General features: G+C 28.5%; 10 protein-coding genes and 1 non-coding gene across 13 annotated transcripts; 5 read left to right on the top strand and 6 right to left on the bottom strand.

Moving 5' to 3' along the window:
• Positions 1 to 1,768: 1,768 nt before the first annotated feature.
• Positions 1,769 to 3,116, bottom strand: LOC108556129 (putative peptidyl-prolyl cis-trans isomerase dodo). The gene is made up of 3 exons (XM_017912093.1): positions 2,882 to 3,116; positions 2,123 to 2,335; positions 1,769 to 2,027 (listed from the first exon to the last, which is right to left on the bottom strand). The coding sequence occupies exons 1-3, from the start codon at positions 2,934 to 2,936 to the stop codon at positions 1,807 to 1,809; spliced, it is 489 nt and encodes a 162-aa protein (XP_017767582.1). The 5' UTR covers positions 2,937 to 3,116; the 3' UTR covers positions 1,769 to 1,806.
• A 302-nt stretch (positions 3,117 to 3,418) lies between these two features.
• On the top strand, positions 3,419 to 10,140 carry LOC108556128 (S-formylglutathione hydrolase). 2 transcript variants are annotated; one of them, XM_017912091.1, is made up of 14 exons: positions 3,419 to 3,517; positions 3,809 to 4,234; positions 4,328 to 4,549; positions 5,461 to 5,652; positions 5,742 to 5,957; positions 6,016 to 6,399; positions 6,466 to 6,720; positions 6,817 to 7,299; positions 7,378 to 7,590; positions 7,672 to 7,900; positions 8,864 to 8,927; positions 8,993 to 9,370; positions 9,672 to 9,897; positions 9,958 to 10,140. In XM_017912091.1, exons 1-14 carry the CDS (start codon positions 3,419 to 3,421, stop codon positions 10,138 to 10,140), a joined length of 3,570 nt encoding a protein of 1,189 aa, XP_017767580.1. The 2 variants fall into 2 exon arrangements, with proteins under 2 accessions (XP_017767580.1, XP_017767581.1); XM_017912092.1 differs by lacking the exons at positions 3,419 to 3,517; positions 3,809 to 4,234; positions 4,328 to 4,549; ... (5 more) ...; positions 7,378 to 7,590; positions 7,672 to 7,900 and adding an exon at positions 8,512 to 8,593 and having other exon boundaries at positions 8,857 to 8,927.
• Positions 10,141 to 10,505: 365 nt separating this feature from the next.
• rho-7 (rhomboid family intramembrane serine protease rho-7) lies at positions 10,506 to 12,135 on the bottom strand. The gene is made up of 8 exons (XM_017912075.1): positions 12,089 to 12,135; positions 11,820 to 12,003; positions 11,588 to 11,689; positions 11,351 to 11,516; positions 11,050 to 11,267; positions 10,853 to 10,954; positions 10,667 to 10,764; positions 10,506 to 10,601 (listed from the first exon to the last, which is right to left on the bottom strand). Exons 1-8 carry the CDS (start codon positions 12,133 to 12,135, stop codon positions 10,508 to 10,510), a joined length of 1,011 nt encoding a protein of 336 aa, XP_017767564.1. The 3' UTR covers positions 10,506 to 10,507.
• A 3,031-nt stretch (positions 12,136 to 15,166) lies between these two features.
• Klp3A (kinesin-like protein 3A) lies at positions 15,167 to 20,828 on the top strand. The gene is made up of 14 exons (XM_017912113.1): positions 15,167 to 15,236; positions 15,482 to 15,707; positions 15,806 to 16,241; positions 16,337 to 16,602; positions 16,685 to 17,125; positions 17,905 to 18,298; positions 18,426 to 18,792; positions 18,867 to 19,161; positions 19,283 to 19,419; positions 19,788 to 19,970; positions 20,063 to 20,227; positions 20,349 to 20,531; positions 20,620 to 20,699; positions 20,776 to 20,828. The coding sequence occupies exons 1-14, from the start codon at positions 15,225 to 15,227 to the stop codon at positions 20,792 to 20,794; spliced, it is 3,204 nt and encodes a 1,067-aa protein (XP_017767602.1). The 5' UTR covers positions 15,167 to 15,224; the 3' UTR covers positions 20,795 to 20,828.
• Positions 20,829 to 21,693: 865 nt separating this feature from the next.
• On the top strand, positions 21,694 to 22,638 carry RpS23 (ribosomal protein S23). Its single transcript, XM_017912099.1, has 3 exons — positions 21,694 to 21,721; positions 22,086 to 22,245; positions 22,322 to 22,638. Exons 1-3 carry the CDS (start codon positions 21,718 to 21,720, stop codon positions 22,587 to 22,589), a joined length of 432 nt encoding a protein of 143 aa, XP_017767588.1. The 5' UTR covers positions 21,694 to 21,717; the 3' UTR covers positions 22,590 to 22,638.
• A 108-nt stretch (positions 22,639 to 22,746) lies between these two features.
• LOC108556119 (uncharacterized) lies at positions 22,747 to 24,858 on the bottom strand. Its single transcript, XM_017912076.1, has 6 exons — positions 24,613 to 24,858; positions 24,455 to 24,513; positions 24,264 to 24,389; positions 24,022 to 24,195; positions 23,416 to 23,604; positions 22,747 to 22,887 (listed from the first exon to the last, which is right to left on the bottom strand). Exons 1-6 carry the CDS (start codon positions 24,818 to 24,820, stop codon positions 22,747 to 22,749), a joined length of 897 nt encoding a protein of 298 aa, XP_017767565.1. The 5' UTR covers positions 24,821 to 24,858.
• Positions 24,859 to 27,259: 2,401 nt separating this feature from the next.
• kto (mediator complex subunit kohtalo) lies at positions 27,260 to 39,684 on the bottom strand. The gene is made up of 12 exons (XM_017912145.1): positions 38,983 to 39,684; positions 37,658 to 38,370; positions 36,559 to 37,339; positions 34,977 to 35,302; positions 34,241 to 34,772; positions 33,558 to 34,151; positions 31,535 to 33,249; positions 31,022 to 31,447; positions 30,477 to 30,948; positions 30,125 to 30,390; positions 29,870 to 30,031; positions 27,260 to 27,478 (listed from the first exon to the last, which is right to left on the bottom strand). Exons 1-12 carry the CDS (start codon positions 39,524 to 39,526, stop codon positions 27,260 to 27,262), a joined length of 6,750 nt encoding a protein of 2,249 aa, XP_017767634.1. The 5' UTR covers positions 39,527 to 39,684.
• A 1,615-nt stretch (positions 39,685 to 41,299) lies between these two features.
• Positions 41,300 to 44,348, top strand: Daxx (Daxx-like protein). The gene is made up of 4 exons (XM_017912115.1): positions 41,300 to 41,363; positions 41,516 to 42,704; positions 42,773 to 43,501; positions 43,593 to 44,348. The coding sequence occupies exons 1-4, from the start codon at positions 41,301 to 41,303 to the stop codon at positions 44,246 to 44,248; spliced, it is 2,637 nt and encodes an 878-aa protein (XP_017767604.1). The 5' UTR covers position 41,300; the 3' UTR covers positions 44,249 to 44,348.
• Positions 44,349 to 44,592: 244 nt separating this feature from the next.
• On the bottom strand, positions 44,593 to 49,304 carry KFase (kynurenine formamidase). Of its 2 annotated transcripts, none has more exons than XM_017912102.1 (9): positions 48,898 to 49,304; positions 46,730 to 46,942; positions 46,565 to 46,655; positions 46,367 to 46,468; positions 46,027 to 46,161; positions 45,851 to 45,929; positions 45,579 to 45,770; positions 44,985 to 45,120; positions 44,593 to 44,877 (listed from the first exon to the last, which is right to left on the bottom strand). In XM_017912102.1, exons 2-9 carry the CDS (start codon positions 46,739 to 46,741, stop codon positions 44,740 to 44,742), a joined length of 885 nt encoding a protein of 294 aa, XP_017767591.1. In that variant the 5' UTR covers positions 46,742 to 46,942; positions 48,898 to 49,304; the 3' UTR covers positions 44,593 to 44,739. The 2 variants fall into 2 exon arrangements, with proteins under 2 accessions (XP_017767591.1, XP_017767590.1); XM_017912101.1 differs by lacking the exon at positions 48,898 to 49,304 and adding an exon at positions 47,037 to 47,106.
• Positions 49,305 to 50,325: 1,021 nt separating this feature from the next.
• Positions 50,326 to 50,398, bottom strand: TRNAR-ACG (transfer RNA arginine (anticodon ACG)). Its single transcript has one exon. It is a non-coding gene; the product is annotated as a tRNA-Arg (tRNA).
• Positions 50,399 to 52,090: 1,692 nt separating this feature from the next.
• On the top strand, positions 52,091 to 54,011 carry Inx2 (innexin 2). Its single transcript, XM_017912154.1, has one exon. The coding sequence runs from the start codon at positions 52,614 to 52,616 to the stop codon at positions 53,688 to 53,690; it is 1,077 nt and encodes a 358-aa protein (XP_017767643.1). The 5' UTR covers positions 52,091 to 52,613; the 3' UTR covers positions 53,691 to 54,011.
• Positions 54,012 to 70,488: the final 16,477 nt, after the last annotated feature.

The following is a 70,488-nucleotide window of genomic DNA, read 5'->3' on the forward strand; positions in this document are numbered from 1 at the left end:
CTTTCTCTTGCTGTTAGGAAAAAAAAATATAACTTCGATTACGCGATTACTTTAGGATACAAATGAATCAACTGCGCTATAATATTTCTTACGTGTATTTCATTGATTCTCGCAGTTTTTTGAATACATTTTTTAATGGAATAATGCATTTATCATGACTACTGTTATCAAGAAAATAGCAGTTTATTCAAAAATAATGGTTCTAATAAATATATAGAACATAAAGTTTCTGTAATAAGTGTATATAAAAATGTAAGATTCATTTGTTAATTAATATCATTTAAATGTGTCGTTTCGTTAATTTAGATAAATGCATTGTATTATGTATTGGCATTATACTTAGTTTGTAATACATCTTCTATGAGGAACAAAGTATTTCACACATACATATTGTACATACATATAGATTAAATTAAATGCATTGAAAGCTAAACAATAAAAAATAATGATTACAATTATAACACATACACCTTAGCATAATAAGTAGAATGTATTCCACAAATATTCACAGTCTTCAGAAACATAGTAAATTCTCAGCATGGATAGTAGACTAGAAAATTTGAGAATGTTGCAAACAGTAATAATTTCTGAACAAATTATTTTTGTGTCATCTTTGATTTAAAAACTTTTTCATAAAAATATTAAAATAAACAAAAAATTATATGTTACGCATATTTATCAAAATTTACTAGTAATTAATTTTAAATGATCCTATTTTTTTATATATATATATATATATATATATATATATATATAATGACATATTTGTAACATCTAATAAAATTTGGAAATGTACATAATTCCATATTGTTTGGTGTTTATAGAAAATGGATTATAATAAGAAGAGAAGTGAACGTAAATAAAAATTAAATTATTATATTCGATGATTACGTTTTTTTACAAGAAAAGAAATAAAAGTATCTGAATTAAATTGTATATAAATGTCTTCTGAGTCATAAAAAGTAGTATAATCATTCATAAAATAAATTGGAGTGGTGCTAAAATTTATAACATAAATATTCATCTCTGCTTGAGCAAAAATTTCATAATTATACATATTTGCATTTTACTTCATTAATGTTAAATCTACCATAATTGGACAAAACGTTTAATTTTAAATTTATTCAACAATTTAATTTAAAATGAATAACACAATTTTCTACAAGAAATTATAACAAAATTCATTTTCCTTCTTTTTGATGTTATTTCTAACTATTTAAATGGACTTATTACAATTCATGTATTAAATTAATACAAGAAACAAATGTTTCCTAGATTAAAGCAAACTAAAAAAGGAAAAGATTGGAAATTTAAATATATATATATATATTTTTTTTATAAAATACTTTATATTTTACATAAAATAAAGACCAATAAAACAACTGTTAATCTAATGCAATGTTTATCTAATATTTAAGGAATGTAAGGTTAGCAAATTACATTACAGAGTATTGTTAAAGGTGAATATGGAATTTTACTATTTTATCTTGTGTCATTATTAAAAAGTTTTGTTACTTTTACTGTATGAAAATGCACATGGTAAACTATTAAATAAAAATTTTACAGTATACCACTTCGACTTAGATTGCTGGAAGACATAAATATATAACTGGACATCGAAGTATAAGAAAAAAATATAATTTACATCTTATTCTTACACAAAGAATTATTTATCATAAAAATAAACATGTATGATTTTGAATACAATTATGAAAATCTCCTACCTTTGTGATAACATATTTTACCAGCAAAACTGAGGGAAGATTTTTTTAAAGAATTTAATACTTTATTTGTGATTAGTGTATTTTATGCTGTTCGCTGGATGATATGAATACCACTATCCGTATGAACCGGTGAAGACAATTCACCAACTTTAAGGGCAAATGCTGCTTCTTCGAAAGGTTTTTGCATTGCACCTCGACTAAATGGTCCCAAGTCTCCACCTCGCTTAGCTGAACTACAATCACTATATTTTGAAGCAAGTTCAGCAAATGTTGCTTTTCCCAACACAATTTGTTCTCTGTAAGCTAGGTATGTAAACAAGATTATAAAACTATATAATCACTATGCATACTATTATATGTTGCAATAACAGGATCAAAAAAAGTAAAACTAATCTTACATTTGATAAGTTCAAGAGCTTCTTCTTTTGATCTTGTAATATTCTCTTCTCGCCAAGAAGATGGTCGTCTAGAACCTGAATGTTTTACTAATAAATGGGAACATTGAACCTCCTCTGGTCCATCTCCTTTATTATTTCCAGATGGATCAGCTGGTTTATCTGGTCTATCCCATTGACTTTCCTTAGTATAAATGTTTAAATAATAATGTTGTCCTATTAAAAAATATTACTTAATAATACATTACAAGTTTTTTAGGTATATTACAATATAAATTACGTCAAGTTACAGCGTTTTATGATACTACATTTGTAACGAAATATTTTATAACATATTTTTAAATACAATAAACTTTACAGTATAAATTATTACATTTGTTTCATAAAAAATAAAAATTATCAAAACTGCAAATTATTTAAAGTTTCAAAACTGCGAATTTATTTAAAATTTTGACATAATAATATATGTTTTTGATCATGTTTAACGCCATATTAGTTTCGTAAATAATTATAATATTATGAAAATAAAAGAAACGCGTATCCAATGTTAAATTTTCATAATTCCTTAGCAACTGTGCTTGTAATAATAAAATTTTAGCAAGCGTAATGTTAGTACCCGGAAAAATGCCGGCCGTATTCACTATACTAGCACTGATACAACGAAATGTCGAAAATTATACAACAAAATTATAATAAAATAAATAATTAATTATGTGAAAGTATTTTTATATCAATTATTAAGAACTAAATAAATTGACGTACCAGTAGATCTGCTTAAACGTTTTTCCCAGCCCGCTGGTAATTCTTCGTCCGCCATTGTTATCCAATATTTTTCTACTCTTGTCTCACGTCAAACACAGCAAACACGTTTTCACTGCATCTAGTTACATACCAGATTCCGATGCATTCAGTTTCAGTAACTTTATCAATAAAATTACTACATTACTTTCCCTGAAAAACTTGGAAAACATTTACTACATAGTATGGAATATGAACACACCTGATGCGCAAGCGCACGTATATGTGTATATATGTATATATATTTCTTACAAAAAATATATTCATTTATTCAAATAGCTTAAAAACTAACAAATATATTTTCATAGAAAACATAAAATGAAAAGAAGCTTTTGATATAAAATAAATACTAAATTTGCTATAATTTACGCACCGTTCTTATCGACATAACGTTGCCATGACGGCAAATTACAAACTCTTCTGAATATAAAATCTTTGAGATATAAGACAACTTATATTTTAGAGAATTCTTTTAAAAGAGAATTGAAGTTAAATATGGCTATGAATAATAATATCGATACAATTTTAACTGAATTAGGGTGGAATGATGGATTTCGAATACCGGTAGCAAATGAAGAAAACAAACAATTAGAAGAAGAAGTAATGCAATCATTTACGATATACTAATTTCGCTTATTTTGCACATACTTACAAATTCATTTGTTTGTATCTGGTGTACACTTTATTTCTATTTGGTGCACATTTTAGTTTTAAACACAGTAAGCTACTGCACAGTAGCATAGATAATCATATATTTTTGTATGTAAAAATGATGCATGTAGTGATAAATAATAATTACGACATTATTAATAGTTCGCAGTATTATTTCTATTTATTACTTTTATATGTCGTCTTCTTATTTTACTAAAATATGTCATTTTTTCTTAAAAGATTGAAAAAAAAATAAAATTAAAAGAGAATTTAAGTACAAAACTCGAGTCAACAGAAGAACGAATTAAAATGATGAAAAAACATATTAACAATTTAATAACAGAGAAAGATATGAATCAAAAACTTTTAACCGCTCATTCGACACAACTAAAAACTGAAGATCACCATTACCGATTGAGTTGTAACACTGAATCGAGTCTTCGGCAAGAAGCGCGGAATTTTCAAAAAGAATGGAAAGAAGTAAATGAGATGGTATTAAATATTGAAAAGGAATTACAGAAAATGACAAAAAATATAGAAACCACAAAAAAGACACTTAAATATGATGAAAAAGCTTTGCGAGAGTGGGAGGAAATATTGAATGAAAATGAGGATAATAACGAATTAGTGGAACAATATATGAAAGAAGATTTAAAAGAATATAAGGTAAAAGAAAAGTAAATAGAATTAAAAATGAAATATCAATTGTATAATATATTTATAAATTTTCTCTTTCTATTTCATTCTTGTGTAACTTAGGAACTGGAATTAAAACGACAGAAACTTAGTAACGAATTACAAACATATCGGGATACAATTACTAAAGCAACAAATGAAGCACGAGAAATGGAGATTATTTTTAGTCGAATATCCACATTGTATGATCAAGCATTAATAGAATATCGTCAAATATTTAATCAATGGAAAGAAAGTGTAATCATGTTACAGCAAAGAAATGATGATATTAAAAAAGTTATTCAAGTATGATCAAATATTCCATCCTTTTATATTTAACAACGCATTATATAAAATAATATAACAAGTAAATAATGGAAAACAACATCTCTTTAATAAAAATTTTGCTGATCTTGTTCCATTTGTCAGAAGTTGTAAAAAAATATTAAGTTTAAGGTTTCGAAGATTTTAAAAGGCAAATAACGAGTAATTTACCGTATATTACCCGTTTTCATGCAGACGCACTTAATCAAAATTTAAATAATAAATTGTATATTATTTGGTATGGAAAATTATATTAATACATTCATAGTCGCTGACGTAAATTCATGTCATTTGTGATTTTCTTTCTGGTTACTGCTAAGATGAATTTATGTAATTTGTAATTTTGTCAATTTTTGTCAAGCCTGATATTTTAAAACAAATTTTATAATCTTTCTCCCAGTGAAAGAAGTCAACAGCAACCAACTTTCGAATTTTTTTTTATTTTAACCGGTTTTTAACATTAAAAATTTCTAACAAAAAAAAAGGTAAAAAAATTACCGACTATGAATATATTAAATGCAAGCACGGTAGTCTTACCATATTACTAATATAGTAATATAGTTTCTTACGTGAAACGTTATTGTTTCACGTGTGGCGGGTTGTCATTCAATAAGTGTTACTCATTTTCATTTCTAAAGCTTTATTAGTAATTAACAAAATGAGATCGACGATGTATACATATAGACAAAAAATGTTCTTTTCATTAGCTCTCATTATTTAATGCTTGACTAATTCATTATTTTTAAACTTTTTGTAGGAATTCAAAAAGCAAAAGTAACTCATTTTCAAGTTTAATAAAATTTAAATATTTCTAGTTCTTAATATTTGTTAGCTTTTGTTCAAGTTTGATTTTATTAACTAATATTGTAATTGTACTCAATTATTTTGCATAGGAAACTGAAGCACTACACGAAATTTCTAAAGATAAAAAAAAAATATTGCAAGAAACAGAAAAATTTTGGAAGGAACAAATTGAGAATAATAAGCAAGTTCAAGATTCGATTAAAAAATTAGATAAAGAGCTTACTATGATGAAAGAAGAACAGAATAAGATGAAGGAAATGATTAATACATACGAAAATCAAGTAAGCTTACAAATAGAAGAAATATAATTAATAAAAGTACTTTTAAAGTTATTTTTCTTCAGAATCTCTGTTTTTATTAAAAATTTTAGTGCCTGATACAAAAAAATATTATGAAGGAATTAACTCAACATGTACAGCAAGTAAGAGCAGATATAAAACATAAGAAATTACAAATTCAAATTAAAAATACAAAAATAGAAAAAGTAAATAAACAAATAACTGATTTAACTACAAAATTACAAGACATTAATAAGCAAAAAGTAAACATTGAAGGAAAGGCAAAAGAACTGGAGGATATGATTCAGGTATATATACATAAATAATAATTATTAAGTAACGAAAAATAATGTTGAAATAATATAGGAACAGGAGAAAAAAAAATCCAAAATGTCCAAAGAAATGAATCGATTACAAATGGCAAATTTACATATTATAAATCAAATAAAAGACTTAGAAAATGAAAATAAAGTTTTAAAGATGCAATATGAAAAGGAAACTAAAAAATGTGAATATTTAGATAAATTATATATTAAAGAAGAACAAACTTTAGAGAATAAGAAGGAAGTATGGTATCAAGTAGAATTTGAAGTCAGAAAATCTGAGATGAAATTGGACAGATTAAGAGGTCATGAATATAATAAGTCTGTAGCAGAGAAGAAACAACAAAAGATTGAAGAACTTCAAACTACCTTAGATGAGAAATTGAAAGTTTCTAAATTATTACAGAAACAGATAACAACTTTAGAAGTATGTTGTTTTAGAACATTTTATTTATTAAAACATATGAGCTGAATCTATTTTTTAATTCTATAGGATAATATGAGAAAAATATCAAACAGTTTAGCAAGCGACAACAATGAATTAGAGTACTTACGAAATAAAAGGCAAGATCTTGTTCTTCTCATGAATGCGGGAGAAAAACAACTAAAAGCTGCTCAAAATCGATATGAGGAGAAACAAGTAGAAGAAAGCATGTTACGGCTTAAAGTATCCCAAATGGAGAAAATAATATCTAATATAGGGAATAATGTTTATGATTTAGAAAGATATAGACTTGAATTAGAAGCAGTAAGTTTTTCATGAAATAATATTTGTTATAATAATAAAGATATTAAATTGTTTACAGTTTAAAATGTTAAATTAACTGTAAAATTGTTTGTTTAGGCAATGCGGGAACGAAAAGTAGAAATTGCAGTGCAAAAGGAATCTCTAATTATTCAAAAAAGAATTGCTGATGGTGAATGTTCAGAGTTCAGAAATGCTATTGCTGAGAGAAAAATACGAATAAAACAATTACAAGCAAGGTATGACAACTCCACAGCTTTGTTAGGTACTAATCCCGATGGTACTCCAATAAGTACTACACATATCAAAATTCAAAATGCACAAGAAAAATACCTTTTACAAGAACAAGGTGATAAATTAGATGAAACAATCAGAAAAACTGAAGAAGAAATACAAGCTATGGAAAATACATTACGAGTAATAAATGTCTGTAATGACAAATACAAAGTAACTTTAACTATAGATGATCAAAATAAACCAGAAGTGGAAGAACATAAAAAATTAGATGAACAACTACACTATACAGAACACAATTTAAAGGAAAAAAAGCAAGAATTGCAAACTTTAACTGAAAATATGCAGGTATTCTATTACATATTTAATTTAATTACAATTTTAAAGATACAAAGTTTCAATACTAAAATAAAATAATTTCAACAGAAAATACAAACTGACTATGTGCAAATACTTAAAGATATAGAAGAAACTCAAGAATACAAAGAAAATAAAAACCAATATTTAACTGATCTAACACATCAAATTCATGAACAAAAACAAAAAATATCAAGAGCTAATAGAAGTTTACAGATTGCTAAAAAAAGTATTCATCAATTGTTTGAAACTACAGAAGATAAAACTTTGCTCATACAAGAAGTTTGTAAACTACCCAATATATTTTACTACAATTATAAAATATGTTTTATAAACTAATTTTAATTTATTTACATTTAATAGAAAGAAACAGAACTGCGTGAACTTCAAGAACAAAATTCTATTGTTTTGCAAGATATTGCAGATTTTACAGTCCATCATATAGAAGTTGAATCTTATATTAAAAAATTATTGGCAGTCCAGAATATAGTATTACCATCTATAACTTTATTTAATCAATCACCAGAATCAAACAAATCTCGTAGTAATACAAATTTATCAGAATGTTTGTCAAAAAGAACAAATCGTGAAAGTACTTATGGATCATCTAAGGGCAGTATTGGACATATAGTCAATATAGAACCAGAATTTGAAAGTATGTTTAAAGACACATATATACACGCGCGCGCACGCACACATGCACGCACGCACACATATCACACTCACCACCATACACACATTTGAATATATGCATATATAATTTATTAACCTTAAACTATTATATTTTAGTTATCCCCGTGAGAAACATATGATGAAAGAATATAAAGCCCAAACAACTGTACGTGAAAGTTGTTATGCAAAAATAATTAAAGAAGAAACATATTTGATATAATTTTCTAGATATTGTATATTAACTTATTTCTAATTATATATATTTACTACGAATAATGTACAAGATAAGAACCGTAATTGATTTTTAAAAAATAATTAAAATTTTAATAAACTTACTTATTATCAAAATTGAATTTTTAAAAAGAAAACTAAAATAAATCTATTTAATATGTATTAAAATTGGTTAATTATTTTGAGGTTACATTAATTTTTCTTACTTAAATAATCCATAAATCGTTCATAACACAAATTTCACGTATGTGAATCATTCGATAAACTATTATCAATTTATTTCATAACGTATAACTGATATTTTCATTAAACCACGAGCTACATAACTACTCAAAGTCCATAGGAAATCGTACATATTATACGTAATTTTTCACGATACAAGGTATGTTATACAAAATAACATCTATTTTTATATTAAGTATCTCATTAAATTAAAAAATGATTAAAAAATTAGTTAATTTAATGAAATTAATTTTTCTTTTTTATCTTTTATGATATAAAACTTCACATATACCAAATTATAAAAATTTTTTATTAACTGTTTCTAACCCTTTAAGAATATTAAAAATAGTAGTATTCAAACAACATAAGAAATAATCGAAAAATAAATATTTAACTAAATTTAATCATGAAAAATATTTTCAGATGCCAGATATTATCGAAATTTCTAGCAATAAAGTTTTTGGTGGATGGCAAAAAGTCTATTCTCACGAGAGGTATTGTAATTTTATTTATATTATTAAAATGTGCAACAGTATTTCAAAAATTTTGTATTATATAGCTATGAATTGGGATGTAAAATGAATATAGGAATTTTCCTTCCACCACAAATAGAAGAAGGATCTGTACCTGTTATTTATTGGTTATCTGGTTTAACATGTACAGAAGCTAATTTTATACAGAAAGCAGGTGCACAAAAATATGCTTCTGAACAAGGAATAGTCTTAGTTGCACCTGATACAAGTCCTCGTAATCTTAATATACCTGGAGAAGATGATGATTGGGACTTTGGAACTGGTGCTGGTTTTTATGTTGATGCAACAAATGAGCCATGGAAGAAAAATTATAGAATGTATAGTTATGTTACTAAAGAGCTACCAGCTTTGATTAATGAAAAATTTCCTGTTTTACCAGAGAAACAATCCATTATGGGTCATAGGTAAAACAATAGTTAATTATTTAAGTAAAATAAAATTTATTTCACTGACTTTTAATGATGATAATTTTTGCATGTTTTCATTCTAAATTCTGTACTAATCAAATTTATTCAAAAAAGGTAATGTAATTTTTAAGTAAACTACATATTTAAAATTAGTAAAAATTATTTATTATAATTTATTCATTTATTTTAAATAACTTCAATTAAATTAAATTTGTATTACTTGAGCATTATGAAGCCCAATTATTTAATAATTAATTATTTGAGATACTTTAGTTCATGCAAACATTTTTATTGTTAGCATGGGTGGACATGGAGCCTTAATATGTGCTTTAAAAAATCCTGGTTTATATAAAACAGTATCTGCTTTTGCACCTATAAGTAATCCAATTTCATGTCCATGGGGGAAAAAAGCTTTCTCTGGTTATTTAGGTGGAACAGAAACTAATGTTGCATGGAAAGATTGGGATGCGACAGAACTAGCTAAAAAGTACAATGGACCTCCTTTGGATATTTTAGTTGATCAGGTATGACATTATGACAAAAGTTAAAATAAAAACTTATAATAAATGAATGTATAACTTTAGGGAAAAGAAGATAAGTTTTTAAAAGATGATCAGTTGCTGCCAGAAAATTTGCTCTCTGCTGCAAAAGATGCTGGATTATCATTAGTTCTTAGGTTTCAAGAAGGCTATGATCATAGTTATTTTTTTATATCTACATTCATTGAAGATCACATTAAGCATCATGTAAAATATCTTAAATCTTAATACAATATATGTACGTTCTTTATCCTTTTTTAACTTTTTTGGTATCAGAAAATAATGTTCTTTTATGTAATAAAAATATATATTACAATAAAAAAAAATATATATAAAAAGTAACATTTAATATAATTTTTTAACTAGATAACATTTTAATTAAATATGTTAGTTATGAAACACTTATTCTATTCTTGTCACTTCTTAAATTTTTATAACTTTATCACTAATTATAATTAAATATTGATTAAAACATTAATTAAAAATAAATTCAAGTTCTTTTTTATATAATTCCACTTTTTATAATTTGTACACTTTTCCATAAACTTAAAAATGTAGAGTATATTAGTATCAATTTGATAACAAAAGAATATTATTAAGAACTTGGTGGTTCACGGAACTGATGCCAAAATACTAATACCGGTTCACGTTTCTGCCATATATTGGCATTACCCCATGCTTGCCAAAATCTATTATACAAAAAGAAAAAGAAAAAATATAAAAGTCTCTAAAATTTTTTTGTAAACATGCTTACATTCCAAATAACATTCCACCCAAATGTGCTGCATGGTCAAGACGTTGCCAACGCATTAAACATCCTAAGGTATCCAGTCCCATTACAACCTTAATTGCCTAATCATAAGTATTTTTATTAAAGACTATATATACTTTATATATAATTTGAAAAATGTAAATCTTATATAATTAAAATAAAACGTACCGTGCCTGATGTAAATTTCAAAAGAGGAAGAAAAACAATAGAGAGATACAGATTTGGAAACTGACTACACACATATCCAAGGACTCCCATTATTGCTCCAGACTATGTTGTAATTATTAATGTGGATATTATTTCATATCAAATAATACTTATATTGAAACTTTATACACTATATACAAGTTTTAATGCATACTCACAGCTCCTAAAGAAGGATGTTTTACACCAACTATTGCTTTATAGAAATAACTTGTAAAACTAGCCACTACTCCACTAACTAAATAAAGTGCCACAAATTGTTCTCTGCCCAGTTCTCTCACAGCTAGTTTACAAAAATCATATAATACATACATGTTGATGATTAAGTGAAAAAAAGAATAATGAGAAAATGTTGAGAATAGCATTGACCAACATCGACCTATATAAAAAACATAGAATTGAATGCCCTTCATTATAATAGTTTATTATAATAAATATTTTTAAAAATATGAACTTTCTTACTAGATGTAGGATTACTGGAAAAATATTTATACATTATTGGTCGAAATACAGCTATATGCCATGCTGAAAATACTAGTACATTTAAGAAGCATATAGGAATAAATATTTTTTCTCCTTCTGATAAACTTTTCCACCAATTTTCCATTTGATATCTCCATCCTGTTTTCTAAATTAATTTAATATACTAATAAAATTTTAATGAAAATTTTATATATATATGACTTTCAATATACAAACATGTATTCTCCATTGCGTGTAACTTCTGATTATATTATAAGTATTTTCCCTCACATGCTCATATTCCCAAATAATAGCAGCAATAAATGTTGTTGAACTAAACTATATAAATAAAAATAGATCAATTTATGATATTAAAACGATAGATTACACTTAAATTAAAATAATATAAATAAAATCTTAGTGGCTATTATTATATATTTACTAAATTATTATTTTGTTAATCCTTTACCGCAATAGTAAATATAAATGGTTTCCATAAATTGGGAACATTTTGCGATTGCTTTCTAAAAATGGTACTTGATGGAGATTTTTGTGATACCTTTGTTTTGCTTATAAATTTGTGAAAGTTCCTAATTTGTTTATATCCTTTAACTATATGTAATTTAGGTTTTAGCTGTATTGTGGTGAAAACACTAAAAAAGATATTACATGGATATAATTACGTAATTTGAAATTGTGAAAATATGCAAGAACTTGATATACAAAGATTTATCTTACCATTTACAGACATTGTCACCTAAATGTAAGAATGATCTAAAAGCCATATTGTAGGCAATTAAAAAATAACAGAATAGTGTCAATTGATTTTATAAAACACACAAGTCACATAATATTATAATCACAGGATATTCATTGCTATTGTTAATTATTATAAGAATTAACACTTTATTCACTTTTTATAAAATTCATTCATGTCAATTTCATCTATAATCCTGAAAATAAAAAATGAGCAACTTTCTTAATGCAGCTGCTTTCCAATTGTGTAATTAAGATTATATACCTTTATACTATAAAAATGTTATAATAATGATGTATAATTTTGTAATTTTTAATTATACGTTAATTATATACGTATAATTGATATTATTATATAATAATACAAAATTATACTTATAAATATACGATAATTTTAAGCTATAAATCTTAATGTCAGACTCACACATGCATATTGCTTTTTATACCTTTATTAAAAATGTTAATGAAACTATAAAAACATGTGCGATAATTCATAAATTAAGAAAAATAGAAAAAATAGACCACGACTTTTTAAGCAAATAAGTCACTTTTTCTTTTCATTTAAATTTCTTATGCACGTTTTTTTAACTTTTGCTTTATTAATAAAATACTATATATCATTAACTCTAATCAAACTTATAGGAGATTCGTAGCATTATGAATCATATTGACCAATCAGGAGACTTGATAGTTTCACCAGTCGAATATCACACACATATATGTATACTTCATGCGACCATAAATTTGAAATACATCGGTTGTAAATTTGTCTGCCTCTATTCGTTTTTTGTGTTTATTACTACTGTTATTGTATAATAAAGTATAGTCAATACGGATTCTTAGTTGTTTTATAATAAAGAACCTAAAAGTAAGTAAAGACTGATTATTATTTTCTGACACATTTTCGTTTAAAGCTTATGTACAGAATGAATTCGGCAACTGTTGCAAATGAATATTCTACATAAAAAAATATAATACAAAACTAACTTAAAATTTTTATGGTTATAAAAGGTTTGTATACTTAGTATATGAAATATGTTTAATTATGATAAATTTTAGGTTTTCAAAATCATCTTCATTTTTTTAGCAGAATGATACATTTTTGATTTTATAATCATAAAATATACAGAAAAAATATGTTTGTTAGCTTATAAAATTTATTTTATATTAATAAAATTGATTCAATAATAGTAAGTATTACTATTACTATGTATCACGTGTTTAAGAGTATTAAGGTAGTATAACAGGTATTCAAAATTCTTTAAAAATTCCAACCAATTGCAAAGTGTTATTGACATACATTATTATATTGAAATTACTATTTGTAATATAATTTTCATACAAAGTATTATATCTTTATCAAAAATAATTTTTTTATTTCATTAATATATGTAATATAATATTATTATTACTATTAACTTCTAGAAAATTTTGTAGTTTCTATAAAAAATAATGCTGTGAAATTTTAAATATAATAGAAATATTTCAAGTATAACAAAATTAGATGATGTATCTTATGCAGATTTAAGCTTTGACGTAATAATTTATTTAAAAAAGAAAATATAACTATTAAAAGTTAGATATATGGAAGCATAATGTTAATAAAGACGCTATATATAGGTATTTCTGACAACTGGGCACAACTATAACTATAAAATGATAGAGGGTGTGAACTAACATGGTAGTATGGCTAGTCCAAAAGTGGAAACATTTAAAAAATTTCAAGTCACCCCTATTTTTCTAGATAGAACAATACATTTTTTGATATGCCAACAAATACATCTTATTTTCGCTAAAAACATATTAGGATATTCAATATTCATTCACATTCAAAATTAATTTAAAGGATATTTTATCTCTGTTGTTTTAATATTACATCTAGAGTTAGAAAAATATGTTTGAACTTTAAAAATCTCTAACAGGATATAATTGAAAAGGGCCCTTAAATTACTTAAATAATGAGGTATAAATAAATAAATAAAATAAATAAATATTTAAATAAATAGATAGATGCAAATATACAGCAACATAAGTAATATGATCAAGTGTTTATTTTCTAAGTAACTTATAAATTTTCAATCTAAATTAATGAATTTTTAATTTAAGTGCTCCAATATATTTTTGTGAAGAATGAAAACATGCACCTGTACCATGGTATAATATTGCTAGTATAAAAAAAAATGTACAATTTTTTAAAAAAATAAAGGTGATCTTCAAATCTTCTGAATGTCTCTCTGTTTGGAGTAGATACATACAACAAGTATTCATCAAATCATTCAACAAATTTAATTTTGTTTCATAAATTTTTTTCTATCTTTTATTGTTTCAGAGCTATAGCCACACTCAGTTGCATGAAAGACCCAATATATTATATATTATAAATATTTTTTCCTTATTACCATATTGTTAATACAACAGATGATAAGTTGATTTGAAAACCTTATATCATTGTAAAAATATACTTGGTAAAAATGTATTACTATATTATATACACATTACCTGATTGTACTGGTAGTACAATCAGGACAGTTTATTAAAAAAATCGAAGTTCAACATTCATAGGGTACACATTATTTTATTCAAGTTGTAATGCTATGAATTTTACTATTGTTTGTATCTATTCATGTTTATATACATTTCTAGTATTTCTATATCTATATTAAGTAGATCAAATGATAGACTGAATGAATCGTAATAAAAGAATATTACTGTCTTTTAAGACATTCAAAAGGAAAAATAGTTTACACTAAAATTTATAAGATTGAAATTTGACTATATTTATACATACTCCATAAATTTTTAAACTCATTCTTCTTGAAAACAAAGCATTGTAAATTGAAAATTTTGAAAGAAAAACATTTTATTTGTACTTTATGACTTATTTTTAAATATCAAGTCACCTCTTATTTACTTGTATCACCTATTACCAGATATCATGTATATTAAATGTTGTCTTGTCTCGAAAAAGATTTATCTCACACTATAGCCTGTACTTAACTGCTCAAATGTCTCTTAAGAACTCCTCTGATTTTTCATGTGTAAAGACTTCGTCCTTTTGATGCTCTTTACTCTCGATCGTTTATAGAACAATACGTTTGTCAGTGGCCAATGAGAACCGATGACCGCCAAGGTCTGTCAGTTAGGGACCAGCAAGATATGTTCATCGTATATTTTCTTATATAAATAACCTAAAGAATGTGTGTGTTTAATTGTAGTTAATTATGCTACTATATATTATTTATTTTAATATATAAAGCAACTTTTGTATGTTGTAAATGAAATTTCAAAACATCTAACAGTATATTTTGCTGCAGTTTGTATAACCAATTGTATAACCCAATTATATATTTTAAAAAATGGAATTTTTTATTCTAGATGAATGAAGATTCAGTTAAAGTTGCTGTTCGTATTCGTCCATTAGTGAAAACTGAAATTGAACGAGGTTGTCAAACTTGTTTAGATGTTGTTTCTGGTGAACCACAAATAGTTATATGTAATACTGCTAAATCTTTTACATTTAATTATGTATTTCCCCCTGTTGTTACTCAAGAGGAATTTTATAATACTGCTATTAAAGGGATGATAAAAAATATTTTTGAAGGTAAAATCATATTAAATCATGTAATTCTATAAAATATTGTAAGTACATGCTATTTTAGCAAATTATGCAACAAATAATTATATACCTTTATTTTGCAGGCTATAATGTTACTATATTAGCTTATGGACAAACAGGAAGTGGTAAAACTCATTCAATGGGTACAAATTACACTGAAGAAGATGATATGGGTGTTATACCACGAGCAGTGCATGATATATTTGATATAATTTCATCAAAAGAAAATTGGAGTTTTAAAGTAACAGTTTCATTTATGGAACTTTATCAAGAACAATTATATGATTTGCTAACTGATAAACAACGAAATCAGTCTATTGTTGATATCAGAGATGATGGTAAAAACATAAAGATTTCTGGACTCGTTGAAAAAGAAGTTACAAGTGCAAAAGAAGCATTGAACTGTTTAACACAAGGATCTTTAGGGCGTGTAACAGGTGCTACTGCAATGAATGCATACAGTAGTCGAAGTCATGCAATATTCACTGTATGCATATATCAACAAGAAAAAAATGATCTGTAAGCAAAGTGTTTGGAAATTATGAAATAAGATTCAGATTTTTATATTTATAATATATTTTACTGTTTTATTCTTGTTTATTAATATAATTTAGCAATACAGCAACAACGGCGAAATTTCATTTAGTAGATTTAGCTGGATCTGAACGTAGTAAAAAGACACAAGCAACTGGTGAAAGGTTTAAGGAAGGAGTTAATATAAATAAAGGTTTATTAGCATTAGGAAATGTCATATCTCAATTAGGAGAAGGTGGTCCTACAACATATGTTGGTTATAGAGATAGTAAACTCACAAGGTTATTGCAAGATTCTCTTGGCGGTAATTCCATAACGCTAATGATAGCTTGTGTTAGTCCAGCAGGTTATTACACATATAAAATCTATGTTGTTTTACTTTCAATATTAATATTCAAAATAATTTGTTTTATTATATCTATTTTTAGATTATAATTTAGATGAAACTTTAAGTACATTGAGATATGCAGACAGAGCATGTAAAATAAAGAACAAACCTGTGATAAATCAGGATCCAAAAGTTTCTGAAATAAATCGATTAAATAAATTAGTACAAGAATTAAAACTTGCCTTAATAGATAATGAAATTAAAACTTCTTGTCCGCTTGAACATCAAGAACTTGAAGAAAAAAATCAATGTTTGCAAAAAAAGATAAGGGATTTAACAGAAAAATTAAATAGTAATTTAATTGAAGCTGTAGTTATGCATGAGAAGGTGGAATTAGCTGAACAAGCTAGAGAAAATATTCAAACTGATATGACGAAGATATTAAAAGAATGTAAAGAACTTTTAGATGATTTTTATAAAAATCCTGATAAACATAAAGAGCATTGTACAAGATTAGAAGCATTATATTTTAAAATTCTTGGTACGTAAAATAATTTTTTTTTTTTTATATTCTGTGTTAATTATTACATTCATAACAAATATCAAAATATTTAACTAGAAAAGAATAGTATCATTATTAAATTTTTAACAGTTCTATTTTTTCTTACTTTTGCCGTTCTTGAGTAATTTCTCAATGTTTTTGTTCACTTAATTAAAATTTTAATTCGGTTCATTGTTATATTATTTATTTGATATATAATGTAGGATTTTTTGCTAAATTAGTGCTATGTAGACAGAGATCTGCACGTCTAACAAACAACAACTCCTTTTTAATAACAAAACAGGTTTATTTAACTAAAATATTACACTAAGTTTCTCTCAATTCTAACTCTCAAACACACGATTCTCTATTCACTATGTCTCGACTACACACATTTTGATTTCTGCCTTCTGCGCCCTTGCACCCTTATTTAAAGTCTAACACTCTCTCTCTTCATACACAAGCTCTCTTCGTTGATCACTCATTTCCCACGCAATCTCGCCCTTGGTGGGCCAGGTACTTCAGACACTCGGGTGCATTAGACTTTCAGTCATTGCTTACACTTGACCCAGTCATAAATATCTCATCCGTACAATCCTTGCATGCGGCACCCATCCGTACGCACGCACTCCAGACATCGTCCTAAACGCCTAAGTCGAAACTGATGCCGCTGTTTATTATTTCCTTGCTAGAGTCCTTCACTGCTCGCAACCCCACAATAATGTATAGAAAAAATGTTAATATGAAGTATTTAAAATATGTTTATTTATAATAAACAGATATTCAAAACAGTCAGAAGAAAACATCAGAAGCACTTATAAACTGTGCAATATCATCTATTAATGCAAATACATTTACAATCAATCATGAAGAAGACACAGAACATACATCTATAGATGATATATGTTCTCCAAATAGTTTAGATGATTTTGATGAGAAACAAGAAGAACATACATTACTTCAAGCTAAAAGGCACGATGAAGTACAAAATATCAATAAGGAGCTTGCTATTAAGGAGAGTCTTATATGTCAGCTTTTAAAGAACTCATCTCAAATCATTGATTATTCTAAAGAAATACAAGAAATGGAGCAGGAAATAAAGACACTACAAACAGAAAGAGAAGAACTTTTACAAGCGCTACAAAATGCACAAACGAATAATGTTAGCACAAAGTAAGAAGTTTAATTATATAAAAAGAAAATGATAATTTATTCTTGTTCAATTGTGTCAATTATTAGCTTAGTTTTTCTCTCCTTTTTTTCTTTACTTTTTCTTCTTTCTACTTTATGTATTTTGCAGATTGGCAGAAACTAGGCGTAAGAAAGTACAAGAATTAGAGAAAAAAATAGCAGAATTAAGACGAAAAATAACAGATCAAGATAAAATAGTCAAAATGAAAGAGAAACAAGATCAACAAATAAAAAATCTATCAAATGAAATGCAGTTACTAAAACAAACAAGAGTAAAATTAATTAGACAAATGCGCACTGAATCTGATAAATTTACAAAATGGAGAGAATCAAAGGAAAAAGAAGTAAACAGATTAAAAGATCAAAACAGGAAACAAATAAATGAAGTAACACGTTTAAAAATGTGGCATAGTAAACAGGAAACTGTGTTTAAAAGAAAAATGGAAGAAGCTTTTGCTGTTAATAAAAGATTAAAAGTAATGAATTAAGTATACTCTTTGTTGTAATACTTTAATTAATTAATTAATTTTATTTTTTATTTCACATTTAGGAAGCTCTTGATCTGCAAAAAAGAGTAATGATAGCAAAAGGAAAAATGAATACTGATACTGATAAAATTCGAAATTGGCTGAATCAAGAAATAGAAATATTAGTGAGCACTGTTGATGCAGAATATTCTCTTGAAAAATTAATGCAGAATAGAGCATCATTAGCTTCTATGTTAAAGAAATTGCAAAATAGTAATGATGTAAATGAAACAAAAATTACTGAACTTAGTGAATTATTAGATTTACGCAATACACAAATTACTGATCTTCAACAAAAAATAGTTGAATCTGACCAAGGTAAGAATTGCATATTTTATATTTATGATATACATATTAATCTACTAAGCTTATTTTTACAAAGAATAATAAGATAATGGTATAAGTAGATACTTGCATCTATAAATATTTAATTATTTAGAAAATAGAGCAAATACAAGATGGCAAAAAATACATACAATGGAACAAGCAAAAATTGCTTTTAAATTGTTATTTAAATATACTGCAGAGGATAGAAGAAAACAATGTGTAAAGGAATTCGAATACAATAAACTTCTGGTATGTATGTTTAAGCTATATAGTATGTCTAATTTAAAAGATTCAAAGATTCGATTTTTAGATTTTTAAATTTTCTTACAATTTGAAATTATAAAAAATATTAAAAAACTGAAATTCATCAGATTGATAAAATTATAGATGTTCGTAATTTTCATGGCGCCGTTAAAAATAACTATTTCAAATTTTATTTATAACTTGTAAAAATATAATAAACCATACATACAAAAACTGAATTCTTTATCTAATATTTTTCTTGAATATGTCAAAATAAATTAAAAAATGATCATTTAAATTTGAATATTCTTTATAATGATCTTTTAATTAAATTAAAACTTTTATTGTATTTATAATAATAAACATAATTTTAGGAAAAGTTTGAACTTCTGCAAGCACAATTGAAAGAATACCGAGTCAGAGAGAAAGAAAAACGTATGTCACAACAACTTATATTAAATGATACACATAGTATTAAAGAATATGATGAGGATAATAGCAAATTAAATGAAGAATTGCAACTTTATAAACAGAAATGCCAAGTGCTAGAACAAAAAGTTAATATACATTCTTAATTTTGTTATTAATATTTTTAATGTTATAATATTTTCAATTTTAAATATTATGAATTGTTCTATAAATTTTTCAGCTTTCAGGTAAAAATAAAAAAAAGGAAAATGTAAAACCAACAGTAAATGAAGTCGTGAAGGAAGATATTTATTTTGAAGATGATAGTATCATTGAAGAGGATGACATTGAAAAAGATCCAGATTGGACACAAACACCACTTTACAATCGTATACGAAGTCTTTTGGTAATTCATTGTAATTAAGCACAAATGAATGTTGTATTACATATTAATTTTGTTTTATTATTTGTTATATTAATTAATTTTATTAATTCTTGATAACAATATTTAATATTTTCATTTTTAGAATACAACAAAGAATTCATCACGTGAACATATGCCAGTGAAACGAACATCAAATGGAGATATAAAATGTTATTGTAATACGAATTGTGCTACACGTATATGTAAATGTCGTAAAAATAAAATTATATGTAATGATAACTGTAAATGTACTGTAGAACATTGTCAAAATAGGGATACAAAGAATGTAAGTTTGCAATTTATTATAATGATAATCAATCAAAAATATGCTGTGAGTTGTATATGATTATTATACAATTATCTTTTATTTTTAGACGAATCGTACATTATTTGTGGATTATAAAGGAGAAGAAGAAAGTAACGACGAAAATAATAAGTTTGTAAAAAAACCAAGGTACATTTAAATTATATTTTTGTAATTTTATTGTGCAATTTTATGTTATTGAAATTCTATATTTTTGTTCAAACAGATTAATAAAGCAACACTGATATCAACATCAATATTGTTATATCTATATTGTCAGTACCATCAATAGTAACACTTTATGACTATTTCTGTACAAAAGTGCAATTACTACTATTTAAAAGTAATTTGTTTGTATGACGTAGCAAAAATATTTTACAAAAAAGTACAGTATTTTACATTTTGACATTTAAATTTTATAAGTAATACTATTCATAAATAAACTTAACAATATTATTTAATTATGTACTCATTAAGGATCAAAACAATAAAATTTTATACTTTGTAAAAAGAATGCAATTGATTTACTGTTATAATCATTTAATTTTTGCATTGTTTTAAATTTTATTTTCTATATGTATTTAAACTAATAATACATATGAAGTTCTAAAAGTGTAAAAACACTTCTTTTGCAATTAGAAGCTTTTATGGTTTTAATTTTTACATATACATTAATAAATTTTATAAAATTTAAATAAATTATTTATTCGTATTTCTATCATAAAGATATAATACAATAAATTTTTCAGAATCAAATAAAATATATTCTAGTTTGATAATACATAATATTTTTTGCTAAATTTAAGTTCTGTTACCTGTAACCATTACCTGCCACTTAAGATCATTGATAACATTTTTGATGCAGAATATTTTAAACAATAAATACGTGAAATAAAATTTGTATTTATTAATATTTGTATACAATGCATATTTTTTTTCTGCACATTTATTTAAGTATAAAACAGAAAAAACATATTAATAAAATATTATTTATAATTAGAATTCATTAGTAAAATAGAATGATTTAATAAAACAAAATCATTAGACAGAAAAAATATATATTTTATTAATAAATATAAAATATACTTAAATGTAGCGGTAAAATTTAAGTTCATATTTCCGTTAATGAAAGTTAGATCTCTTCCGGTTATATAGTACACCGAGCAAGATGGGTAAGTGTTTGATGTTAAAATTCCATTGTTTTTAAAAGTGTAATATTTAAGTTGTTAAACATATGTCATTTTCATCAATTATTCAATACTCGCGGTTATAATATTTTTAAGTATTTAATAGGAAATTCTTAAATACCTTATCTAAAATTATGATAAAAATAGCGTGGTAGCATATGTATATTGAATGCAAAAATTTGAACTTACAATAGAATTACTACTAATGTCTTATTTCTAACTTTACAATTCATAATTATCATAATTAATAAAATCACAATTGATAGCTAAATACAAGTAACAAATTAAAATCAAATAAAAATGAGATGTTAAATAAGTGCAATACATAACCTAAGTTTCTAATTTGCAGGTAAACCTCGTGGTCTTCGTACTGCACGTAAGCATGTAAACCATAGGCGTGATCAACGCTGGAACGATAAAGACTATAAAAAAGCTCATTTGGGAACAAGGTGGAAGGCCAATCCATTTGGTGGTGCTTCTCATGCTAAGGGTATTGTTTTAGAAAAAGTGTATGTATCATTATATTATTATTTTTGTTTAATTATTTTTAATTGTATTTTTAATCGAATAAATTAATCTTTTTAGTGGTGTAGAAGCTAAACAACCGAATTCTGCTATTCGTAAATGTGTACGAGTACAATTAATTAAAAATGGCAAAAAAATTACAGCTTTTGTACCTAGAGACGGTTGCTTGAACAATATTGAGGAAAACGATGAAGTTTTGGTTGCAGGATTTGGTCGTAAAGGTCATGCAGTAGGTGATATTCCAGGAGTTCGATTTAAAGTAGTAAAAGTTGCTAATGTTTCATTGCTTGCACTGTATAAAGAAAAGAAAGAGCGACCTAGATCATAAAATTATTGTCATGTGTTTCTAATAAATATATAAAAGGTTTTTAAATAAATTACTGTTTGTTAATACCTACAACTGCTTTTATTTTTATGAAAGTACAAAAGATACAAGTTTAAAAATGGATAGTTTAGGAAGTATTTAAAGTAATTAATATTACATATTAATAAATATCCATGTAAAAATTTCTAGTTCCTTCAGTGTGTGTAACACTATTTTCAACAATTTCATTCAATGGTGTATTTAACTTATTTATTTCTTTTGGTATATTGGCATTTGATATTTCTTCCTTTGCTTGTAGAAACTAAAAAATAATTTGTTATAAAAAGTTTAATATATTTATTTTATTAAATATAAAATAGTAGATAGAAAACACATGAATATTCATTAAAATAAATAATTAATGTTTACAGTATCCCAAACTTAATAAACACAGAGATATTTCAAATAATTTCTGAAATTGACAAGACAAAACAAATAATATTTTTATATTATTTATTCATGTTGAAATTATTTTAATTTAAGTGCTGAAGATTTCAATAAAAGTGATATTAAATATGGTTATACTTAAATGCATTTAAATCATACTATAACATAAAGCAAGTGTCAAAGATTTTTTCTTATTTTATTTACATTTAATGTTCCTCACCCTCATATTTAATATACTCAAGAAGCAAACAAATAATTACAATTACCAGGAATTTTTAAAATACGTCCTTCGATAATAATTTCGATGTAATCCCTATGTTAATTAAGCAGGGATTACTGTACATAAATTGATGTTAGTATATTTATTAATTACATTAAGGAAAAAAATATAAAAATACAAAACCTGTGTTAACGAAGAAAAATTTGAATATATATTACTAATATCAGCATCCATGGAATATAAATTATTCTTCATATTTTCTGCATTAAATGTTGACCATGATTCAATTGATGAAAATTCTTCTATAAATTTCTTTTTCTCTTCATTAAATAACAAATCTTGTTCAACTAAATTACTTTGTTTTTGTGTCTCCTATATTTTATTTAAATTTATAATTTCATATATTATTTTGATATAAAAGATATAAAATATACAAAATGTGATACAACTAAGAAGAAGAATAATTCTATATGGAAAAATGAACTGAAAATTGAAAACAAAATTCTCTTATTTCAACAATATGACTCTGTTTTAAAAAAAGTCAAGTTTGAAAACAGTATTTAGTAATTAAAAATACACAGTAAAACAAAATATATATTCGTAAATATAAATTATTAAATTAATTTATAAAATGTACAAGTGAGTAATATACTATAATATTAGATAAGTACAGTTATGTCTAATCTATAAATAAAATGATATTATACATTTTTGATTAATTTTTTCATATAGAATCACAGTTGTATCACTGTTACATGTCAGCTTAAATATATAATTTAATAATATTACTTCTGAAATATATTCCGTTAAGTATTCTTCTCCTTCAGACTTACAAGTAGATGATAATTCTTCATATTCATTTAGATACTTTTGTAAATTATCAAAATATTGAATAGATTCAGAATAATTTAATTTTGGTTCAATAGTACATGCAAATGTATTTGGATCTTCATTAATATAGACCTAATATAAAATATATTTATAAGTATACAAATTATATATAAACACTCTTTGAATGTTTGTTTACATACATTTAATATGTTATCAATGGATTCTTTTTCATTATAATCGGTATCAAAAGACTCAATGAATACACATTTAATAAAATCCAATAATAATCTTAAAGTTGAAAGTTGTTCCTCCAATGGACAATCTCCCTGAAGACAACAATTAAAATTTCTTCTATGCAAATAACGTAAAAGAAATTAAATAAGATACAAACCAATAATAACTTCTTATCACTGCAAATCCCAATTTCAGAATAAGATTTTAATAACTCTACTGTAAAAGAAAGTGATAATATCTTAATCTTCCAAGTAATGTTCGTATAATATATTAAGTATTATGTAGTTATTATTAATATTATATAGCAAGTAAAACCTTCTAAAGCAGTGCCTTTTAACTTTTTTAACTTTGTAGCTAGTGAGGGAGACTGTTCAGCCAAAAGCCAAGATAATAATGAAAGTCGATTTTCTCCATTGAGAATTGTTAATTCTACATCTTTTGCTACAGCTGTTGTAATTTTTGGGTATCTTATTTGTACTAAAGTGTTATAAATATCTGTCATAAAGTCTTCTATGTTACTCATTGCTTTTAAACGATACACTAACCTTATTATATTTTTATATTTTATTTCTTTTATTTTTTAAATCTTTAATATAATTTATATTTCTTAACTAATTATTGAATAAATAGAAAATTATAATTAAAATGATACCAAAACACTTGTTGCAAATAATAATACTATCTAAGTAATTTCAGAGGTAACATATAACATACGAATAAAACTAAATATAGTTCAGTATGTATTTGTAATTTTCAAATGCATACAACGTACACTGAAACTCGTGTTAGAAAATGAAGAAACAAATTTATTCTATTATAAATAATAATATTAACATATAATGATTAATCAAATAAAATGGAGTTTAATATTCATCAATTATATATATATAAAATATATATACATTATATATGTACATTACATCATTTAATGCACACATATATTACATTATTATATGTATGGGGTTACATCATTTAATTATAAATAATAATAATAATATATATATATAACACTAATTTTAACTTTTAATTAATACTTCTGTGGAATACATTAAACAATTTGGTTACAGCGACACTAAAGATAGTAATTATAGTACATCTATGTTACCATATGCATGGATTTTGGAGGCAAATTTTAAATCCGATAATTTTACTAAATTTACATTAAAAACAGGTCAAGGCTTGGTAATATAACTTGCTAACTTTAGCGTTAGTCAATCCTTAATATACTTTTCTTGCCAATGTATTAACATAACTTGATAATCAGATTATCCGTCAAATTTGGTAATATTGTAGTAACTAAATTGTACCAAGATTTCGAATTTTTATATTTAAAAATTATATTTTACATCATGAGAGAATTCAGTTACTGTACTTTAAACCATTTTAATATGTACTTTTTTCTAATTTTTTATTTAAAAGTAATAATAAAAAAATGAGTTTTTTTCAAAAACGCATGATTTTCGTCTAAAGTGATAGATTATATAAAACCCAAAAATGTTTGGAGGTTCATTCTTATGGTAAAAGTTAGCCAGAGTTTCTCGAGTTCTTCAATATTCATAATTATAATTATTCATGCTTTTGAATAATTGTAATTAGTGACGAGTACGTATGATTGCGTCTTTGCCCAATCTAACAAGTGAGTAATGCCTACGTGACGACAAAACACAGCTTACGCGTTGCAAATGTATATTTTATCGTCCTGTCAACATTGAAGATGATTCCATTTTATCTGGATGATTTCTTCTTCAAAAAAGTCTACAGGATACGTTACCTTATAGCAAATTCGTGCTGAATGAAAAACTTTTTGTAAAAATGTAAGAATAATACGTAAGAAGTACGCTCGGTGGCTTACTTTTAAACTTTGATGACCAATTGCAGTTATTCAAAAGTATAAATAAATATAATTATGTATATCGATAAACTCGGGAAACTCTCATCTAATTTTTAACATAAGAATGAACTTCCAAATTTCTTTAGTTTTTGTGTAATGCTTCATTTTAACCAAAAATCGTATGTTTTTAAAAAAAATTCATATTTTTTTTAAACTAAAGGTGATAGAACAATTTCGTTTGCTCTACCAGAAAGGTAAATTCTACAATAGTTACGCAATGAATATTGTAAATTAAAATTCATATTGAACAGTGTAATTGAATTATGAAATAATTGAATCATGAACTAGCAACATTAACAGTAATTAGAATACTATTATTTCTTGAAAAATTACTTGTGTTTACTATTACTATGGTATACATAAAAAAACAGGGAAACCAAGTTCCACCATTGAAATAATACAAGATGGAGTCATGTTTTAACTAAAATAATGTTATTGTATGATAGATAACAATATGCAAACGAACAATACAAGTCAAGTATGAAAAGTCTTACATTGTAAATAACAGGTGCATTTTTAAAACAAGCAAACCATTTTGGATGCACCACAAATTCTTTTTGAGCTATTATTCATATTACACAGTTCAGTTCTTATATTATTCAACAAGATTATTTTGATTTGTCTCTAGTATTTATATTTATTCTTGAAGATAAAGAGAGGTAAATTGGGCATAATAATTTAACAAATATTTTAAATGTCTTTTTTAAACATTTTAAATACCTAAATTTACTATTAATTTCAATAAATTCATTTCTAATTTATTATTAATCTTACAAAAGAAGAATTTATATCTTAATTTATTTGATTTGAGAATACAGGAATTACAAAACATTTCTAAAAAATTACCGTAGATTACTTTGTATAGTATACACAATATTAATGTTAAAAACAGTAGAAACAAAAGAAATAGCTTTTAATGCTTTTCTGAAATTCCTTTCACTTTATTGCCTCTGCCATGGCACACTTTACACATTCATACTGTAAATTAAGTTACGTAACTCTTGTGATTCAGATTTACACACTTTATGTAAATTATACAACATACTAATTAATTATATACATATTAAATTACTAATAAGGCGGTGGTTGATGCTGATAATGTTGTGGTGGTTGACTCAAATGTCGTTGTAAATGTGTTACCAATTGTGGAGTTGGTTGTTGTCCACCTGCATTACCTTGCTGTTGTTGCTGTTGCTGCTGTTGTGCTTGTTGTTGCTGCTGTGCTTGTTGTTGTTGTTGTTGCATTGCAAGCATTTGTTGTCTTATACGTTGCTGATTTATTGCCTGTTGCTAATAATTCAAATAATTACAATTATTTACATAAAATGAACCTAACACTTATAAATATCATTTTTATACTAATAAAATTATAGCAGATGAACAGATTTTATTATATTAAGATTTTTTTTAGTGTTTCAACAGTATATTTTAATGGATAACAAAATTTTTCTTTGCTTAATATTGCAGTAAATATACACAAATACTCCAGACGCAATTTCATTATTCTGGATATCATAAAAGTTAATAGTAATCAACAAATACATATCCATTTGATCACTTGTCTTTTTCCATATAAATCATTGCATTAAGCATGACAAAAATTGCTTATGTGCACTAAAGTTCATATTAAAAGACACAGATGATCAATAAGGTTGCAATAGCACTTCACAAGTTAAATAAAAATAAAATTAACTATAAAATTAACTAAAATTAACACAAACATTTCACTATTAACTTTCTTACAGTTACAGTATGTCATACAGTCAAAATAAATCGGACTTTGCAAAATAAAACAATTTTTATCGTAAGTAAAAATTTATTTTAGTAATTGTGCTCTAAATTTATTCTTTTCAGTTTTTTCAAAAGAGGCTGCATTTTAATATTATAAGAAAAAAGGATATTCTTTTGAATGAGCTGATTGACAGCCGACCGACATGTAATTTGGAGAAAAGAGGAGGGGGGTAATTGATGTTAAATATAAAATTTTAACTTTGGGAATTTCATAATTTCCAAGATATTAATAAAGAAATGTTGGAAATTATATAACCATCACCTAATATAATATCTTTGGTGTATAATAACTCTCGCGTCGTCGTCGAACATTTCTGCTAAGGTAGAATATTTCAGTTGCGATACATCTTTGAGTCTACCAATACAAAAATCTATAAGGGATTCCATAGGAAATGAGCTTACTCTTTCTGTATAAAATTTTTAATTTGTTAGCCGGTTAATGTTAGTTTGCAATATCTTATTATAATCCAATCTAAATATGTATAGTGTCGCACTTGCATCTAACTGCAAGCGACGAAATAAGAGATAGCCAAATTTAATATCTTAGAAGCTATTAAATTTCTAAAGTCAAAATTTTATATTTGATACCTATTCTGTCTCTCCTCTAATCCCTCCAAATCTCATATCGATCCACGGCGGATCCTATTTGGAAGAATAACTGAAAAGAATATAGATCGGAGAAATATGAAAAAATAAGGTGCTTTTGTTAGTGTTTGACGAAAAACAAAATTTGTAAAAATTGCACAATATATAAACTAAGTCCGATAATTTTGAAATATGTTATAGAGGTTAAGATGGTGAACAACTTTTATCTGATCAATAATTGTCACTTAGTTTTAATTTTTGAGATATTTATAAAAACTGTTGGTACAACTATGTTGAACTCTGCCTGTACATGTCATAGACGTGTTCAGGGAATCGCTTGTTACTATATATAATACATAAAAAAATTAAATTTACTCAATTTTAATGATTCAGTTGATTGACTGTCAATTTACATGGCAAGCTACTTGACGGCACAACAGCTGAAATAGTAATCCAAACTAACCTAACCTAAATTAATATCATCTAATTAGGTATAAGGCGTGTGACCACATAAGCATGTACACTAATTTTTTTTTTAACCACCCGCTGTATACACTCGTTTGTTAGTTACTACGGTATGTTTATAGAAACACTAGATGACATAATCTATTGCCGACGTAATGCATCCAAGTAGAGTTTAATGTACTATAATTCGCTCAACGAGACGAGTCAGAAATTAAGATCAGAACTGCACTTGATCGACGTATGAGCAAGAAAGAATCAATACATAATTGTATATACTCCCAAAGACTAGAAAACTGAGAGCTACTTCTTTGTAAGAATCCTTAATACAGAACGATTATAAATTCGTTCTTCCATTCGTCCAGCGGCTACTTAATTATAGTTTCAGCATCGATGACTTGAACATTTTATTTATTTCTTCTACTTTACTTACTTCTTACCTCTACTTTACTTAGTTCGTTGGATGGACCAACAATTTTGTTCATCTCGAAAACTAAGGCCGAACGACAATTATTGTACAGATAAAAGATGTTCATAACCTCGTCTTTTATGACACCATATTTCAAAACCACTGGCAACAGTCCACACATTCTGCAGTTTAAAAATATTTTGTTTTTGTCAAAAACTAACAAAAGTGCATTATTTTTTCAAGTTCCTCCAATTTATATTTGTTTTTAATGTTAAGATACAGCCTCTATTGAAATAACCAGAAAAAAATAAGTCGATTTTAGAACAAAGTGACTAAAGTACATTTCTATTCTATTTTATATTAAAATATATTACTTGAAATATTTATTAATAATAGTGACAAACATAATGTACGAAATAGTTCAATAAACTTACTTGTTGGAACTGTTGATTTTGCTGTAAACCAACATTAGTAGTACCTACACCTGTCACTCCAACTGTACCAGGTTTTCCACTAGTTTGTCGATATGGTGGTGCTGGTTGATTTTGAACTCCACCTCCCATTGGACCCATTGTATTCATTGTAACATTTGGAGCCTGAAAATTATAAATAATAATTTTTCAATTCTTCATAATAAAAACCTTTTTGCTAGAATCATTTTATTTATTTTTCTTTTTCTTAAACGACACCTGAAGATATGGCGGTCTCGCAGCTCCAGGTTGCATACGTTGTTGTGGTATATACTCTTGTCCCCTTTGAGGTCCCATTATCTGTTGTTGATTAGAAAACATCATATTCTGTTGCTGATTCATTAAACCTTGTTGCTGTTGCTGTTGCTGTAATAATTGTTGTTGTTGTTGTGCTTGTTGAGGCGCTTGTTGCTGTTGCTGTTGCTGCTGTTGTTGCTGTGGTATCATTTGTTGACCTCCATATCCCGCATAGTTTTGATTCATTCCTACCAAAAAATATTATTCATAATAGTTTTATGTATTATACTCTCCAAGGTAATTATTACAGTAACAAATAACAATTTATATATACCCTGTTGCATCCCAGTATAAATTCCTTGTTGTTGTGGCTGTTGTTGTTGTTGTTGTGAAGCAAACATTCCTTGTTGTGGATTTATATTTGGACCCCCATGTTGGGCTCTTAACTGTTGTCTAATGAATTGTTGTCTCTGCATTCCTTGGAATGCTCCAGGTCCACCAACAGGTGCAGCATTTGGTTGCTGCTGGGAGCTTATTAACTGATTGGACGGTAATCGTAAACGTAGCATGTGAGAAAGTGCTTGTTTTGATTGATTGTTCATGCCTGGTCTATCATATCTAGGACCAACTGGAGTTGGTGGTAACTGTTGTCCATATGCATATTGTTGAGCTGGTGTATGGGTTTGTTGATTGGTATACCAAGGTTGTTGATGTTGTGGTGGTTGACTAGTAAACATTCCAGGTTGTTGATTAACAGGTACTTGTTGATTTCCAAATGCCATTTGCTGCAATTGATTTGGTGGTTGCTATAAAACATATAAAAGGTATCAAGACAAAAAACAAAAAATAATTTATAAAATAAAGTAGAATGAAAGAAACCTGAATTTGCTGTGAAACAGGTGTAGTAGGTGTAGCAGCTCCTTTATTCCTTCTATGTCTTCGAGTTTTCATAGCTTTTCCTTTGCCATTAGTAATAGTACTACCAATTCCACTGCTACCAACACTACCTGTTACTCTTCCAGGAGAATCAATACTCATTGGTGTATCAGCTTTGCCTGGTTCTGATTCTTTCTTATCTGGTTCTAAATCTTCTGGTGGTAATGGTGGTGGATCCAAATAGTGACTAGGTGGCCTAATTTGACTATGTGTATGAAATCGTAAAAGCTTATGGGCATTTTGATATGTAAGAGGTTTACGTTCTAATCTAACTGCTCTGAACCAAGCCCAAGAAATCGGAGCAGGATTTTTGTGGCCCTCTAATACTTCCCATGCAGATACTCTTTGAGAATCACATACTTGTAAACCCTAATTTAATATATATTTTTATATCATTTATTTTTCTTTATATGCTATACTTTCTTATTAAATTGTAATATTATACCAAGTATTTACCTGTTTCTTATCAATACTATCAAATCCAGCTATTTTATTGCCTTTGGTATCTGTTAAACATCCAACTGGCTCACACGTTATAACTTCCATTGTCAATTTTGGCAGTGGTAATAATTGTCTAACATATCGAATACTGGAAGAATTTCTATCACCAAGTTCCTTCTTCAATTTTTTCATCAAATTTTGATAATGCTTCTTATTTTCATCTTTTTCAGATTGTGAATCGGAAACTAGAGTAGAATGTATTAGGGTTGCTAACATATCTATGACAGTGGTAAACAATTCGGAATTATTATTTAAATCTATAACACCGTAGCTAACCAGCTGAACCAATAAGATAGCCCAGTCTGTGGTAGCAGTCGTATTTCTTTGTATAGTATCGAAAACTCCACCGACGAGACTAAATCTCAATTGCAATGCGTCTTGTAATACCTCTCTCGTCTTAGGATCTTCGGTAGCGAAATTTTTCTCTTCTTTACTGATGTTCAAGAACTGCGATAACTGCGAATGTAGAGACATCAGAAGACCTTCTCTTTGGTCGTCCTGACCTTTGAGGCAAGTGAGTACTAACGAGAGGAATGGTTGATGATTAAATAGAGATGGTGATTTCGATCTACTTCTTTCTCGACCTGTAGCTGTTTTTGACCAATTACCGGATTCTAATACTTGACCCGCCACTTTTAAAACTCGACCTTGCACTGCACTTGGTAATTTTGAAACAAGAGGTGCGACTAACCATATCGAACCAGATCGTTTATCTGGTTTACTAGATATAGTATTCAATTGAAACACATCGATTGCAGCTTTAGCAACAGTATCTAACCACTGTGAAAGATCATTTGATCCTGGAGGAAATTGTTTGTACATAAGTTGCAAATCAAGCCATGACATTCTTAAACTCCATTGCTCCAGATTCTCCAAAATGTTTGTTATATGAGTTTTTTGGTCAATAAATGCATCGGTAGAAGTTTCAGGATAACATATCATATGAAGTAACCGTTGAGCTTGACGAGGTGTCAGCATATTATCGAGTAACATGTCGGGATGACAAAGTTCCTCTGGATTTTGTAAACATCTTTCTAATACCCACTCTTGACTGCAGATTTGTCTGAGAACATGTTGTGCGAAGTCTGACAATCCTTTTACATTTTCTGTAGTCATTCCAGCACTGCTACTAGATGAAGATATTGGTAAATCTAGTCCCAGGTCATCACCACCTCCCAGAATATCACTGGTACCTAAAATATGACTGATAGACAATTCACTTGGTCCACCTGTAGTCACACCAACACCAACACCAACACTAGCTGGTCCTCCTGCTTTATTTGAATGATTCATTGGCACATCTGGTTTCTTTGGTGGCTGTTTACCAGCAGTTGCATCAGCAACAACTAGAATAGCTTTAAGTACAGCCAAAACTGGACCGACTCTGATGTTATTGTGAGCAGCTGCTAGCAAGTGTCTATCACAACTTAATTTTATACTGTAACCCCTAGAATTTCCATTTGGAAGGGGATGAGGGCTTGTGCTCACAGAATACAGAGCTGGTTGAGGACATTCGACGGTTTTGAAAAGTCGTAAAAGCAAATGACAGGTTAAACGAGCTCCTGCTTCAGCCTCCATATCTGCATCTCCGCGACCCTCATTACAAGCTTTTACTAAGGATGGCAGTGCTATATGCACGACAAAATCTTCCAAGGAGAAGCAATGTCTTGCTACAAATGAAAAGTAATATTTTGATATTTAATTGATCAAAAGTCTTTTGATAGACTTTTTCAAACAATAATTTATATTAATTTATTATCATTTACTCATAAAATAGTAAATAATATCTAAAATTTTGTTTTATACATATATATTATTTATTAATTAAATAATGTATTTATAAAAATAAATTATAAGTATAAAAATTTTAAATGTACTAAAAGATTCTAAGATCTTAAGATCAAATGTATTGTTAATAATGATTATAAAGCAATTGTTAATATAAAATTATCAAATATAGATTGAACATAAAATTTACCAATTAAAATTGACGTAAATACAGCCAGAGAATTATGTATACTTAAGTCTTGTACATCAACTTGATTTAATACATCAATGTAAAAGGCAGAGCTATTTGAAGAACAACAAAGTGCCATAAGGACTCCAAGCCATTCGGCGTTAAGTGCATTACAACAAGCTGTTAATTCTGCACACGTTATCGCGATGTCATTTAATTTGTCATTATCTGTTTCACTGCAAACTGCAACTATTGCGTTACAAACAAAACTGTAACGATTAGCTGGTGTCTCGTTCAATTGTCTAGCCCATTGCGGCTCAATTTTTCCTCCACGCCTTGGACTAGTAAACACGTCTACCATAAATTGCGAATTGTACACATGGCTTGACGTTGTTGGCTGTAATGTGCTGTAAAGAGCAGTTCGGATTTTAGGGTAAGCATTACTAAATGCTTCTACTCCATGTGGTTTTGTTTTTAACAAAGAACAAGACGAATATAGATCATATAGGTGCGCTAATACACATCGTTCAGCAGAACTACAATCACTAGGATTGGATACGTGTTTTACAACTTTACAAAGTAAATCAAATACAGCAGTAGTTTGTTCTGGAGACACTGAAATAACCAAGTTAATTATCATTATAATTCATATTAACTAAGGATTTCATCAAATAATGAATTTTGTTTGGAATCATAATACTTACACAACAAACAACAATGGTATCTTCTTAATACTCCTACAACATATAGACTTAAACTTGTAGTATAACTTCTAACGAGTTGACTATTTCTAACTCCCAATTGTGTTTCAACTTCTGGTAGTTCCTTCAATATTTGAATGCAAACGTCTATCAAACCGTATATATTTAACGCTAATTCCATTAAATCAAATAAAAAAGCTACATGTTCTTGAACCGGCAAATAAGATGAACCAGCTAGCGCAAATGTATTTAACATTTCTATAACTTGTGTTGCACATTGCCATGTTACTACATGTTGATCAAAATAACTGAGATTTTGAAATTTTAGTGTAATTGCCTCGAAGTTAAATTCACTCCGAGAATGTTTCTTCACTTTTCCACCTTCTGCAACATCAATACTAAACTTCTTTCCAAATAATTTACATACTTCCTTTGTCATTTTTTTAACAATATGTCTAGCTTCGTCTCTAACACGGCCTACCCCATATAGTAGCACGTGTCGTTGATTACAGTCATGTTGACTACATGTTTCGTCCTAAAAATAAAATATTTTTTATGTTAGTGTCATGTTATGCCAATGTTGTATTACTGTATTATTAACACGTTTATTGATAGCGAAAAATCGACATTGACACAGGAGATACGTCATTTTATGTTGATTAACATAACAGTGACTTTAACAGTGACAATAAACGTATTAAATTTCATATAAAATTGTTTATTGAATATTAATGTTTACTTGTGGTAATGGAAAATGCGTTGTATACAACAGATGTCTACTATGACTTGATGGTATTTTTGAATCTAATCCTTCTTGGGTACCATGCCCAGCTAGTGCATCTTCTTTGGGACTATCAGGAGCATCCATACTATTCTGTTGATCCTCTTTAATATGCTGTAATAATTTATCTAAATCATCATCAATTTTACTGTCATCATAATCCATTGTTCGTCCATGATCTGGTACTTCTAATTTTGTTGGTTTTAAATCTATTCCAGGAAACAGGCTATCTTCATCAATTGGTTCCCGATTACTTGGAGTTCCAGGTTTACTAGCCACAGGACCTAAACAAAATAGTGAAATTTATATTTTCAATATAATACAATAAATTATGGCAAAGATCAAAGAAAGTTCAAAATGAGAAACATATTGTCGAAATCTGAACAAATATTTGAATATTACAATATGAGCAATATTTAAATATTTAAGAATTAGATTTTAATATAAATTATGTTTAAATATTTGGAAACTGAATAATCTAAGAAATTATAAAATTATATCTTAAAGATATTGTATTGAACGGCTCACAGATATTAGATCATTATAAAATCTAGTTTTTTTTTTTTTATGTAATAAATCCTTAAACTAATTAAAAAAACTTCATCCTTGATTGAAGATACTTTAGTGTATCTGAGAGATTGAAGATGCTTAAATTTATTATATACTTAATAATGATAAAATTGCATATTACCTGAAGCAAAAAAAATTTATATGATATAATAAACAGTATTAAATTTAATATAAAAGAGTTTAATTTTATTTGAATATTCTTACTTAAGTGGAAAATATTGATGGAGTAAATCAGAGAGATAAAAAATTATTACTTTGAAATCTTTTTTTGTTAAAGTATTTTTAGTATTTAATGTGAAGTAAATAATCTTGACACAGTCACTTTTATATGACATGTCTCTTAAAGTAAGGTTCTGCAAAATATACAATGTATGATATATAAACTTTATTTTCTTTAATCCAACTGATCTGTAAAATATATTTACAAATCTTGCTGTGATTTAATGAATTTGAGAAATAATTTTCCACAAAATAATATTTAATTAAACTTATACTTATATATATTTAGCAATTAAATGTACATGTGTGTGTGCATGTGTATAAACAAAATATATATGTATATGAAATACAATATATATGTGTATATGTACATAAAGAAAATTTTAATGAATATGAATAAAATAGTTATAATAAAGATAACATAAAATTACTACTTTTTAAAACTATTTTTTTGAATATTTCTAGTATTATGTTCAGAAGTATTCTGTTAAGAAAAATGCATTGGAAATTAAAAATTTTTAATTTTACTAACTCTTTTATTTTAAAAAATTTTATAAAAATATTCTAGAAAAGGTATCTTCGTGGATAGAAACATTTCTAACTATTAATTTCTTTTAAACCATCTAAATTCCTTAAATATATCAAATTTAGGTATCAAATTTTATTATAGATTATATATTTACTGATGTTTGAAACAGCTTTGCTTTAAGTAACAGTCAATCAGTGATAATTGAATATCTATTTATCCTACCTTGTATGAGATCGCCTCTTGAAATAAGAGTACACATGTATGCATCATGTGAAAATACATCATGTCTAATTAATTCTGAAAATAAGTGAACCAAATTCGTAAACTGAACTTTTGACTGAGTTGTTGTATTATCTAGTACCGGGGCATCCATGTCCAAAAATTTCATAAGTAATGACTGAAAGATCGGTAGCACAGGTGGATTTCCATTACTACAGATGCTATCTTTATCATCGTTATCGTTCGTTTCTCCAGTAACTTCGCTCTGCCGTTTCTCCAGCAACTTCGCAACTGCCATGGCTCTATGTTCTCCCCACCTTTCAGCGCTTACTGCCCACTCGCATAAAATTTCAACCACAGCAGAATCTTGTTGTGGATTATATTCCGTTTTTGTATCTCGTTCATTGTTATTATCTTTCGGCGGTGATGTAAATATTTTAGCATATAAAGTGTCTAATGAATTAGTAGAATCCATTCTATCGAAACTATGCCGATCTAAGGCATCTAACGCAGCCAATACTTTAGTAGTTGTTATTCCAGCGCTGCTTTGCTGCCACTTATCACATGACCATTTTCCTTCTGCAGCTTGAGATCTTGCTCGAATGTTTTTTTGAGCGATTTTCAGTTGTTTTACTGTAGGATTAGTCGCACTTACAGGTGGACATGGTAAAGCAGTAGGAGGACATGATAAATAATCTAAAGGAGAACCATTTAATACAGATGGAGCTTTTCCTTCACCAACACTATTCCACACTAATGCAGTTGGGCACTCTAATGTAATAACCTGGCAGAAAATTAAGCTTCTTATACATTGCATTAATAAATTGTCATAAATTAGCACAATTTTATTGCTATATGTAGATGTTCCATGCTAGGTAAACTATCAATAATAGTTCGTAGAACAAAAACACTCTTTGCTATAGTATTAAAAGAAAGCAGATATAAAAAAAATCAAAATGTTAGAATTTACAAATGTTACTTTTCTTGAATTAAATATTGGAATATAATTTTGTCACACAGAGTTAAAGTGTTGCTCAGATGTTTATTTTTTTCTTGTCATGAAACATGTTAAATGTAGTAATATATAAAAAGTAGGTCTTACCTGTATTATTGTTGACAAACTGTAAATTACATCTCTGTGATGTGGACAAGACAAATAGTCATTAAAAGCAGTAGTTAATGGATTTTGAACTTGACTAGCATTGGCAGTGTCTTTTCCACCATTAACATCACTTTTATTTATGGACGGACTTTGTGGATTACCATTTGTTTCCACATTACTACACATATGTGCCAATTTGCGGCAACACAAATATGCTAAACGCCTGGCTAGTAATTCAGACTGCACAAATTCCTCTAAATACTGTAGTGCCAATGGCAACAGAAGTTTCAAAATACCATCTTCTGATGGAGAAGATTTAATTTTATCTAATAATTCTAAAATCCATTGTAATAATTCTTGTCTATCTAATAATCCTTCTTCAAACATATATTTTGCCAATTGTACACAATAATGCCACTGTTTCAATGCTAATTTATGTTCCTCATTCATGGCATTTCCAATCGTTATTTGATTATTTGAATTTGGTGTAGTTGGCTGATTATTAACAACTCCATTATTATTACTAGCACTATTACTGACATTGTTGTTACTGCTGTTATTACTATTGTTATTTCCAGTGTTGTTCCCATTGCAAGAATTGTTTGTAATGCCAATAGTATTAGTATTATTTGTTGTATGGTTATTTATGTGATAATATTCCTGTAGCTTTGAAAGTTGATCCTTTAAGAATTTAATAAGCGTTCCTGTCCATTCTGTAAGAAGAAACAAAGAAAATTGCAAAATATTATTAAAAATATTATAGAAATAAATAACCATAAAAGATTATCATTATATAAATATCAAAAAATGATATAAATATTTAGTATTTATGTACTTCATAAAAATGATAATTTTATATTATCATAATTTCATGATAACTTAGTTTCATTCTACATAAATTTGTCTTTTAAAAGTAATAATTATTATATTTGAATGCTAAATAAGTTATATTTGGTTGTCTATAAAAATATTTTGAACAGAAAATTTTATAAGATACCTAGAATTTAAAAAATTAATAACATGAAATGTGAAAATAATGTATATCATAACCATTTACTGTATCTAGAATAAAATACAAAACTAAAACATCATTTATTAAGAAACATGCAAAAATTAAATCTATTTAATTGACTGACAAAATATTAAAATAATTTTGTTGGGAATAATTTAGCTATTTTATAAATTAAAGATTTATATTTTATATTTAAAAAAAAGCATATATTTATCCCAATACCTTAACATTAATACTTTAAATTAGTCTGCTTAATCTGCTATACATATTATTTACAATAAATTAAAAATCATTGAATTAAATATTCATTTACCTGTAGTTGGATCAGGTAACTGCCTCTTTTTTATTTTAGCTTCTGAAACTGCTACTGTATAAGCAGAACTAAGTTTAATGAACCAGGCTGCTCTTAACATTGGTACTTGGTACTCGCAAAGCATCATAAATATTTCTTCCTTTTTATTGAAATTTGGAGCCTTTTTAGCAAGAGCTATCAATGGCTTACACCCAGACAAGTCCTTAAACCATGCTTCAATGCCATTTTTTGTCCTTGCAGTCACTGGCCAGAAATTATCCTTTGGATTAATCTGTTGTCGTTTCCTAGCTGTGTCTGGCATTGTAGAGAGCTCTTCCTTTTTTGCCAAAATAGCATTAAAATATGCTCCTACTTTGGCAGCAGTAACATTACAATGTCTTGCGGTCCCAAATTCCTCTGACATCTGAGGCATTGTAGCAAAACCAAGTTTAACATTTGTAGAAGTAAGTTCGTCTTCTTTCTGTTTAGGTTCTTGAGGATAGACGTCAGGCGGCCCTAATTTGGGCCGTTTTAGTGGCCTCATCTCATACAATATTCCCGTCATGATGTAAGTAAATTATCAAAATCGACAGACGACTATCGGCATTGTTTAAGTATACAGTAGAATGAAACGATTTTAAAGTTACGAGTTCATTTTCGAAGCTACGTACCACATATAACCTTCGCTAATGACATATTTACAATTGTCCAGTACTGTAAACGCAACGATACAATCACTACTCATATAACGATTTCTAGATGGCGTGTCGTTGTCAAAATCGTGAACCTGAAAGCACACAATATATTTAGGTAATTCGCACTAAATTATTATATTTAGGAATCTTAACAATTAGTACAGATTAAACAAATAATGAAATGTTTCAAGATAATATTATTAATATCATAATGTTTTTCGACAATTAGTAGATGATTCTATATTTTAATAATAAAGGAAAAAATAAAAAATTCAAATTGATAATAGAAGATGTTAGTCCCGAAAATAATCAAGAAGTTAAAATGAACAAAATACATACATAAATATATCTTTCATTAAAATAACACATTGTTTTCAAATTTTAGAGGATAAGAATAAATGCTATGTACAATATTTATTTGAAAATGAAGTAATATACGCAAATTAACTTTTTCTAGTTATTATTTAAAAATTTCTAGTTATGCAGATTAAACAATGCTATAAGAAAATCTCTAGGTTCCAACATAGAAATAAGGTCAAGTTCATCCTAGATAATAGTAAGAATTAATAACAAAATTTATAAACCTACGTGAAATCTATGTATTATAATCGATTAACATTATTAAAATCATTTTTATATTATATTTTATTTTTCAAATATTATAACTAATTGTTTTTATTACAGGGTCTTAACTAAATCTTATCTTATCCAAAAGTTAATTGAAATAGGTATTTTAGTCTTTTATTAATTTTTCCCATATAGATAGTTTTGATAAATTTTTCGAAACAATACTTAACTTGCGCGATTAAAATAACACACCTAAAGTAAAATCCCTAATTGTTTCTTTTGCTTCAAATTATTTGTTTTTGCAAATATTTTAAATTTTTGCTTCATGTTATATTAACTTTTTGAAAGTTGGAAGTTCTATCTAATTAGAAAATCAATTATAGTTTCAAGTTCATTTTATCAAATTTGTCTATATTGTTAAGTGGTAAGGATTATACAGACAGGGATATAATTATTAACACTCCTAATAGTCAAGCAACTGCTCATATATAATTAATTACATTTTAAAATCGGCCAATTTGAATTAACAGATTTGTAGAATATCGGACGATGAAGTTTCATCTCCACATTGATTCATTTTACTTGATGCCAATATACATGTATGCAATTAAATGAAGTTTCGAATTAACAGACTTGTAGAATATCGAACTATGAAATTTCATGTCTACATTGATTCACTTAACTTGATGCCACAAATGCATATATGTATATATATATATACACACAATTAAATGAAGTTAGTTTGTGATCATTTGGCGTCATTATTTGATCGTTGAAACGCAGTTCAACGATAGTTGGTAGACTTTCAAGCTACGATCCTTCCAGTGATTGTATTGCAGTCTATATGGATCTTCTAGGTGAAGCAAAAATAAAGTGATATACAGTACATTGAATAACAACTAGTGTTCTTAAATAAACGCTAGTATGCATATGGAATTTTGTGGTTTTAATGTAATTATAATAGATTTAATTATCAGTGTGACATTTATTATCAGTAAAATAAATTCTATAGAATTTAGGATAGATTTCATCCATTGTAATATAGTGTAACTTTTCTATTAAATCAGAATATTAAATATGGAAAGCAAAAAAGATGAGATTATTTGTATTTCATCAGATGATGATGAAAATATAAAACAGGTTTGTGTGTTTTGTTAAATTCGAATCCATATAATTATGTTATTTGTAGTTTATAAATTTTTAGCAATGAATATTGTTTGCTTATTGTTAACAAGTTACAAATATTATGAACTGAATGTGATTGAAAGTTTAAAAGTTATGTGATGTTTCAGAATAAAACTGATCACAAACAAAAAGCAGTTATAGAAATGTTAGAGGACATTCGTAATTCCCATGTAAAAAGGGAAGTTTCTTCAAGTGGTAATGAAAAAACGAAAGAACGTGGAATAAAAAGAAAATTATCAGCAATAAATAGTGATGATGATTCATATTTAAAAAATCATACAAAAGTGTTTGTGTGTGAAATAGAAAATAATATTAAAACATGTAATGTGGCAAGGAAAGAAAAAAAAGAATCAGGAAAAGAAGCAGAAAAAGGAATGGAAGAGAATAAGACATTATTAAAACCAAAGTTGATTGAAAAAGAAAGAAAAACTATTTTTTCTGTGGAACAAGATATATTTCCTATGTTTATTAGTTTATGTTTGCAAAAAGATCGTTCTGAAGATATGAAAATTATTGTTAATAAATTAAAGAGACGTTATGAACAGTTGGATCCTATATATGCTAATTCCGAAGCTTTTATTAATTTTTTGAATGAGAAAAGAAATGATATAATGAATAGTAAAAGTAAATTATTTATATATATTGCTGAAGTCATGAATGAAATGAAAAGTAGCTGTAAAGGAAAGTCAACTTTGTTATTAAATGATAAAGGATGTATTTCTGGTGGAAATAAATTAAATAGAAATAATAATTCAAATGTACCTACAGCAATGTGTTCAAATATGTCACATATGATTAATAATGTAGTCAGTGATAATGAAATAATGTTAACTAATACAGGAAATGAAGAAAACCAGGAAGCAAATCTCTCTAAACAAAAGAAAATTAATGTAATATTAAAAGCAATGGAACAGTGCGAGAAGCGTATAAAAAAATTAGAAGAAATGGAAATAAATTTTGATGATGAAAATAATAGTAATTATATCAAATTAGAAAAGTATAAATATCGTATGGTGGAACTTTATAATAAATACTGTGACTATACTGGAGAAAATACTGACGCAGAACGACAATACCTACGACCAAAGCACTTCAGTACAACTGGAATTGTTGCAGTAGATCATGCTATTACAAGTTTCATTAATTCAAAAATATCAAAACGGAATAAGGTGAAAAAAATTGGTGCTTTTATGCAAGCACTAATTTTTCCCGATTACAGTGATATTTTGAAGTGTGTTACTAAATGTAATGAATTACATAATTTAGGTTTGGACAACAAACAGCAGCACAAAATTGGTAGGTTATTAAAATTTTCTTAAAATTAATACTGTAATTTTAGTATTTATATGTGTTACTTGTTATAGCAAAGAAAGCATTTATCGATTTGGGAGAATATTTGCAAAGATGTAGACGCAATGATTATTGGGATACATTTTCTTTATATCTTGAAAATACAGAAGATGATCCTGCATTGAAGGACATGGCATTAGCTGAAAAGTTGGTGCAAAATAAGAGAGTTGGGGAGAAGAAATTATTAAATGTATTTGAGGAATATGTGAAGAAACAGGAAGAAATGAAAGATACAATTACCAACTCCAGAACATCATCAGAGAATGAAGAAGATGAAGATAGTGTAGAGAATGATAATGAAGATGATAATGAAAATGATAATGAAGATGATAATGAAGATGATGATGTTAGTGAGATTGATATAAATTCTGATATAGATAAAGATAAAAGTAGTTCATACGAAGATGAAAATAGTATAGATGGAGGTGATGTATCTAGAAATGATATAAATAAAAAAACGAAATCTAGTGCAGAAAAAAGTGATCCTGATATCATAGAAATAGAAGAAACCCAACCAACTGAGATCAATGATAGATTAAAAGGCAGTGGTAATGTTAATGTAAAATTAATAAAAGTAAATGATACTGTAAATATATCTAATCATAATTGTAATTTGGACTCAGAGTCAAAAATGGAAAATGATACTATATCATCATCTGATACGACATCAAATTTAAATACTTCATCTAACACAGTGTTTTCAACTATAACACAGAATAAAATTTCTATCAGTAGAACAAAAGGTTAGTGTACAAACATAATATTGATGAAAAAGAATTAATCATTGAAGAATGAACAAAAACATTTAGATTTTATTATGTATGTGTGTTGTAGAGGATGAACCTAATATTATGAACGAAGATTCAATGGATGATAAGCTACTTAAGGATAAGGAAGAAGAAACAGTAGAAAAACCATTGTTACGAGTACGCTCTTTCGCTAAACCTCCGGTTACGTGGAAAGATGTACAAGAGAAAGTAGACGAATATAATGAACGTGAAAATACATCAAAGACATTAACTAATAAGGATATAATAGATCTTACACAAGAAAACGCGACTCTTCGTCAGTGTGCAACTATTCAGATTGGATCTAAGGTACTTCCTATTGTGAAAGGTAATTACAAGACATTTGTAATACCAGCAGGTAACAGCATAATTAACGTAAAAAATATTACAAACAATTATGTGAGACTGAATACTAAACCTGTGGATTCAAGTAATGTAACCAAATTAGAAAGTGGTCAAATCATATCTACGCAACGAGTAATTGGTAAAAATGCAAAATCTGCAACTATACATTTATCATCGAATGTACCTGCCAATCAGGAAATAAACACCGATAATCAGATACAAAAATCACAAACAAAACAAAAAAGCACAACTTTACAAATTTCTCAGTCTAATCAAATTATAGTATTACCTTCAAAACGAGAGGAAAGTACCTCACAACGTCCAAAAACGAATTCATCGATGTCACAACCTAAATGACTCGTAGAAAGACTTAAAGTAATTCATCGTGATCACTGTTATGCAAAAGTAACAAATGACAGATGACCAACAGATTGCGGTAAATGAACGTAATAATTTTTTTACGGAAAATTTGTAATTTAGCAACATTGTATTAGTATACTGATATATTACACTAAATAAATTTTTTACGAATATCAAGATATATATAATTTTTATATAAAGATCACAGGGGGGAAAAACATGATAAGCCTATTTTTGTTCATTTTTTTATTTTTATAGTACTTCATGGCTAAAAAGTACCTTAATATGGTACAGTTAAAAAGGGAAATAATCTCGTAATATGAGACTGCAAACAGCATATCAAATTTTTTAATTGTTTTATAAAACATGGAAAATGTAACATTACGTTTCTCCCCTGTGGTCTTTGTATGTTAAATGTTTGTTATGAATTTATCTTCTATTGTTAAAGTTATATGTTTCGATGTTGTTTCTATACAAATCATTGCCTTCTAGTCGCAGAAAATGTTATTCAGTATCACTTTTGTTAAAATGAATTCAGCGTCCGTGAGATTTTCTACGATATTAAAATGATCGATATTATCTCGAAGAAAAATATATTGCACATTATCCACCATTGTGATGAGTTTCTAAAATGAAAAGAAATTATTAATTTTTGTTTATAAAGGAGAGGATGTAACATTTAGTTTAGAATAGATGAAAATTATCTTCCATTTATTTAAAATAACACGAGTACCTGAGCACACTCGCGTGATTCATTGATAAGTCCTGGTGAATCACATTCTCCATCGGTTACAATAACTTTCAACCCTTGGATGGGCTTGTTATTTTTGGTATTGAGAGTGGAAAAGCTGTATGCCTCAATTTCATCCCTAAGTACACGTATAATTGGAACAAATACACATATTATGTATCACTATAAACTAAAGCAGAGCTTCTTAAACTTTCTCGTTGACGACTCCTTTCTTCCGAAGAAAATTTTTCAAAAATACTCGAAGACCATTGTCTGAGAAGTAGTATAAAATATGATGACAAAGAGAAAAGGTATATAAACGCGTCATTGCCATATTTTACATAGTATAATTTGTATTATATTTTTAATTTTAATTAGATATTCTAAAATGTCTTAAATCAAAATGTCTTTTGTAATTATTTTTACTTACTAATATTTCAGAATTTGACAGCTAAATATTATAAGATTTTTATGGACTATTGCCAAGGTCTTTGCGATCCCCTAAGTCTGTTAGGTGACTCTCTTGGGGATCATAATCCACAGTTTAAGGAGCTCTGAACTAAAGTAAATAATTTATACAAATATTTAGATATTTACTTTGTAAGTTTTAAAGCTGTACTGATATTGGTATTAATAAGGGGTTTCAAATTAAACACGCCGCCTATTAACACGATACCTTTCAATAAATTTAGGTATCCTTGTTTTGTCATCTTATCTAACCATAATTCATCGTACAGAAGACTAGATGCTAAATGTGCACCAGCGCTATGACCAGCGACCCAAACATTCCTACACAAATTCATTTAATTTTATCACAATATTGTAATTTTACAACATTATTATATAGATATTAATTCTGTATGTCATACCGACATTTGAGATGCAATGCAGATTTTAATACATGTTCAACTGCTGTTTTTATCTGTGATATTATATTTCCAAGTTTGACTGAAGCATAATAGAAAATTTAATTAGAATATGATTTAACGTTATTTTCAATTTTATGTCTGAAACAAAGTAAACGTAAATAAAATGTGGAATTTACCATTAGGACATAAGTCATAGCCAATAGTTATGACTTTAATTCCTTTATTAACAAAGACAGAAGCTGCAAATGCAGCCAGGTCTTTGTTACCTTCTTGCCAATAACCACCATGAATGAATATAAAAATGGGAGAATCTGGAATGAACATTCTGACATAATACCTTTCAAACCAATTTTAAAAAAATAATCATTTATATTATGGCAAACTGAACTAGTACAAAAATTCAAAGTTTGTAATGTATATTAATTAGTAATTAATTATGAAATAATGGTTATAAATTTGACAAATCAATATCAGTATTTTGATATTTCGAATAAACCGCTAAATTTGTGTACGTACCGTTAGGTAAGTTGGTTCCATAGATATCATATTTAGTTCGTTCCGTTGTACTATATGGAACATTCAGTTCACATTTCAATGTCTTACGGGCATTTTCGGTAACTGTAGGAGTAAATTATTTTGTTTACCGCATAACATTTCACTTCATCTCTTTATAAAGTAATTTAACGGACTTTATGAATGATAATTTCAATTTACCTTCTTTAGCAAATTTATAATGATGCGATAACAGTTGCATGTGACTGAATCTCTTGCTCCATTTGCTGGGACTATAAAGTACCTCCTGTTCCTAAAATGAAAACGCACAGTAAAGAAATAATGATCAAAATTCGTTTATAGAGTAAATAGTCGATTTGTAATTACCGAAGTAGACATTTTCTATCAATAACTTTGCAAACAAGAAAGATTAAACTTCAATTTTAACTACGTATGTTGTAACTTCAATAACGAGAAAAATGTTTTGTTTGCTATTGGCGCGATCTCGGATTTCCGTTAATACGTTAAATGCCCAGCATGCTTTGCGTGCTGTTCCGTTAGGTCCGTAGGGATCGGTGTGACGTTTGTGTTGAAATTAATCTGTAAAACAATGACTTTCATTTAAGACGGTATTAATTATCAGGTTACAACTAGCGAAATATTTCTTCGTTTATCATTGCTTTATTAATCATACCATTAGACGAATGTTTTGATTAGATATCGCACTATCGAGTACACGCTTCCGATACACGCGGATGACTAAGTCAACGGCTTCTAATAATCGATCCCTGTCACTGAACATATATTTTATGTAGAATGGATGGATGTGATTTGTATTATCAACGTAGAATTTAAGTCAATCGATTTTTAGAATTAAATCTCGACGATGTAAACGACTTAAGAATCTTATAAAAGAACTTTCTATCATATGAATGTATACGGATTTTTCGTCATCTACATAATTTTGTTTATCTTATCGTAATACATATAGTGTAAGCATTAGGAATGTACTTTGAATGAATGATTATTATGTTTAGTAATTATATTCGTGTCAATTTGTACTACTGTTTTATTTTACAAAATCGTTCAAACAAAAGAAAGGACGGATTTTATGATATTATTTTCTGTTGTTTAACATACAAAGAGTGATCTATTTACGCAGTACTACAAAAATTAAAATTAAACTTTGCTTAATGTAAGTTTGTTATTTTGTTCCTGCTTGTCTAAATTTATTTAAAAAATTATTTCAGTAAAGTACATTGTCAAAGTTTATTTTCACCATTATTTAACTGTATTATCTAAATAATTTTCTGTAATGGATTATTATTTACAATTTTTAGAATTTATAAAATTTGGAATATTTCTAACACTGCTAAAGACACTCTTATGTAAATACATTATTATTTCTATTAAATACCTAAATGCGATTATACTTAATACTTCTCTGTATAATAATTATAAAAATTAAAACTTGTGTGGAGATCAATTAATTTCTAGAAGAATTATTCTTCTGTTTAATTTATCTCAATTTTGAATAGAATTATTCTTTATATAATTATTTCATGTAACATACTTTATAATATAAGAAATAAAAAACAATTTTAGCGCTTGCGTTTCTAAATATATAACGATATGAACACATCTTGCAGAATATCGATTTTTATGGAAAAATTTTCTATTATTGATAAATTTATAAATTAACGAAATGCACAATAATAAGTAAAGCAATTACAGTGGTAGTTTTTATAAACAGTTGCTTAAAAATTACTCTAAGAAAATGATAAATTCCGGAGTAAAGTTATTTTTATAGATAAAAGTAAATCTGTTACATAAAAAAATAGATAAGTAATACAATAGCATACAATATGAAATATAAACTCAGTAGTTTAATAAATAAAAATAGTCCATTAATTTATTAACACAGGAAAATTTTTGTTTCCTCAGAAAATGATTTTCTTATAAATTTACTTATACTTCTTAAAATAGTAATCGATATCTGCATTTGTTGATATCAGTATTTAACTGTTTAAGAATGTTACTTCGAAAAATTTGAATTACAAATTAAATATCAATTAATTCATTTAATTCTATTCCCAGGTAAGTTTACGAATGAATATAAATACTTAATTACTTAATTGAACACGTTAGAATGATACAGAGTAAAATTTTTAGATACAAATAGCAGTCGTATCATTTACATTTCAACTCGTAAAGTAATCATTACGTATAAAAATAGTAAATCGATCATTGAATATACATTTTCGAATTTCTTGCAAAAGCATGCAAATTAATGGAATAAAAAAGGGAAGCAAGCGATATAATCAATGTCAGACGCTGTACACTTCCTTTATTACGGTATGATCAACTGCACGCGGTTCGAGTTAAAAAGAATATATTTCCTCGCGCGCGAGAAAGTTTTGGGATAACTTGATGCATCCTGTGTCTCGATTAAAGTAAAAGTGAATAAGTCGAAGAGTCATGTCCGACAGAGGATAGGCGCAAACGAGGTAAAATATAGCAAATATACTATGTGTATACACGTTGAAAATACACACACATACGTATCCTGTAGCATGCTCGCGGAGAAGGTAGCAAGAATAGGCTACGAGGGTCGAAAAGATTGAAAACCAGAAAAACCGGTCCTTTCCTTTTGGCCCCACTCTTCCGTAACACGCGCCATTCTCTACGGAGAAGTCACAGGTAGGTCCATAGCAGCTGATGTATCGAGTATCGTGCCACGTCGACGCCTACCCACAGACCACAGGTAAGAGAAACCTTTTCCAGTCAAAAATCCGTCGGTTCAACGGATATTTCGTTCGAGAGAGCTGAGTAATGTACAATAAAATGCAAGCAGCGAGATTATCCACGGCAGTGTTGCACGATCATCGAACCTGTATGCACTTTTAAACCACCGTTTGATTCATCAATCTGGACGATTTCTACTTCCTGCACAATCGTTCAATTTCTTTACATAATGAAATCATTTCAACGACGAAGATATCGTTCGTAAAAGACAGCTTAATTCTAAAAGTAAGAACATTTATTACGTTTTAATTGAATCGTTAATAAAAAAAGGACAAGATGAGGTTAGTAACTTGATACATGACTTACATAGAAGCAAAATGATTTTGTCAATTTGGAGATTCCTTGTGAAAGAGCATCTTTGTATTCGCCTTGATGGCCCTTCTCGGTTTACACTGTCTTGCAACCGGTTCTCGTGCGCATACTGGGTTAATTTATTTGACCCACCGACTACGTTCGCTCCCAATTAGTTTCCAGGGCATTAAGTAGTAGATATCCTTTTAGACCATATTGCCTTCACTGGAATTCAGGATCGGCCTGTGGCTATTAATAGTAATAATTCCGGCATTCGCTTGCAATTCATACGTATTTTTGAGTCACCACGAATTGTGTAGGTGTGAAACGCATCGCTGAAAATCACCGTGCACGTTCTCACGCCGATCTACATTCCATCGCTGGCCCTCCTCTTAAACTTCTTCGAGCAGTTAAACAGTAAGATAAAGTGTTGCTGAAAAACGATTCATATTTAACGAGGATCGAAATTAAATGATTAAAATTGAAATTAAAATGTTTCAATTTGTACTATGACATAGTTTCCTCAATTGAAGTAAAGCAAAACGAAGAACAATTTTCTTTTTACCAAGTCATTGAAATATCTTTTCTTCGTTAAAATATTCCCATTGTTTAACTTGCTTTATCCGATCCGTTCAGATTCAGCTTGAAGTGATATGAACGATCCTTCAAAGTATATATGTATAGTTACATGGTTAGTATGTATCTCACTCTTTCACTATCTCGGATAATTTAAATATTTAAAATATTGTGTAAAATATGTGGGTCAAACATGAATTTCGTTACTTTCTTTTTATTGTTAATATATATATATATATTTATAGTTGCGTTAAATTTATTGTTAAAGAATAATGAAAAATTTTAGGAAGGAAAAGAAAAAAGAACATTTACGATCCTGCCAGGATTCGAACCTGGAATCTTCTGATCCGTAGTCAGACGCGTTATCCGTTGCGCCACAGGACCGACCTTGGTTTGGTATGTTATATAGTATAAGAAATAGAACATATTATTAAATGAAATGATATTTATATTTGTATAATTCTGCTCGAATAAAGTAAAATTTAAAAAATGTTGAACATAAAAAGTCTATTTGTGACTACAATATGTATTTAATATTTGTAAAACAGTGTAACATGATGTAATACCATGTAACAATCTGTAACTTGTAAAGGGGCATACGTACTTATTGATTTCACTGTCTTTTACGCACTTTCCCATATTCCAGATTCGATGGTTTCTTTTAAAGAATGCCAATATTAGCTCTGTCCGTTCTGTGACAATCAAACGTAATAAAGATATATTTACATCACTGAAGATTCATCGTCAACTGCAGATAACGATATGATATAGCAAAATTAACTTATAGAAAAATTTTAGTGGAATGCAGCGCCAGAGAATTTTTTTATCGATAAAGCAAAATTGAAAGTAAATGACGCTATTTAAATGCAATACGTTTAATGTTGCATATGTTACGATAAAAATAATTTAAGGTGAAATTGAATAGCCTCGTTGACGTAAGGAACATATTCTGAATTTATGAAATTTACGAAATTAATAACCTTAATTAATTATAGAGACGATTTAATTCACTTGCCTAATCTCTGCATGTCGATTATGGTTTAAAATAGCTTTGATCTATCTGTATTAAATAATCTATGGAGTAATGGAGATCAATAAATGGTAGTAATTATTTATTAGCGATGATTGCTGTTTACCACAGTATCAATCTAGAACGGTGTAAAATTACAGATGCAAAGCGATACGTTAATCTTGGTATTTGTAACATGAAACATGTGATACATATGGTGCAACTTATTTCGATTACCTTTTCTGTGGTTTTTCGAATAACTCTTTTAAAAACTTACTTATTTTATCTGGAAATAAAGAAAAAAGAAAAAAACACCAAATATACTATATATATATATATATATAGCAAAAAATATTGCGATTGCAAATTTTCCAAAAATACGAGCATATGCAAATTCATTCGTCGAATGAAGATTGAACTAACGAATAGTAACATTTAGAATTACATAAATAATGGGCACGATGTTAACGACATAGTATGGAAAACAAACTGAGTGATTATCGGCAAGGAAGTAAACTGTACTTACCAATTCTTAAGCGGGTATTCTATTTGAAATGTGTATAAATACTTTCATCATAAGGTTTATTCATCATAAGATTAAAGTAAAAGCATTTAAATTTTCAATAAAAGAATTGACATCTACAAAAAAAGAAGAATGTTTATGGTAACTGTATATTTTTGCGGTTATATTCTGGACAAATATTTCGTGAGTTTTTTTTCATAAATTTACACAATATTGTGTACGAAAGTGGCAAAGATCGCTTTTTCATCTACGCATGCGTACGGGCGTCTGGAGAATTTGCTGAAACCGATGTTAGCCGAGTACAGTCGAATTTATACGAACAGTGAGTCTAAGTTTCCTGTGATCCGGGCCGACGCGGCGGTTAAAAGAGATGAAAAGTGGGGTTAGGTTGTAGTAAAGGGACGAGAGAGAGAAATAGAGGGAGTAAGACAAAGACAGAAAGAGAGACGAGTTTTCTCGTGTCCGTAAGTGGGGATAGAATCTTGGTGTACAGCAGAAGCAAACGTATAGTTCTGCGTCCCCAACCAGGCTGTGTACGATCGGCGAGCGAGACAGAGAGAAGATATCGTACGGTGTACGCAAAGAGGAAGAAACGAATCGACGGCGGAGGAGAGCAAAAGGGAGCAGCTTGTGGAACGGCATGTCCTCGCGTGCTCGTGTCGTACAACGTTTCTGAACGCAGCCATTACGACACAACCGCTCTCGGTGACGCTTTGATGCGGTAGAGCTGTGCTCACGCGCGCAGTGGTCACGGAACGATCGGAACGGAACGCACGTGTTTTCGGAAATTCGAACAAAATTTCGGTAAACGAAATTTAATCAGTGATAGACCGGTAACGAAGAGGATACATCGATTGCCGTGAGAAACGAATTTTTTGAAAGCTGTTTGTTTTTGTGCGTGTACAGAGAGGCCTAGGGACGCCTCTTGACGCGCGGCGTCACGTCGCCCGGGTCATCGACAACTCGAGAGTGTTCGATCTGATTGATAAATAGTCAAGTAGAACTCGCGATTGGAATAAATCGCTCGATTTCTCTCGCAACACGGATCCTAGAGAAAATAATTAACCATGTTTGACGTATTTGGCTCCGTAAAGGGATTGCTCAAGCTCGATAGCGTTTGCATCGATAATAATGTGTTTCGACTGCACTACAAAGCGACGGTGATCATATTAATCGCATTTTCGTTACTGGTCACGTCCAGGCAGTACATCGGAGATCCTATAGACTGCATCGTCGATGAAATACCGCTTCACGTAATGGACACATATTGCTGGATCTATTCGACGTTTACGATTCCGGATCGAACCGGCATCGTCGGCAAAGACATGGTGCAACCAGGTGTCGCATCTCACATCGAGGGCGAGGATGAGATCAAGTATCACAAATATTATCAGTGGGTGTGTTTCACGCTCTTCTTCCAGGCAATATTGTTTTATGTGCCGCGTTACCTGTGGAAAACTTGGGAGGGCGGTAAAATAAAGATGTTGGTTCTCGACCTAAATTGCCCTGTGATGAGCGACGAATGTAAATCGGAAAGGAGAAAATTATTGGTCGACTACTTCGCGTCAAACTGGCATTCGCAAAACTTTTATGCATTCCGATTTTTCCTCTGTGAAGTGCTGAATTTCATTAACGTGGTCGGCCAAATCTACTTTATGGATTTTTTCTTGGACGGCGAGTTCACCACCTATGGCTCGGACGTGGTGAAATTCACAGAAATGGAACCCGAGGAGAGAATGGACCCCATGTCACGGGTATTCCCAAAAGTCACCAAGTGTACTTTTCACAAATATGGTTCGTCCGGTACCGTGCAGAAATTCGACGGTCTCTGCGTGCTACCGCTAAACATCGTCAACGAGAAGATTTACGTGTTCCTCTGGTTCTGGTTCATCATCCTGTCGGTGTTGAGCGGTTTAACCCTGGCCTACCGTGCTGCGGTAATAGCCGGGCCGAAGCTTCGCCTGGTGCTGTTGCGTGCCCGCTCGCGCCTCTCCAAACCTGAACATATCGTGACAATCGCGAACAACTGCCAGATCGGCGACTGGTTCGTCCTTTATCAACTCGGCAAGAACATAGACCCGGTGGTGTACCAGCAACTCATCGTGGATCTCGTCACGAAATTTTTGGGCAAAGAAGTTGTCTAGTTTGATTATACATTCTTAGAATTCCTCTTTTTCTTTTCTTTTCCCGCTTCTTCGTTCTACTATTCGATTCTTGAACATCCGCTTAGTCGAGTCGAACTGTTATAGTTTACCGTATTCTCATTGTAGATTATTCAAAGACCGAGGGCCATTTTGAATTACGTTTATCTTTCGTACATATTACATGTAGAACGTGTACGCGCATTCCAATGGTTTTTTGGAAAATTTTTCGTAGTATAACGAGGCGTACGTGCAAAGTGAGTTGCCTTTCGACCGTTGCACGAGAATTCGGTTGAAGGTAAATTTTTTCTAGCAAAAGACATATGGAGCGAAATGAATGGAGAAATTAATTATTCTTTGTTCTTTTATGTCTCTCTCTCTCTCTCTTTTTTCTTTTCATTTTTTTTTTTTAGTTGAACTATACATTTCTTTCATTTTGCCTGTACTATCATGTTACGCGAGTATATATTATACATTTCTGTCGATAGTTAGCTATTTTGGTATTTAACCTTTCTCATTTCCTCGTCTTGCGACTTTTTCGAATCCTGTCTCTTTGGGATTCTATTCATGAATCATTCCGTTTAGTATTTTTTTGAATACTATATTCTTTTTGTAATTAAATGCAATTTAGATGATGTTCATGAGGAATTACAGTGCCAAAAAAGATACATCGAGATTTATTTCGAGATATCGTGATTCTAAGCAAACAAAAAAAAAAAAGAAGAAAAAGAAGGACAAATACGATATTTGCTTTTATTTTTTTAACAGCATCCTTTTTATCCACGAAAATAATGTGCTTTGTTCCGTCGATATCTCTCGATAAATCAGCAACATCGACAGCGCAAGTACGACGAGGATAAACATACATGCATATGCGAGATAGAGAGAGAAAGAGCTTAGTATTAAATTCCTCCGAGACACGGAGGTCTTTGTAGAAAGACTTTGATTGTGTGATATAAAACGGGGGACGACGTTTTCATTCCTTATTCCATTTTCCTTCACGCTACCTTTTTCTTTCATTTCATTTTCTTTTTCTTTTTTTCCCTTTCTCATTTTTCCGTTTAAAAACGTACGCATTTGTTTGCTTTTTTTTTTTTATTTGCTTCGAATGCTCTTTGTTATATTTTCTCTCATCGTTGGATGAAATAACGCGCGAGAGAGAAGGGTCGAAAGTCAGGTGGCAGGTCCGTCGTGAAGGTTAAACGGCCTCTTGCTGCCTCCCACTCTCCGAGAATCGAGCGACACGTCGTCTTCCCAGAAATATAACCTTACTGCTTACCAGTTATTATTTTTTTTAATATCGTAGGCGTAGGACCGTACATTTTGTACATTGTAGACCGTCTTATAAAATATATATGCGAGAGAGAGAGGACAAAATATACGAGAAGGGGAGGAAAAGAGGGAGATCGCGTACGGGAGAGAGTGCGAGAGGGAGAGAGAGAGAGAGAGAGAGAGACGAGTGAATGAGACGAGTGAGAGGGAGAGAAAGGTAGCAGCCAGGCAGAGATAGTTTATAACGAAAAATGCTGTAACGAAAATTCTCTTTATCCGTCTTTTTTCGCTTAGTTTTTCCCTCTTAATATTTTTGACGCATCGTTACGATAATTAGAACGTTATGTATACGTGTACGCGTAGTATACATATACAGGGACCAAAAGAAAGAAAAGGAAAAGCGAAAGAAGGTACAGAAAGCACAACGGTGAACATGTGTAGGATTTCTTTTTCTCCGACGTTTCTTAGTGTTATTTTCTTCTTTTTTTTTCTTTTTTTTCCTGCTTATCCACCATTCCTAATCCCATGTTGAAATTTTGAAATTATTTTTGGAAATTATTGTTATTGCCGGAATCATTGTAATACCGTCCTCTATGTGCGATCTAACTGAAATTCTAAAGAAAAAGGAAAACCACGAAGAGAGACTATTGAGAAGTAATAAAAGACAATAAAAATATGTACGCTTAGCTGGTAAGAATTTAGAGGAAAAAGGAAACGCGCGCGAGCACGAGCTCAGAGAATCGTTTTCGCGCCAATTCTCATTGTCAAATGTAGAAATATATTCTTCTTGAGGGATCCATGCTCAAAGTAAGACTGCCAAGTAATCGAGACACTCCATATCATCGTGATTCTTGTATTTTGTACCTATTTAGGATTGTACACGTGAATAGAATTTAGAACTTTCTCTCATTACACTTATTATATATATTACTCTTATTATATATGTATATATATACATATAAATATGTTACATATTCCCTTCTCCCTTGCTTCATGCCAGTGTTTCCTTTCCGATTTCGATTAATTCCGTTCGCATAATATCTCATCAGAGGTGTTTGTTCCTTGTCCTATACTCTTTCAGTTTATTTCCGTTAATTTTTTTTATATTGATAATTTTAATAGTGTAACCGATATCGCACGTATTTAATCTTCTGGAGCGTAGAAATTGGGACTCCTCCGCGGAAAAAGTTCTCAAATTTCCTTTCTCCTTATTTTTTTTTTTCTTTTTTTTTTCCGTTCTCTTCTCGTTGGAACACTTTTATCATGCAAGATAATCAATCCACCGGAAGTCGAAGAATCAAAAGACGCTGAAAGGTCGCGTTTCAGTTCCAGTGCCTTTGGATACCGAGTTTTCCGGTGAAACCTCCGCTAGGAACCACGTGTACTCCAAAGGCTAGGATTAATTAACACGTTCTGTGCTACGTGGGTCATCGATGATCCATGTTTCGTTGCTTACCGATTAAATTAAAACCCGATGACGCGCGAAAACGTCCCTTAATAACGTTTAAGCAGGGTGAATATAAAACGGAAAAAGAATATTAGCAAATTTTTGTATTTTTCTTCGACGAGACGTCGTAACGCGCGATACTTCGATTTTTGTATCTAGATATTTTGAAACTTTTCTCAGGTGGCACGGAACGTATTAAATATGATAAGTCCACGAGAGAAGTAGAGATTAACGTTAAAGCGTTGTTATAATAATCGAGGGAAAGAAAGAAAAGTGCCTATTCCGTATGCATATGGTGTAATGAGTGGTAAAATTGCAAGTTGCATTCGTAGATAGTGATAGAGCGTCGGTGCATTGTTCTATTTTAATGAATGTTCATGCTGCTTAGTGGAAGAACGATATACCTGTAATCGTACATGTACATTGTGTGTACGTGCTTCCTCGCGCCTGTAGAAGCGATAAGATATAAGAAACAATTATATATGAAAAAAAGAAATATATATTATATATATAGAATTATAAAGAGCCAGCCAGATGAGATTTGCTGGAAGAACGAGTGATAATTGATTAGTAATGACAATCGATACGTTATTTTTTTTTTCCCTTATTATTAATATCCTGTTCTTTACTCGTTGATAATGATAGTTACTACTTATTATATTAAGGCGAAAAAATGTTTCCATCCTGCGATAAAAATACATTTTTTATGAAATTTCGCGTTGGAGGAGGAAAAAGTAAACATTTGGTTCGTAAATTATATTTTGCTATTTGCGTTTTCATCTTGCTTTTCGAGGGCCGATAATGTACTGCCAGAATATCCTATATTTTCGTAAGAATGTTCTATAGAATTGAACAAATAAAACGTCAGCGAGTAATCAGTGGTTTCCTGATGATTCCTGAGTATCAGGATCGTGCCTTCCTTCATCAAGATTACCCAGGTGCTTTGCTTTAATTAATCTCACGTTGAAGGTTACGATGGGTAAGTAAAATCTTTCGCGGAGAAAGGGAACTCGGACTATGAAGATAGTTTTATACGGTAACCTCAATAAACGTGAGTAACCATGTAAATCTTTACGATAGTTTTTTAAGAAAAATAATTAACGATCGTCGTAACGTAATAATTGTAGACTGAGCCAAGTCAAAATTGCAATGGATCGCAATAATTTGTTAACCTCTCATAACCTCCTTGGTTTTCGAAGAAAATGACAATTTGTCAGCTACTTTAGATTTTTCTCCAAATTATAATATGTAAAAATATGTAATAAATTATGAATATAAGAAGATAATTTATATATAAAATATTTAGAGTGTAAAGCAAGATTTTTCTTATATTTCAACGTGACAAAACAAAAATATCAGTTTTTGGAAAACATGGAGTAATTGTATAAGCAAATTTACGTAATTAAAAAAATAGCTAAAATAATTCATAATGTTGAAAATTGTCTACCATGATTCATTTAATAATTTAAAAAATTGTGACTGAATAGATTTTTGATTTTCTTACAACATTTTCATAATTTTTATTTCCAAAGTAATCTTTATAAAATTCAGAATTTTCATACATAAAAATCGATTGACGGAATTTTATATTGTATTATGTATTACACATAATTTGTAAAAATAATTACTTAGAAATATTATAAAAAAATATGCAATGAATTATAGAAGTATTTATACCTTTTCAGATGTTAATTTTATCATATTAATTTACAAGCATTAATAAAAGTTTACGAGAATTAATGTCAGGTATATAAATGTATTTATGTACATATAATATATGTATAATTACAATCTGTTTGAAATCGAAGACTAAGAATTGTAAAAATCGAGTAACTCTGCGATAGTCATCGAATTCCTTTCTTTAAAAAATGGATTCTCAATGTAGTATGAAGTACATAACAAGAAAATCATACATTAATAAAATAACATTAATTTTTTCAAAATTGGGAAATCTCCACATAAAATTTATATTTATTCAAATTATTTTCTCTCAAAGTTAGAATATTTTATAAAGCAAAAGGAATTGAATTGTGTCGAAAAAGATTTACAAATAACGATTTAAAAATTCGCTACGATCTATCGAAGCTATCGGGTAAATTTTTGGGAATGTCGCGAAATTTTCTTTCAAATAAATATTTCGCGTTGGAAAGTATTATGGTAGACTCGTATAACGCGAATTTTTATAGTGCGAATTCCTATAACGCACCAAAGATATTGCGTTTACTGTTTGCGATTCTTCGTATAACGGACCAAATAATAAAACACGGAAACTACCTGCATTTAAGAATTAAATCTACTTTAGTTGAGTATTACATGCCATTTAGTTTTAAAATATTGTCCTATTTGATAAACTGTATAAAATAAAAGTTGGCAGGGTAATAATCATTATAAATATGTTATTGCAGATTATGTGGGTGTTATTGGAGAAAAATTTGCGTATACCACGATTTCCCATAACGCGAATTCATATAGCTCATGACGTATATATATATATACGTATAATGTACAATACAATGTTATACGGGAGTCTACCGTGTTGCTTTCACGTGGGGAAGTGTCGTTTCACGATGGCCATTCGTTAAACCTTCAACCGATGGTCCTGCACGATTGCAACCGGTGGAATTTATTAAACTATGTGATCTGCAGGGGGTTCGTTGCACGTGCATGTGCACCGCTTCGAAATTGACGATCATCGAAACGAACCTCGACACTCGAGGTCCAACCAATTTCGGTTCCCTCTATTCGCGTTATTGCATCAGGGGACACGGAGATTATTCTCATTTTGCTGATTAGTAACTCGAAGCTCAACCTTAACGTTAAATCGAGCCATTATCTCGCGTCCGCGAGTCATCCTAGATCGGTACTCCACCCGCTTTCGAAGCTTTTTAACGCTAAACCATCAGACAGTTTATATATGCCTCTGGACAAACGACCATTTTTTTAAGGAAAACTAATATTTTTTACAGTCGAAGACATTACAGATAACTGATAATTTTGTATGGGTAGTAATAAATAAAATAAATAAAAGTAATAATGAAATATAACGAAATAAATAAAAATAATAACATATAATAAAATAAATAAGGTAAATAAATAAATGAAATATAAGAATGGTACACAATAAAATATGATAAAATAATTTTTAGATAACAGTGAAAGAAATTTATTTTCTTCGTTCGAATTTTAAACGAAGATAGAAAATAAAAGGTATAATTGTATAATTTTGTATACTACGAAAGTAATAGTAGATAATATTTCATTCTTCGTTTTTCATTTTTGTCCACTATTTTATTATGTATTTTTATAAATTATAGGTTTTGCCATTGGAATTTCTTTACAAACATTTCTTACAGATGGACCAAATTTTGGTGACTTTATTGTTCTTACGATATCTTATTTAGGATATGATAAAATTATAAAAAGGGCAAAATTTGTCAACTTGTCAAATGATTGGTCATGGTAAATGAAGTAAAAAGAAATGGAATAAAGAGAGAAATAAATATTTAAAAAATTGGTTATATGTATATTATAATAAAAGCTGTGAAGTTAACCGATGAAAGCAAATAATGCTGAATGGAAAATTTTGAAACAAGTTTAAAATCATCATTTGATTGACAATTAGTCAATTGTTCAAGAAGTTCAATGTTAAAGAAGGAAGTATTAGAGGATATTGGAATTTGGCATAAATTAATATCTTTTAGATTGGAAATTATGTATTGTATATATAATATATTACAGTATATTACATAATAGTATATTATAGTACATTATATATCACACTATATGTTTTTATGGTGTTTTACTTGTTATTAATTATCTTTTCAGTTTTCTTCAATTTTTTAGGACTGTACTATAGATTAGAAAAATGCAAATTCCTTTCTAAATTTTACCCAATCATGAATAATACAAACAGATACTATGAAATAAAATATTTTCATTTCGATGCTAAATCGAGTGCTTTTATTTCTATTTATTTGTTATTTATGAGCAGAAAGTATCACTATTATTGCGTGAAAATTATAGATAGCACAGTATAATATCTTGCGTAAAGTATTTTTATTTAATGTATAGGGTGTCCAAAAAGTTTGGGACCAAACTGAGACTCCATGTTACTGAGATCAAATAGATGAAAAAAGTTCATATAAACTTATGTCCGGAAATGCTTTAGTAAAAAGATATAAGGCTTTAAAGATATTTATGATTTTTTGTGACACTTATAATGTTCGAAAAGTTCCCCCTTTGCAAGAATACAGGCTTCCATTCGTTGAAGTAATGATCGTCAAATTTTTTCGAATATTTCATTTGTCATGGAAATAATAGTAAACAACATTACGCCGCTACGTGCCACTAGCTACGACAAATGCTCGCCCCATTCGCCATCGCACAATATTAATTGCAATCGTAAAAGCGGTATCTCAAAGAGAATGTGTATTGTTCGACTAAATGTCTAGTAAACGTTCGAACGACTGATACTAGAGGTCTTGAGGCTGTAGGTCAGAAAATGTAAACAATAATCTTATTGAAAATTTGTACTACGTATACGATTCTCTACAACGAATTGTAAGACGAATTTTGTCCATAAATATTTGAACGCTTATATCGTTTATCTTTTATCAATACAGCCTTTTCGGATATAAGCTTATACGAATTTGCTTCATCTATTTGACCTCAGTAACGTATGCTCAGTTTGGTCCCAATTTTTTGGACACCCTGTATGTGTACATGTAGCGATTTTTATGAAAGTATACTAAAGTGAAATAAAAAGGATCATGTTTGAAGTTTGAATCGTGTAATGATATTGTGTATCATAGATTTTGTTACTTTAGTTTGTTATGGTATTTTGGTTAGGTTAAATTTTTTATATTATTATAACGAAAAATAATATACAACAATGTTAAATATAATATTATTATTGATTTTGAAAAGCGCGAAATGCCTAAAACTATTCATGGCATATGCCATGGTCATATTTTTGCAATAGATAAAAGCGCAGTAAGTAACAGAACTAATGGCTTTGTTCAGTTGTCAGGTCAGTTTGAAACAATGTGGTTCAGGTAAAGGGACAAAAATGGCCACAAGAAAAGGAAAAGCGTACCGCCTTGTAAAAGCAAAACCTTTACGGTTTTACTTAACTATCTTCAGGTAACACGTCAAATTGACGTGGTAATATACATGAAAGTTGAAAAGACTAAAAAATATTCAAACTTAGTATACCGTTATTAATGACGACCAAACCATAAATTAATACAAAAAAATTTTTATTTTTACTTTGAGAATTCTTTTATATATATTAATTATTTATATATTTCTTTTGATCATTATTATTGTAATCAATATTTTAGGAAAACAGTATATTAAAAATGTTAATATAATAAATATTAAAAGTTTAAAACTAACAATGGAAATATAAATATTAAAAGTTTATTGAAAATATTGTATTATTAATACAGTGATAAATTATATAGATTTTAGTATTGTATAAATAAATTTAGTAATGGAAGGTTATATTAAATTAAAAATTATAAATAAATTTTTAATGTACATTCGAAGAATAATTCACAACTTAATTAAAATTTTGTAATAAATTTCAATATTCATTATTGATTATTGATAATTTACATCTAAATTATTTAAAATTATTTTTCCCTAATTTCCATAATGTTATCTTTGATTTTTAAAATATAAGTGAATTACGAATCGAATTTTAAATTACAAAAATAAAAAAATCAGTATTTGTAATTAATGAGTGTTAGATAAGAAAAGGAATATATAACATTTCATTTAATTGCTATCAAATTCTTGCTTATAAATATCCAAGAATACTCGTTAATCAGTATCGAATTATACTCAAACTAAGAAGGAAGCAATACCAAATTATTTACATATTTACTACATACGTTTAATAAAATATATAATATACCTACATTTTACATAATAAATTTAAATTAAATGCAGTACACTAAATTAGCACAATGAATTAAAATTTTACAAATTCAAAATAACTATTATTCATTTACACCTAATTTCCATATTTAAAATTATTTTCAATTTTGCATCTACGGCCAATCTGACTAATATAAGAAGCTCTCTTAATAATATAAAAATATAAAAAGCCTAATATTCATAATTTCCAAAAGACAAGAAAAGTAAATACGCTAAATTTCGGATTAACCTCTATTTGTCGGTTAAAACTGGTTAAATAAAGAAAAAAAAGAAAAAGAAAAGGGTATACTAAACATTATTTTCAGCCGCTATTATGCTCATTTGAGTAGCATCACGAACAGTCCAGCAACTCTTTTACGGTTGCGGTATGCTGAAAATGGGCAGACCAGGTAGCAGGCAAGGAATGATGGAACTGGATGTACATATAATACATGTATACGGACGAAGAAGCCAGAGGACAGAATTTTCTTTAGAGGATCCGTTCGGTTTGCTGGCTGGAAGCGACCGCATCAGGGGCAACGGCCGGTCAAAGTCCTACCTTCGATCCTACCTTCTATCCCCACCACCTCTTTGTTTCTGTCTTTCTTCTTCACCGTTTCTCCTTTCCCTGCGACTTTACTTCTCTACCAGCGTAAACTCGTTCCCTTCTCATCTCCTTATCTCATTTTTCGTCTTTACCTTCTTTTTCTCTTCCCTTCCATTTACCTTTCCTATCTCCACCGACGCTCGTAATTTTCGGCGTTCCACCATCCGTTCCCCTCTCGTTTTCACGCGTTCCTTTCATATTTCCTCCTGTCCAGATGCAGCTTAGTACCGTTCCTGCGTATTCTCGGGCGTGCTTCCATTGTCCTCCTTAAGCTCTCTTTTCAAAGGGATTTTTAATTTCAGCACTGGCGATTGGTTATCGTTCCCGGTGACACGTTGCGATCTATCACTGATAATTATTGTTTCAGAGTATTATACGTGTATTACTACGAGTTTTAAGGCTTTAGCGTGCCACGTGACTAGAATGTTACTAACCACGCGTCGCTAAAAGTCACTAAAGTTTATACATTTCTAATTTCGTTTTATTTATTTCTCATTCTGTTACTGCATTTCGTTAACGATTTATTCGCTTATTATTAATTATTACTTTTTGAATTAATTAATTGCAATTGTCTTTTTTTATGCACGAATACGATTCTAGATATAGGGGATTAATAAATATGACGCGCGATTTTTTAAATATGTACATTATTATTTTCTTCAAGTAATACGAATACGAATTGTTGAAAATTTTTGAAAATAAATGAGAAATAACTGTTCGTGGATATTTTAATGTTTCTTTTTAGAAGGAATTTTTTAAATATTGGCATTAGGAGGATTAATAAAATTGGGTACCACGTTGTAACTTTTAATCTTTTCACATACGTTTATTTAAGAATAACGTACATTAATGTTATGAAAGCAGATACTTAAGATAACTCGTGACACGTTAACATATTTTCTTTGAATTTGTTTGATCGATATGATTGCGATTGTTAGGCTCACCTGAGAAATCAGAAACAAATTAGTAATCTTTATAAATGTCGTTCAGTTTATTATTGGGATTAAACAGTGACATCGAAGAAAATTATGTTATCATAATTCTTTGAGGTGTCGAGTTAGGGTCGACATTTTGCTTTTTTTTCGTATTAAAGCTTATTTTAATGAAAATGTGCTAGTATGAGTATAAATTTGTAACTTTTTGAAAGTAGTTTATTAACTGTAAATCGAAATAAAATGTGGAATGTAATTTTGACTTAAAGGATTAATACGTTTATAATTTTTAAAGATAGTAAAAAACTTGGAATAAAATATTTGTTACATCTATTTGTGGAAAGATAATAATAAATTTAAATTTTTTCGTACTCTGACATTGTTTTATTTCTCGTTTCAAAAATAAGCGCAAGGAAAGGTAAGTCAAAGATACTTCTCTTTTCAATGAGAATTCAAATCTCGATTTCTATAGCATTGTATTATTTGAAATTTAAGAAAAGTTCTTTAACAATTAAAATAAAAATTTTGTTTACATATTATAGTATATAATCATTCGTAAGGTCATTAGTTTCTCGAAAATATAGATTTAAAGTCAAAAGGAAATATAAAATAAACGAAATAAATATATAAATAAATAATAAATATAAGATAAACGAAAATAGACCATGATACAACGTGTTGTATTTAAATTTTAAGAATTTTAAGAGCATGATAGAAAGAAGATATCGATTCTTTTAATCAGCCAAATTCGAATATCCACTTAAATCTATAAACTGGTCTAAACCCACCTGAAACAACGTAATTTTTGGGTTATTTCACCGAATAAAATGACGCTTCGTGGAATCGTTTCTCACGGAAGTTGAATCGAAACCGATGGATTATACTCAGATTTTCTGGTACGCGATGATAAGCCTGTATATCTCATGGTCATACTTCTGAATGCAGAAAAATTGACGATAAAATAATATTAATCATGATTGTGTTCGATGTGATTCCAGCGTGATGAGCGTGAGATCATCGATACGATATAGATTAACGATGATTTGTTTCGTAACTTTTACCGGTGAACTACGCGACAATCGTTTGGATCGGCGCCTAATGGGGACGCTCATGTACTGTCGCCATTCAACGAACATTTTAAAAGCCGTAAAGCGATTATAAACGCGTCAACCGTAATAAACCTTGGATGCAAATATACAGCTGTTTGATCAATTAAATACGATGTACACATTAAATCATTCGCAGTATCATTTATAAATTTCGAATTACTACGACGTCCTAGAAAATGGCTAGAAAATGGCGTAACTTTAGTCATTTCGTTTTACATTTTAGTTTTAAATCGAATTAATATGTGTATTCCTTTAAAAGAATTTATTTATTAAACAGACTGTCAATATTAACGATAAAACTACTAAATTTTTTATTTAGTTATTATATATTATATTACTAGATATTTTATTTTTACAGTTACAGGAAATATGTAATTATTTTTGACAAAAGTGTTTAGATAGAAAGGAAATTATAATTATTTGTATTATTATATTATATTATTCATATTATTATTATATTAAATTACATTATTCTATTTTATATTAATTAGTTATATTTGTTGATATTTATATGTACTTTATATCATATGATTATGTTTATTCATCTTTCATATTGTTTATTTATATTTAATTAAACTTATTTATTTCTATAAATATTATTTTTATGCATGGATAGTATATTTAGGTATATATACACACATATACTTTAGATTGGTAATTCTACTGTTAATTACAGTGACAGTTAGATTCTGCTACTTTATTATTTCATTGTCATAAGAAACTAATGTTTCCTGGATTTAATTTTTAGATAAATTATTATCGCGTCAATAGGTATTCGTTTCGGTGTAAAGAATTAAGATAATGAAATGCGAAATATTTCTTGGTCTTTATCAACGGATGTGTTTTCGTAATCTAATTCTATTTTCCCCTCTTAACGACGTTTTATTATTTAGGATCGCAGATAATGATACTCGTTTATAGATACACTTTTTTAATTATTGACGCAAAATTATGACTTTTCGCAAGTTAAATTGGGTTTGTTATTGACTTCAATAACAAAATAAAAATATGCGAAATTATAAAGGAATTTGAAAGAATTTTAATTTAATTTAAAATTAATAAATTTTTGCTATACCTGTCAATTTTTTAAATATATAAAGTAACAGCGAGTTATAATTATAATACTCTAAAAAAGGTTATATTGACGAATACTTTTTAAGGTTAGGTTAGGTCGATTTTAATTATACAAATGATCGATTATTCGAGTATAGATAGTATAGATAGCATTAAGCTAGGTGGAACATCAGAAAAAAGTAGATGCTGTATAAATGTTTATATTCAATATACAATTTATATTTTATCCTATACTTTTCTCATCAGATTCTTGCCTTTATAAAACATTCATTATTTCTTACATTTTATTTAAGACCGATAATTAATTTTAATTCCCCAAATTTTCAATTTCTAGTCGATTCACGATGTAATCAAAAATTTGCTTCTTCCAGATCAATTATCCGATCGAATTTGTCTCCCAGTTAATTCTAATAATCGACTAATAATTGCAGTTTCCGATTTCAGGAAACTAAAGACGTCGCTGATTATGAAAGTGTTAATTTAGCGATACTTCGATATTTTTAATCTACAACGCGTTATTACTCGAAGCAGTGAACTATGTAGTAATTATTATATTTGAAAAATATGTTTGTAATATGTATAATACCTTGTTATGATTATATTTGATGTATGTGTGCAATATGTAGTTATAATTATATTCGAAAAAATACTCACTTACATATATCATATCGTGTACTGCTATATCATCATTTCAGATCGCGAACTGCACGAGTTGCACTTGATTATACGTTTCGATCGTGATTTGTAAATTGTTTTCTGTGTTGTAAATATTAATAGCAGGAAGTACTTATATAAACAGTTAAAATGCAACAAGAGAATAAAATATTATTTATTATGAACGTTGAGATGAAACATGATAAATTTATACAGCGCGAACACTGTATTTCAGTATTAAAAAGATACTTATGAATAAAGAAGCCTCACAAGTTTATATTTTCTTCTATAATGAGAAATTCGTATATTCTATATAAGTATATTCTGTATTCTAACTTGTTTTGAAAGATTTTTAATATAAACATCGAGAATCTCGGTTAGTAATTTATTAATGAAATTATTAATGAATTTTTCCTTTTTCTTATTTGAAGCTTTAGAATTTGTGCAATAAGGATATTTGGTAAATCGTGGGAAATATCGGTGTAGACACGAAGTCGTTAAGACAATAAATTTGCATTTAGAATTTAAGTATGTATAATTTTATTAACATACTTATAAATTATTATGTATAATTTATTTCTGACTTCGATATTGTAAAAGTAATTCTTTTTGTGCAAAGTATCCCATTAATTCTATTCACCTAAAATATATTTTTGTTATTTCGAATAATACATAAAAATGTAATAAAAGATGAAAATTATAGAAATTATTGTAGTTATAATAATTATAGTTATAATAATTAAAGCATATGATAAAGTTATAAATAATTAAAGTATAACGATGTAAATGATAAGGTATATATAACTGTCTTTTTGTTTTAATAAAAATTTATATTAATTTTGTTAAAAGTAGCTTTACGTTTTCAATAAAAGTGAAAGAAAATATCTTAAACAAATCATTTTGATTAGTTTGATAATTCTAGTGTCAAAGGAATACAGTTATCATAACAATAGTTTCTTTATATTCAAATGGTCAGAGGAGATTTAGAAACCAATTTTGTTTTTTAAATAAAATGATCAATTTGTTATGCTCGATTTTGATGTAATAGTAAATTCTGCAAATAAAAATACAATGGTGCATTTGTGCTAAGATTTGCTATTTTTGAGATATCTTACTTCGTGCATTTTATCACTTTCATTATGAAACTTGTTTGAAGATACTTTTAGTAATGAGAAACATCGCTTTATGAAGCATAATGAAGGTAATAGAATGAACAAAGTTAAATATCTCAGACACTAAGTTTTAGAACAAAAATTGATTTTCAGATCCTTTCTATGTACACTCCTATAAAGAAATTATTGTTACTGTATATTATACATGTATATTTTAATAGTATTATCAATACAAATTGTACGTTTATATACACATACATGGCACATATATATTTAAAACATATTTCAATAAATTATTAATAGAAATTATTTTATAATTTAAATATACAACTTTCGTGGATAACATTTTCAGGAATTATTTAAAATAACAACAATATATCAATGGAACTGAGTTTATAGTATACTTTGTCTAATATTATGTGATAAAAATTGAAAGTGACTTTGAAAACCCTGATAAAAAGGCATGATAAAAAATTTAATATAATCAATTTAAAGTTTCTTGAACCCTGTAATACTAGATAAAAAATTTGCGATAGGCCTGCTCACAACAAAATAATATAATTAAATTTTAACCCAATTAATGATCTAAATAACTTGATTAATATATTGTAAATTGAATTTCAAGCTAATGATATAAGCTAATTAAATTTTTAATTAGAAAAATTTTCTTATTAAAATCCAAGCTAAGAATATTTTCCAGCTAAAGTATAAGCTAAACAAATTTTTATATTCAAATATTCATATTCTTATATTCATATATTTTGGATATGGCTCAATATTTTCTTTAAGTAAAATATTTAATTTACTATCTAAATCGTTTTCCATCCAGAAATTTCTTCAGTCAGGAAGTTCAAAGTCAAAATAAAATAAAATCGAGATAAAATATTTTTACCTTAAATCAGTTCAGTCTTTACAAATGTGAGTATGCGACATAATATACTTTTAATGTACATGTAACGGTGCATTAAAATCTGAGGATCTCAAGTAAATAAACCATTAAAGTATCGTAAAATATAACTCAACTTTTCCACTTAGCAGATTAATAAGATACACAAGGTAAACTATTGCAATAGGTTTCCTCATTAGAAAAATTTCGGATATGCATGAGTTGTAAGACTATTCAATATAATTAATATTTAAATTAAAAAGATCAATTAAAAATGTCAAAATGACGCGCTTCGGACATTTTAATCTTAGCAGATTAATAAGATACACAAGGTAAACTATTACAATAGGTTTCCTCATTAGAAAAATTTCGGATATGCATGAGTTGTAAGACTATTCAATTTAATTAATATTTAAATTAAAAAGATCAATTAAAAATGTCAAAATGACGCGCTTCGGACATTTTAATCTTAGCAGATTAATAAGATACACAAGGTAAACTATCACAATAGGTTTCCTCATTAGAAAAATTTCGGATATGCATGAGTTGGAAGGCTATTCAATTTAATTCCCATTCAAATTAAAGAGGCCAATTAAAAAGGTCAAAATGACGCGCTTAGGACATTTTAATCTTAAAATTGCTAAGAACATGTGGCTGCTCCTAACAAAATTAATTTCAACCCTTATTCAGATAGAAACGTGACTATACGTACCTAAATATCTTCGTCATGCAACTACAATTACTATCACTCATATATAACACATTTAGCTACTCATAAGCTGGTACTTTTAACTCTTTGGATTGCAATGACGAGTATAATTAATTACGAGTTCTTCGTTTAAAATCTCATGACTATAGTCTCACGATTATTCACGAATCACGCAACCATAATCATATTCCACGCTAAAGAAGAATTTCTAAAATTTTTACATAACTCTTGGATGGAGTAACTATACAGTGGTTAATTAAAATTAATCCTTTGCACTCGATGATTTTTCGGCTAGAGAAGAGTAGAAAATCAAAGATTCTTTATTAAAAAACTGACGATACTTTTTTAAGCAGTAAATAAAGAATTATATAATAATAGAATTGTAGAATTATTTGATTTCGATATCTTGCACACTGTTATATTACATTAAATTTGATATATTAATTAATATCGTTCTTCCAAATTTTATGAAATGGTGACTGAGGTCACCTCTCGAGTGCAAAGGGTTAAATACTACTTCAATGTGTATAGTTTAATTAAATCGTAGTGCAAAAATAGCTATTCATTATAAGTTTTAATAGTACAGTGTATTATAAACTGGTCCAAGTTGGTAGTGTCGATAAATCATACCGTCTCAAAATTTATTTAGACCTAGACATCGTATTCTTGAACGATAAGAATTCCATCTCCCATTCCTTGTTTCGCATGTTTGAACAATTGTTAATTTCTCGCGTTAATTTGAAGGAGAGTATTGAGCTTGGACAAACATTACGAGTTTTTTTCCAGATTGTTCCATAGTCGACTGGTTCACCAGGTTTGGTATCTTTAGCTACCACCCACTCGAGGTACAATACTGCCATAAACCATCTCTCCTTGGACTACAATCTGCATCGCTAATTTCGACAAATTTCGACCTGGTTACGTTATCGTTTATACCATCGTGGCACTCGAAAATCGGAAAAAGTTATTTCAGACTTTGTCCTAGTGTAACAAAGAAATTACGACTGTCACCAAGATGGTGGACAGGAACGTGTGTCCTGCTTCCAAATCTCTTCCGAGTTCGCTGAGAAATTTAGA

Source organism: Eufriesea mexicana, unplaced genomic scaffold, assembly GCF_001483705.2.
Source record: "Eufriesea mexicana isolate 0111107269 unplaced genomic scaffold, ASM148370v2 scaffold325, whole genome shotgun sequence".
Taxonomy (NCBI): domain Eukaryota; kingdom Metazoa; phylum Arthropoda; class Insecta; order Hymenoptera; family Apidae; genus Eufriesea; species Eufriesea mexicana.

What these genes read in the sequence shown, in the direction of transcription:
- KFase (XM_017912102.1), bottom strand. An exon ending in CTATGACTTATGTCCTAATG is followed by an intron (nt 45,930 to 46,026) that starts GTAAATTCCACA and finishes ATTATGCTTCAG; the next exon opens with TCAAACTTGGAAATATAATA. An exon ending in AATCACGCGAGTGTGCTCAG is followed by an intron (nt 44,878 to 44,984) that starts GTACTCGTGTTA and finishes TTTTCATTTTAG; the next exon opens with AAACTCATCACAATGGTGGA.
- Inx2 (XM_017912154.1), top strand. Translation starts at nt 52,614, where the DNA reads ATGTTTGACGTATTTGGCTCCGTAAAGGGATTGCTCAAGCTCGATAGC.
- RpS23 (XM_017912099.1), top strand. An exon ending in GGTATTGTTTTAGAAAAAGT is followed by an intron (nt 22,246 to 22,321) that starts GTATGTATCATT and finishes TAATCTTTTTAG; the next exon opens with TGGTGTAGAAGCTAAACAAC.
- LOC108556128 (XM_017912091.1), top strand. Translation starts at nt 3,419, where the DNA reads ATGAATAATAATATCGATACAATTTTAACTGAATTAGGGTGGAATGAT. An exon ending in ACAAACAATTAGAAGAAGAA is followed by an intron (nt 3,518 to 3,808) that starts GTAATGCAATCA and finishes TTTTCTTAAAAG; the next exon opens with ATTGAAAAAAAAATAAAATT. An exon ending in AAAGTCTATTCTCACGAGAG is followed by an intron (nt 8,928 to 8,992) that starts GTATTGTAATTT and finishes TGTATTATATAG; the next exon opens with CTATGAATTGGGATGTAAAA.
- LOC108556119 (XM_017912076.1), bottom strand. Translation starts at nt 24,820, where the DNA reads ATGAGTAACATAGAAGACTTTATGACAGATATTTATAACACTTTAGTA. An exon ending in GTGATAAGAAGTTATTATTG is followed by an intron (nt 24,390 to 24,454) that starts GTTTGTATCTTA and finishes TGTTGTCTTCAG; the next exon opens with GGAGATTGTCCATTGGAGGA. An exon ending in ATTTTTCTTCGTTAACACAG is followed by an intron (nt 22,888 to 23,415) that starts GTTTTGTATTTT and finishes ATTATTTTTTAG; the next exon opens with TTTCTACAAGCAAAGGAAGA.
- Daxx (XM_017912115.1), top strand. Translation starts at nt 41,301, where the DNA reads ATGGAAAGCAAAAAAGATGAGATTATTTGTATTTCATCAGATGATGAT. An exon ending in CAAACAGCAGCACAAAATTG is followed by an intron (nt 42,705 to 42,772) that starts GTAGGTTATTAA and finishes TACTTGTTATAG; the next exon opens with CAAAGAAAGCATTTATCGAT. An exon ending in TTCTATCAGTAGAACAAAAG is followed by an intron (nt 43,502 to 43,592) that starts GTTAGTGTACAA and finishes TGTGTGTTGTAG; the next exon opens with AGGATGAACCTAATATTATG.
- Klp3A (XM_017912113.1), top strand. An exon ending in ATTATATTTTAAAATTCTTG is followed by an intron (nt 17,126 to 17,904) that starts GTACGTAAAATA and finishes TATAATAAACAG; the next exon opens with ATATTCAAAACAGTCAGAAG. An exon ending in CTGTTAATAAAAGATTAAAA is followed by an intron (nt 18,793 to 18,866) that starts GTAATGAATTAA and finishes TTTCACATTTAG; the next exon opens with GAAGCTCTTGATCTGCAAAA.
- kto (XM_017912145.1), bottom strand. Translation starts at nt 39,526, where the DNA reads ATGACGGGAATATTGTATGAGATGAGGCCACTAAAACGGCCCAAATTA. An exon ending in CGCATTTTCCATTACCACAA is followed by an intron (nt 34,773 to 34,976) that starts GTAAACATTAAT and finishes TTTTATTTTTAG; the next exon opens with GACGAAACATGTAGTCAACA. An exon ending in AAAATCAACAGTTCCAACAA is followed by an intron (nt 27,479 to 29,869) that starts GTAAGTTTATTG and finishes TTGAATTATTAG; the next exon opens with CAACAGGCAATAAATCAGCA.
- rho-7 (XM_017912075.1), bottom strand. Translation starts at nt 12,135, where the DNA reads ATGGCTTTTAGATCATTCTTACATTTAGGTGACAATGTCTGTAAATG. An exon ending in ACACGCAATGGAGAATACAT is followed by an intron (nt 11,517 to 11,587) that starts GTTTGTATATTG and finishes AAATTAATTTAG; the next exon opens with AAAACAGGATGGAGATATCA. An exon ending in TTCCAGTAATCCTACATCTA is followed by an intron (nt 11,268 to 11,350) that starts GTAAGAAAGTTC and finishes TTTTTTATATAG; the next exon opens with GTCGATGTTGGTCAATGCTA.
- LOC108556129 (XM_017912093.1), bottom strand. Translation starts at nt 2,936, where the DNA reads ATGGCGGACGAAGAATTACCAGCGGGCTGGGAAAAACGTTTAAGCAGA. An exon ending in ACGTTTAAGCAGATCTACTG is followed by an intron (nt 2,336 to 2,881) that starts GTACGTCAATTT and finishes ATTTTTTAATAG; the next exon opens with GACAACATTATTATTTAAAC. An exon ending in AGCTCTTGAACTTATCAAAT is followed by an intron (nt 2,028 to 2,122) that starts GTAAGATTAGTT and finishes TTACATACCTAG; the next exon opens with CTTACAGAGAACAAATTGTG.